Below are 72,089 nucleotides of genomic sequence, written 5' to 3' on the forward strand. Positions count from 1 at the left end.
AGAAATTCATTGAGGCTTTACAGCCTCAAAGAAAAGTCAAAAATTGCAAATTATTACTTATGAAGGGAAAACATCAAAAAATGATAAAACTTGATTAAATAACTACAAAGCTTGTTGTTGGAAAATTGTGTACATCTGTTTTAAAGAATGTAGTAATGGAACATTTAGTAGTAAATGATATAATCAAGAAGCGTCAGATGGCTTTTTGCACGTGAACTCACGGCTGGAAGATTTATTAGAATTATTTGAGGAAGTGACAGGCAGGATAGATAAATGGGAAGTAGTGAATACAATATGTTTATTTTTCAGAAGACGTTTGTCACCTTGCTGCACATTCTGCTACTTCATGAGTCTACATTGTTAGATTTAGTCTATCAGCATGGACAGAGGCTGAGAGAGTGGTGCTGGAACATCACAGCAGGTCAGGCAGCATCCGAGGAACAGGAAAATCAATGTTCCATTCAAAAGCCTTTCATCAGGAATAAAACATATTGATTGATTTTAATTAAAGATTGGAATTGATTGGAATCTCTTTTTTTCAAATAGTTCGTTTGGAGCTGTTTTGTCACGTGTGTCGAGGAAGGGTTCCTGACACAATATATAAATAGGCTGACTCGAGTATAGGCCGTATTGCACTTGTTGCTTGGAAACGAACCATGCCAGATTTCAGATCTCTCGGTAAGGGAGCATTTCAGTGATAGTGATCACAATTCAATCACTTATGGAGAGGGATAGGAGCAGATAGTATGGGAAAGTATTGGATTATGAGAGGGAGAATTAGCGTGGTATTCGACAAAAGCTGGATTTCTAGGTTAAGAACATGGTTTGTCTGTGAAATGCATGTCGGAAATGTGGGGGTCCTTTAGGAAGCAGTTGCTGGTAGTGACGGATAGGTTTGTCCCACTGAGGCAAGGACGTAATGTTGAGTTGAAAGAACTTTGGGTGATAAGACATGTGAAACATATCGTCAAGAAGAAGAAAGAAGCTAACTTCAAGCTGTGGAGACAAAGATAAGGCCTGATTTCAGAGGGTTACCACGGAGCGAATAAGGAACTGAGGAAGAGTCTTCAGGATTCTGAAGGATTGAAGGAAAACCCTCAGGAGTTATACACCTATGTGATGAACAAGGGGATGGTCAGAGTGAGTGTAGGGCCGGTCATGGATAGTGGCGGCAGCTTGTACCTGGGACCCGAGGAGATAAGGGAGATCCAATACGAATACTTTGCTGCAGTACTCCCTCCTCCGAGGGACCTTGATGTTTCTGAGAACAGAGTGAGACAGACTGATATGCTAGAAAGAGTTAATGTAAGGAATGAGGGTGTACTGAAAATATTGTTAAACCTAAAGGTAGATATAACCCCTGGGCCAGATTGGAGATACCCTGGTTTATTATCTAAAGTGAGGGAAGAGAGTGCTGCACCTTTTTCCATGATCTTTGCATTCACACTGTCCACTGGGTGAATGACAGATGATTGGAGGGTAGCAGATATTATTGCTTTTTCCAAGAAAAGGATTACCGATAATCCTGGGAAATACAGTCCCGTCAGTTTTAGGTCAGCCGTTGGCAAAATATTGTAAAGAATTCTTAGTGACATAATTTATGATAATATAGAAAACCATAGTTTGATTAGATATAGTCAGCACGGCTTTGTGACGAGCAGGTCATGCACAGCAAACTTTATTGAATTCTTTGAAGATGTGACGAAATACGGTCGATGAAGGTGGCCCAGTGTATGTGGTGTGTGTAAATCTTAGCCAGGCGATATGATAAGGGACCCCATGTTAGGCTCATTCAGAATGTAAGGGGTAAGGGGTGTCAGGTAATTTGGCTGTCTGGATACTGTATTGGCTGGCCCATGGAAGATATAGAGTGATGGTAGATGGGAAGTATTCAGCCTGGAGCTCAGTGACCGCTGGTGTTCTGCAGGGATCTGTTCTGGGAGCTCTGCACTTTTTAATTTTTATAAATGATTTGGATGAGGAAGTGGGAAGGTGGCTTTGTACGTTTGCCAAAGACACAAATAGATGGTAGATAGTATGAAGGGATGTTGTAGAATGCAACAGGACATGGAGAGCATACCCCAATCCGTAGGGGTGGCACGGTGGCTAAGGAGTTAACATTGCTGCCTCAGTGCATGAAGGACTCGTGTTCAATTCCATCGTCTAGCACCTGACTATGTGGAGTTTGCACATTTTCCCGTGTCTGCGTGGGTTTCCTCCAGGTGATCCAGTTTACTCCCACAATCCAAAGATATGAAGGTTAGGTGATTTGGCCATGCTAAATTGTTTGGTGTTGTACAAGAATGTGTATGTTAGGGTAGATTGGTCATGGTCAATTGTCCCGTGGTGTCCAGGGATGTGCGGGTTCTCTGATGGCCGTTCTACATTGTCCATAGTGTTCAGGAATGTGTACGTGAGTGCAGTTAGGGGTTAAATGAAAGAGAATGGGTCTTTGTGGATTATTCTTTGGGGATCGGATGTGGTTTTGCTGAGCCATCGGACTCGTTTACACACCGCAGGGATTCTATGATGTGAGGATACAGATTTGGGATGTGAAGTGGCAGATGGAATTCAAGCTGGAAAAGTCTGAACATTTCTCTACAGACCGTCGAATTTGAAAGCGGATTGCAGGGTTAAAGGCAGGATTATTGGCATTGTGGAGGAACAGAGGGGTCTTGGGGTTCATGACCAGAGATCCCTTGAAGTTGTCACCCAAGCTGATCGAGCTGTTCAGAAGGCTTTTGATGTGCTGGCATCCTTAACAGGGCGACTGAGTTTAACAACCGTGAGGTAATACTGCAGCTCTACAGAATCGTCGTTAGACCACACTTGGAATATTGTTTTCAGTTCTGGTCGCCTCATTATGGAAAGAACGTAAATGCTTTAGAGAATATTCAGAGGAGATTTACTAGGATGCTATCTGCACGGGAGGGCATTTTGACAAGAAAACTTAAAGGAGCGCGGCCTTTTATCATTGGAGACAGAGGAATGAGTGGTGACATGATACAAGTGCAGCAAATGTTAAGTGGCATGGATAGACTGGATAGCCAGAGACGGTTTTTTTGCCTAAGGCGATAATGTCTTTCATGTGGGACATAATTTGATTGTAATTGGAGAAGGATTAAGCAGAGAAGTCAGAAATAGGTTCTTTTCACAGAGAGAGGTGGCTGTGTTGATTGCACCGCTCGCTCTAGTAGTAAGGGCTGGTACATTACGTCAATTTAAGTGATTGGCACATGGAAGGTCGTACAATGAAGGGTATGTTCGTTAGTCTGATGTCAGAATAGGATGAAAGGTCGGAACAACATCGGGCGCTGAAGAACCTGAACTGTTCTAAGAGTGTGCTGATTGTCATCTTATGCATGGCGTACTCACTGTGTAATGTCATCGTTATTCCCGGTTTGCAACATATTCATAAATATTCATAAGAATCCTGAATGCCATTGAGAAGAAAAATTCTCTAGTTTACATTTTGTCTTTAATTTGACTTGAGTTAATCTCTGAAAGATTCAATCCACTTAATTTTGAATATGTGTTCAGCAAGTTCAGATGGCTTCCACTGTCATTAACATTTTGAGCAGGGATATAATGTTCGTATATGAACTTTATAGATGCATTAGCTGTGCATTCATTCAACAAACAAAATTCATTGATTTACGAAAGCAGATGAATTCCTCAACTCACGAACTTAATGGCTTCAACAATGGCCTGTACTCTATAGTCGAGGGCAAACCCAACTAGGTTAGCAGCCAAGGTAATGACAGAACTATTGAAGCTTCAGTCTGACAACAGCCAGAGTTCTGATGGGCTTCTCTCTGAGGCCCTCTCGAAGTGGCGAGTATTTAATTCATTAGTTTAAGTTTTAAAATCCACATACATTCATGGGATTTCGCTTCAGATGGCCATATTGCAAATGGAACAGAGAACACAAGGAAAGCCAAAAAGAAAGCAAATGCTAGTTAAAACTCCTTTGTTTAGAGGAAACATGTTTAAGATGTTATCTTCGGATACTCCAGTTCAAAGTAATCAGTCGCAGTCGACATGATTTGCAAAAGTGAAATCATGTGTATTCCAATTACTGATTAGTAACACGTGTTGTTTCTAAAGGGGAATCATTAGTGACATTGTACTTAGTTTTCCAAAATATGTTTGATGATGCATCGTTTCAATCGTCACAGGTGAGTTAAAAAGAGACTCGAGTGTAACATGAAACATATTGACATTGGTGTAGATTAGCGAGAAAACGAAAAAAAACGGTACCTGCAAAATTGGATCTTTTACAACTTGGAGAATGTGTGCCAAAGCGGTCAGTGTTAGTAGCTCAAATTAGATGAATTGATGAATGATGTGGTTGCGAATTTACTTCGACAAAATTACATGCCCAACAGCATAAGCAGTACGTGATAGACAAAGCAAAGCGATCCCATAACCAACGGATCACATCAGAGTTGCAAACCCCTGATACATCCAGTTGTGAGTGGTGGCAGACAATTCAATAACTCACTGGAGGAGATGGCTTCAAAAATATCTCAGTCCTCAATGACCAAAAACCCCACGACATTGATGTAAAACATAGGTCTGAAGCATTTGCAATAATTTCACTCCGAGTTATATCGTCAAATGGTTGGAGGAAGTGGACAAATCAGAAGTGATGCGCTTTTGAAACATTCCAGCAATAGTACAGAACAGTGATCCAGAAGCTGCTGCTTCCCTAGATAAGCTGTTTCAGCACATTTTCTGTGCTGGCATTGACACAAAATGTGGAAAATTGGACAGTTATGTCCTGTGTAGAAAAAGAATCAGGGTAAATCCTTTCCCGTCAACTTACACTCATTAAGCCCACTCTCGATCATCAGCAGTGTTACCAAACAGAATCTGCTCAGAAGTAATCTGCTCAATGATGTCCAATAAGGGTTCCGCCAGGACCATTGAGCTCCTGATCTACTTTCAGCCTTAGTTCAAACATGCACAGAGCAGCCGAATTCCAGAGGTAACGTGAGAGTGACAAAATGCAACTCCAAGACACCATTGGATGGAGTGCGGCATCAATCACCGATAGGAAAAGAAACTGGAATCAATGCGTACCGGGGTGCAAAATTCTCTGCCACTTAAAATACATTGGCACATTGGAAAATAACTGTGGTTGTTGGATGTCAATACATTTAGCGTCAGGACAACTCTTCCGGAGTTCATCAGGATAATGAATCTTCACTTCATCTTCCGTCCATCATAAAGTCAGAAGTGGGAATGTTCAGCGATGATTGCACAATGTTCAGCACTATTCTCAAATCCCGAGATACTGAAGCAGGCTATTTTCATATGTACCAAGATCTGATTAATACAAGGCTTAGCCTGATAACTAGCCAGTAACATTCGTGCCACGCAAATGCCAGGCAACGAGCATCTCCAAAATTCGATGTGTTTTTCATACCGAGTCTGCCATTGTATTGTCAGGTTGAAAGCGCTTCCCATATTATTTATGGTCTGGTCAAATTGAATACAAGAAGACATAAGCAGATTTCTGTAAGGAAAATGTATTTACTGAATCTGCTTTATTTCATGCAAAATAATGTCTGAATCTATCTTCTGTACAAATGCAGATATAGCCAATAAGCGGGTTACTGTGCTTCTAACCCACTGGGGACTCCTGACAGCTGCCTGGCACAGAGAAGTCTATTTTACTTACCCCAGCACCTGTCCTCGAATCCCGTCTGATATTAAGCTTCAATCGTGCTCGTCTCACGAATCTGATTCAATGATTAATCATCCCATGAACGGAGCAAACTCTTTGATATTGATCTTATTCTGTTGTTACGTTCTGAATTCCCATTTCAGTATTTTTCAGGTCTGGGTGTTTCAATGCTCACTACTTAAAAATGTTTCTGACAAACAATCATGTCTTATTCAGTTACCTGACAGCCAAATTATAATTTATTTTAGACCAGACCGATTTTCATGTATTTTTACACTTTGTATCAATGGTTCATTGCCATGACCTATACAATTAACCCAGTGTGGTTTGCTTTGAAGATATTATTCATGAATTGAATGCTACCTCTCCTCCAACTCATTTATATTTAATACTTTCACCTTGAATAATAAGCAGTCTAGGTGACATGCCTTCTATCTCGAACATAAATAATTTACATAACCCAGGAAATGGATCCAACAGACGATGGTTCAGTCCTAAATATGATGATCACTTTCGCAACAACTCAACACGGTGGAGTGTTAGCAAGTGATATGAATGTGTGAATTGCTTTCCACACCTTCAAAATGAGAATGATTCTTCCGCAGACTGACTTATCTGATGTTCAATGAGTTGATCTGATCACCGATTTTCAGGTCTGGAGTGAGAAAATTCTGAATGATATTTTGTCAGTGTCAGCACCAATTTGTTGAGCACCAATTCCGCAGAATGGTTATGGAACAGCAAGCAGTGGAGCAATAATTCATTCTTCAATGTGCATTCCCTGTTTATCGACAGCTTGGAACAATGGTTGAATGCCTTGTCTGTACAGAAAAGGTTTCGTGACCTCTCCTGACGTGAACTCGCTGCTATGTCAGTCGTGTGGATGATTAGAATAAACACTTTAAACAAAAAAAACATTTTTTGTTGTTCCTTGAAATAATCTGGAAGGAAAATACATCTGTATCATCACTCAATGTCAGACAGGCAAGCTGATAGTTTAATGACAGTTTGAGAGTGTTGGTGGTGACGCAGAGCTGGAGGGTGTCAGGAAACTTCTGAAATTTAATGGCCTAGAGTCTGAGGATATTACACATGTAGCCTGCTTGTAAAGTCAAGTATGAATTCTCAGGCTTGTCCAGAGAAAACAGTGCTGGCGCAGACAGAAAAGTGACTGCAGGAGATTGGCCAGCTGTGGTTAGGTCAATCAGAAACGGTCCAGAAGTATGCAGCCACAGAGAAGAGAATGACTTGGGAGAAAGTTTGGAAGAGGATTTATGCGGTCAACTTCGCAGTAATAACGATACCTAATCATTACAGCTAATTATGTTCTCGCTAATGACAATGGCTCAGGAATCGACAGGACTGGCAGCTTAATGTTCCAGGATACAATGGTGACAAGATTGATAGAAAGGGAGGCAAAGTGGGGTGGGGTGGGGGGTGTGGTGGCATTTATGATAAGGCAAGGCACAACAGCTGTACTGAGGGAGGCTATTCCGGGAAATACATCTGAGAAGTTATTTGTTAAGTATGTGCAAAAAACTTTCTGATTCCGTGTGTGGATGTACCTACTAGAGAAGATGCAAAACGTGACCTCCTCTTGGGAAATAAGACAGGGCAGGTGACTGAGGTGTCAGTGGGGGAGCACTTCGGGGCCAAGGTACATAATTCTATTAGTTTTTAAACAGTGGATGGAAAAGGATAGACCAGATCCAAAAGCTGAAGTTCTAAATTTGAGTGCGAGCAGCAGCTAAGGTAAGACTGTTTGTTTTAAAAGTACTTACCGGTAGCGGGCAGCGGTGTTTTTTTTTTACTCTCTCTCTTCACAGAAAGAGCGGGAGCAGCAGGGGGAAGTGACGACGACCAGAGAGGCAGCCGAGACCCGGAAGCAGGTGGAGCGAAAGCTTACCTGGGTAGGTTTGTTAGCCCTTTAAAAGCGCGCAGCTCCTCCAAGACCGTGTTAGGGAACTGGAGCTGGAGTTGGATGAACTTCGGATGAACTTCGGATCATTCGGGAGGCAGAGGGGGTCATAGATCGGAGCTATAGGGAAGTAGTAACTTCAAAGATGGCAGATAGATGGGGACAGTGAGGGGGACTGGGAGGAAGCAGCCAGTGCAAGGACCTCCTGCGGCCGTTCCCCTCAAGAACAAGTATACCGTTTTGGATACTTGTGGGGGGGACGACTTACCAGGGGTAAGTGACGGGGCTCAGGCCTATGGCACGGAGCCTGTCCCCGTTGCTCAGAAGGGAAGGGTGGAGAAGAGCAGAGCAATAGTAATTTGAAACTCGATAGTTCGGGGCACAGATAAACGGTTTTGTGGGAACGAGAGAGACTCACGTTTGGAATGTTGCCTCCCAGGTGCAAGGGTACGTAATGTCTCTGATCGTGTTTTCCTGGTCCTTAAGGGGGAGGGGGAGCAGCCTGAAGTCGTGGTCCATATTGGCACCAATGACATAGGTAGGAGGAGGGCTGAGGATGTTAGACAGGCTTTTAGGGAGCTAGGTTGGAAGCTCAGAGTTAGAACGAACAGAGTTGTTGTCTCTGGTTTGTTACCCGTGCCACGTGATAGAGAGTCGAGGAATAGGGAGAGAGAAGAGTTAAATGCGTGGCTTCAGGGATGGTGCAGGAGAGAGGGATTTCGGTACTTGGATAACTGGGGTTCTTTCTGGGGAAGGTGGGACCTCTATAAACAGGATGGTCTGCACCTGAACCTGAAGGGCACCAGTATCCTTGGGGGGAGGTTTGCTAGTGCTCTTAGGGGGGGGGGGGTTAAACTAACTCTGCAGGGGCATGGGAACCCAGACTGTAGCTTTAGGGTGCAGGACCTGGAGTGTAGGGAGGTTAGGAATATGGCATCAATCTTAAAGGAGGGTGCCTGTAAACAGAAGAGTGGCTTGAAGTGTGTATACTTTCATGCCAGAAGTATACGAAATAAGGTATGTGAACTTGCAGCGTGGGTTGGTACCTGGGACTTCGATGTTGTGGCTATTACGGAGACATGGCTAGATCAGGGACAGGATTGGCTGTTGCAGGTTCCAGGGTTTAAATGTTTTAGTAGGGTCAGAGGTGGGGGTAAAAGAGGGGGGGTGTGTGGCTTTGCTTGTCAAAGATAGTATTACAGCGGTGGAAAGGAAGATGGACGAAGATTTGCCATCTGAGGTAGTTTGGGTTGAGGTTAGGAATAGGAGAGGTGAGGTCACCCTGTTAGGAGTCTTTTACAGGCCTCCTAATAGTCCTCGAATCGTTGAAGAAAGGATTGCGAAGATGATTCAGGAGAAGAGTGACAGTAATAGGGTGATTGTTTTGGGGGACTTTAACTTTCCTGATATTGATTGGGAAAGCTATTGCTCAAGTTCGTTAGATGGGTCAGTGTTTGTGCAATGTGTGCAGGAGAGTTTCCTGACACAATATGTAGATAAGCCAACAAGAGGTGAGGCCATACTGGATTTGGTTTTGGGTAACGAACCAGGCCAGGTATTAGAACTAGAGGTAGGTGAGCACTTTGGGGACAGTGACCACAATTCGGTGATTTTTACTCTAGTGATGGAGAGGGATAAGTGTGTACTACAGGGCAAGAGTTATAGCTGGGGGCAGGGAAATTATGATGCGTTGAGGCATGACTTAGGATGTGTGGATTGGAAAAGTAGATTCCAAGGCAAGAGCGTAATTGATATGTGGAACTTGTTCAAGGAGCAACTATTGAGTGTCCTTGATAAGTACGTACCTATCAGGCAGGGAGGAAAGGGTCGTGTGAGGGAGCCGTGGTTTAATAAGGAATTGGAATCCCTTGTTAAATGGAAGAGGGCGGCCTTTGTAAAGATGAGGCGTGAAGGTTCAATAGGGGCGATTGAGAGATATAAGGTAGCCCGGAAGGACCTGAAGAGAGAGCTAAGAGCAGCAAGGAGGGGACATGAAAGGTCCTTAGTTGGTAGGATTAGGGAAAACCCTAAGGCTTTCTATAGGTATGTTAGGAATAAAAGAATGACTAGGGTAGGAATAGGTCCAATCAAGGATAGTAATGGGAAGTTGCGTGTGGAGGCTGAAGAGATTGGGGAGGCACTGAATGAATACTTTTCGTCGGTATTCACTCAGGAACAGGGCATTGTTGTCGATATGAATACTGAGGCACGAATAAGTAGAATGGATGGCTTTGAGATATGTAGAGAAGAGGTGTTGGAAATTCTGGCAAGGGTGAAAATAGATAAGTCCCCTGGGCCTGATGGCATTTATCCTAGGATTCTCTGGGAAGCAAGGGAGGAGATTGCAGAGCCATTGGCCTTGATTTTTGTGTCCTCTTTGTCTACAGGAGTAGTGCCAGAGGACTGGAGGCTAGCAAACGTGGTTCCCTTGTTCAAGAAGGGGAGTAGGGATAATCCTAGTAACTATAGGCCAGTGAGTCTCACTTCTGTTGTGGGCAAAGTCTTAGAGTGAATTGTAAGGGATAGGATTTATGCACATCTGGATAAGAAAAATGTGATCAAGGTTAGTCAGCATGGTTTTGTGAAGGGCAGGTCGTGCCTCACAAACCTTATTGAATTCTTTGAGAAGGTGACTAAGGAGGTAGATGAGGGGAAAGCGGTAGATGTGGTGTATATGGGTTTTAGTAAGGCGTTTGATAAGGTCCCCCATGGTAGGCTACTGCAGAAAATACAGAGATATGGCATTGAGGGTGAGTTGGAGGTTTGGATTAGGAATTGGCTGGCTGGAAGAAGACAGAGGGTAGTAGTTGATGGCAAAGGTTCATCTTGGAGTGCCGTCACTAGCGGTGTTCCGCAAGGATCTGTTTTGGGACCATTGCTGTTTGTCATTTTTATAAATGACCTGGAGGAAGGGTTAGAAGGTTGGGTGAGCAAGTTTGCGGATGATACGAAAGTCAGTGGAGTTGTTGACGGTGAGGAAGGATGTGGCAGGTTACAGCGGGATATAGAGAAGCTGCAGAGCTGGGCAGAAAGGTGGCAAATGGAGTTCAATGTAGCTAAGTGTGAGGTGATTCACTTTGGTAAGAGTAACAAAAAGATGGGGTACTGGGCTAATGGTCGGATACTTGGTAGTGTGGAAGAGCAGAGGGATCTTGGTGTCCATGTACACAGATCTCTGAAAGTTGCCACCCAGGTAAATAGTGCAGTGAAGAAGGTATATGGCGTACTGGCTTTTATTGGTAGAGGAATTGAGTTCCGGAGTCCTGAGGTCATGCTGCAGTTGTATAAGACTCTGGTGCGGCCGCATCTGGAATATTGTGTGCAGTTTTGGTCGCCATACTATAGGAAGGATGTGGAGGCACTGGAACGGGTGCAGAGGAAGTTTACCAGGATGTTGCCTGGTATGGTAGGAAGATCGTATGAGGAAAGGCTGAGGCACTTGGGGTTGTTTTCATTGGAGAAAAGAAGGTTTAGGGGTGACTTGATAGAGGTGTACAAGATGATTAGGGGGTTAGATAGGGTTGACAGTGAGAACCTTTTTCCACGTATGGAGTCAGCTATTACAAGGGGGCATAGCTTTAAATTAAGGGGGGGGGGTAGATATAGGACTGATGTTAGGGGTAGGTTCTTCACTCAGCGAGTCGTAAGTTCATGGAATGCCCTGCTAGTAGCAGTAGTGGACTCTCCCTCTTTATGGGTATTCAAGCGGGCATTGGATAGGTATATGGAGGATAGTGGGTTAGTGTAGGTTAGGTGGGCTTTGATCGGCGCAACATCGAGGGCCGAAGGGCCTGTACTGCGCTGTATTCTTCTATGTTCTATGTTCTAAATTGGAGAAAGGCCAATTTTGACGGAATAAGGTAAGAACATTCAAAATCTGATTGGGGGCAAATATTCACAGGTAAAGGGAAGGCTGGAAAATGGGAAGCCTTCAGAAATGAGGTCACGAGAATCCAGAGAAAGTATATTCTTGTTAGCTTGAAAGGAAAGGCTGGTAGGTATAGTGAATACTGGATGACAAAAAAAAATGAGGGGTTGGTTAAGAAAAAGAAGGAAGCATATGTCAAGTATAGACTGGATATATCGAGTGAATCCTTAGAAGAGTACAAAGGCAGTAGGTGTATACTTAAGAGGGGAATCAGGAGGGAGAAAAGGGGATGTAAGATAGTTTTGGCAAATACAGTTAAGGGAAATTCAAAGGGTTTTTACAAATACATTAACGACAAAAGGGTGAATTGGCAGAGAACATAGCTCCTCAAAATCAACAAGGCGGCCTTTGTGTCAAACCGCAGGAGATGGATGAGATACTAAACGAGTACTTTCCATCAGTATTTACTGAGGAAAAGGACATGGAATAGATAGAATTTCGGGAAATGGATGGTGGCATCTTGAAAAATGTCTTTCTTACCGAGGAGGAAGTGTTGGATGTCCTGAAACGCATAAAAGTAGATATATCCCCAGAACCTGATCAGGTGCTTCTGAGAACTTTGTGGGAAACGAAGGAAGTGATTGCTGGGTCTCTTACAGAAGTATCCGTATCAGCAATAGTCATAGGTGAGGTGCTGGAAGACTGGATGTTGATTAACGTGGTGCCACTGTTTAAGAAAAGTGACAAGGACAAGCCAGGGAACAGTAGACCAGTGACCCTGACGTCGATGGTAGCCAGGATTTGGAGGGAATACTGAGGCATTTGTAAAGACAAGGTGCCGATTAGGGATAGCCAACATAGCTTTGTGCGTTGGAAACTATGCCTCCCAAAACTGTTTGAGTTTTTAAAAGAAGTAACAAAGGGGATTGATGAGGGCAGAACGGTAGATGTGATCTATATGGAATCCAGTATGGCATTCAACAAGGTTTCCCATGGGAGACTGGGTAGAAAGCTTAGATCTCACTGAATACAGGGAGAACTCGCCATTTGGATACAGAACTGGTTCAAACGTAGAAGACAGAGGGTGTTGGGGGAGAGTTGTTTTTCATAATGGAGGCCTGATTCCAATGGAGTGCTACAGGGATCGGTGTTGAGTCCTCTACTTTTCACTGTTTATATCAATGATTTGGATGTGAACATAAGAGGTCTAGTTAATGAGTTTGTAGATGATACTGAAATGGAAGGAATAGTGGACAGTGAGGAAGGTTACCTCCGATTCAACGGAATCTTGATCAGACGGTCCAATCGGCTGAGAAGTGGCAGATGGTGTTTAATTTAGGTAAATGAAAGGTGCTCAATTTTGGGAAAGCAAATCTTAGCAGGACTTATACACTTTATGGTAAGGTCCTAGGGAGTGTGGCTGAACCAAGAGACCTTGGAGTGCAGGTTCATAGCTCCTTGACCCTGGAGTAGCAGGGAGATAGGATATTGAAGAAGGCGCTTGTTCTGCTTTCCTTTATTGGTCAGAGTATTCGGACAAGAATTGGGAGGTCATGTTGCAGCTGGACATGGCATTTGTTAGGCCACTGTTGGAATATTGCTGAAATTTTGATCTCCTTCCTATCGGAAGTATTTTGTGAAATGTGAAACGGTACAGAAAAGATTTACAAGGATGTTGCCAGTATTGGAGGATTTGAGTAAGGTAGGGCTGCTTTCTCTTGAGTGTCGGAGGCTGAGGGTGACCTCATAGTTGTTGATAATATCACCAGGGGCATGGATAGGTTAAATAGGCAAAATCTTTTCTCTGGGGTTTGGGAAACCAGAACTAGAGAGCATAGGTTTAGGGTGAGAGGAAAAAGGTATAAAGGAGACCTAAGGGGCAACGTCTTCACACAGAGGGTGGTACATGTATTGAGTGAGCTGTCAGAGGAAGTGGGGGAAGCTGGTACAATTGCAACATTTAAAATGCATCTGGATGGGTCTATTAATGAGAGGGTTTTGGAGGGATATGGGCTGATGGCAGCTGGCAATGATTGGGTTTTAATATCTGGTCGGCATGGACAAGCTGGACCAAAAGGTCTGTTTCCGTGCTGTTCATCTATTTGACTCTATGATTCTATGTCTCAGCAGATTAGATGACTGAAGTAAATGCTTTCCAACACTCGAAACAAGGGAGTAATCTGTCAAAAACATTACTTATCGGCGCAAAGTGAGGTTAGATAATTGATGGGTCCCAGTTCCGAAGTGAGAGCTCCTGAAATGTTATTCATCACTGTGAATGAGTCACGGGAAATCTGTTTCCCAGAACCCTTATATCAGTTCCCACGGTCTGAACAATTACTATGTTCTCGCTGGTACTTCATGAGCTGTGAATGCTGGATGAATCCCTTCCCACCTTACAGCAGATGATACAGAAATGATTCTCTTCCAACATTCTCAGGCTTTCTCATTTCTGAAACTGCATTTACGACTGAACAGGCCAGATGTTCATCTGAATCCTCGTCAAATGACAGAACATTGGTCTGATTTGACCCTACCGTGAGGTGTCACTTTTCATTCCATGTTAAAAATCCAATGATTGATGTTTTGATGCTGACGAATCAAATGTACATCACGTCTTCGGCTGGGCAATGCTTTTTGCTTCCTGACTGGGAATGTTCACTTTCAAAAAACATGTGAAATATGCTTGAAGAAGGAAATGGTCACCATGGAAGTTCTTATCTTATATGTTATGGAACAGACTAGCCGTCGGTAAAATATGATAAAAAGGTAACTGAGTGCCCAGTCTTTTCTTATTTGAAAGACAAATGTAACATGTCTATAGCAATGCAATGTGACTGATCAAGTGCTGTGCTACATTATACAAAACAAAATTCACTTGAGTGAAATAGCTAAAATATGATCGAAAGGAATAGGCATTTGAAATAAATTAACCCTGTTGGAAACATAAGAATAATAGTCTTGATTTGGAGGTGCTGGTGTTGGATTGGGGTGGATACAGTTTTTAAAAATCACAGAACACCAAGTGACAGTCCAAGTGGTTTGGAAGTCCTCACAAATGAATCTGAAGGACTATAACCTGCTGCTGTGTGAATTTTAACTGAGATTAATTGATATGGTAAATATTACTAATTAACTGATCCAATATTGGAACATTCCATACATACACTCCTTGACAATAAAAAAGGAAATTGACCCATGAATTCTCACATTCCTGGAAAAAGAAGAGATAATGACAAAATCCGGAGAGATCAGAAGCCGGGAGACATTCACTGATGTTTGAACACTTCTAAGACTCCATTAGCTTCTGATGCTGTTTTAAACAAACTTTAATACATGAAATTTGGCCGCATTCATTCAGGCTGCATTAAAAAAAAAATCCAAGATCACCAAAATATTAATTCCATTGGTCTTCCGTAGCCAGATGTCAAACTCTGCCTTACCACATCTCTTTTAAAAAAACTGAAAATAGATCCAGAACAAAGAGACTCTTAACGTGACAGCATCGTCACACTTACCCCTAAAAAGAACTGATGGCTTCATTTTGAAAATCCTTAGTCTTACTCTATTGGCACTGTACAATATACATGCAGTACGTAGACTTCACGTTCGCAAACATTCACTCCTATAATCTCCTTCCATCCATTTACTCCCGCGAGTTTAGGGACACACTGACCGGGCTGTTTAGGGACACACAGGCCTCCATCTGTCTTGATCAATGTTGCAACATTGCATCAGTAATTATGTTTTCTCATCCTGCCAAGTGTATGGTTTTTAATGGTGGTTGGCTGCAATCATAAGCTTCTTCTGAACAGTCTGGAACTTTTGTCCCTAGCCTTCTCCGAAACGTTAAAGGGTTATGATCCTTGTGTGCCATTGTCTCAGATGCATTACTGGCAATATAAATGTTGAAATGTTGTAATGCCCACAACAAACTCAAGATTTCCTTCCCAACCGCAGATTATTTCTGATGTGGAGTGCTCAATTTTCTGTAAAGAAAAAATATATTTCCGTCTCGTTGACTTCTTGCAAGTATACAGAACTGACATCCACATCACTCGCATCAATACCCACCTTCATTACATGTGCCTGACACTTGGGGCAATGTTTAACAAAACATGCAGACTTCAAAATGCTTTCTGACAGTCAATTGCCAAATGAAGCTTTCTGCACTTTTTCAAAACATTATTCATTGGAACAACCACATGATAAAGTGTGGTAGGAATATCCAATAAAAATCCCACAATCCCAGGAATCATAGCACTGCCCTTTTCATAAATGATGTGGGAAAAACCCAAATAATCTTTCTTTTCACATCGCGTGAGGCCATCTGATTGTGAAGAATAAATTGTCCCAGGAATGTGACTTGTGCTGTTGTGAACTGACTGTTAGGCAGGTTGATCACCAGGCCTGTTTCCTGAAGTCGATTGACCAATCTCAATGGATGCTGCAAATGTTCCTTCCATGTGTGACTAAACATGACCAGGTTCGCGGTGTGAACCTCACTTTTAGGAAATCAAGAAATAAATATATTTTGTTTCGTCTTTGAAATGTAGGTGGCACATTTTCATACCAAGTTGCATGACTTTATTTGGCACAGTCCAATCGGTATTACAAAAGCCGAAATTATCTTTTTTTATTTCAAATAATGATACCTATTGGTATCCTCTGAGTAAGTCCCAATTAGGAACACAAGTTGCTTGTTTCACCTTATTAACACAGTTTCCGGACTTAGAATCCGAAATGACTCAGATGTCGGAACTGCATTGACTTTGCGATAGTCCACACATAATCATTGGGTTCCACCTGGTTTTGGCATGGTTAACATGGGAGAGCTCCACTTGCTGAAATTTTGTCCGATTATGTTGTCTTTAAGCTTGTATGCAATCTGTTTTTGAAGATTTTCCAGCTGTTGAAGGTTAAGTGTATAAGGATATTGCTTAACTGGAACAACATTTCCTCTATCATGCATAACTAGGTTAACATTCCCAGTTTATTCCAACATATCTATCCACGTTAATGTAATAACCCTTCCAGATCATTGCGATTTTCCTTTGGAAGATGACTCATAATTTATCACTTTTTGAGAACGTGCTCATTATCAGTGTGAATTTGGTGACTGACCAATTCAGAATCCACTGACCCTGCTACTTCACTCTGTATTGTGTCCAGTAATACATCATCCTTCCCTTTCAAAATATTGTTTGAGCTTATTCCCATGATGCACACTGCGATATTTCGTTCTATCTTGCATTCTTATCAATTAGCTCACCCCACCTAATCTCCTTTCTAATTGGTAAGGCCCATTATACCTTGCTGTTAAAGGGTCACTTGTCATTGGAAGTTTCACTGCACTTTATCTCCACTAGCAAAGTTACTAATTTTTGATTTCTTGTCAGCTTCCTGTTTCATCACATGATGTGCTACTGTTATAATGTCAACTCACCCACTCTGTTTAATCTTTCCATAAAATTCAGCACATTGTCCAAATATATGGTCTCTGAACACTGACTCGCCAATTTCTTCTTTATTAATTTCAGTGGTCCTTTCACCTCATGCCCAAACAAGACTTTAACTGGACTTAATTTGGCAGATTCATTTGATACATCTCTAATTGCATATAAGTACAAACGGAATTGTTTTATCCAAATCCTCTGGGTAGTGATGACCACAACCATTAAGGTGGTCTTTAACGTTTGATGCTGCCGTTCTCACGCTTCCAGCGATTCTGGAAGGATTTGAATTGCTTTATTCCGAAATTATCCACAAGTTCCTTGAAAATTTGAGAGGTAAATTTTGACCCTTGATCTGATTGCATCTCATTTAACATTTGCATAATCCTTCTACAACCCTTTTAGCTGTGACATTGCGTTATGGAATGACATCTGTAAATCTCGTGGACACATCCATTAAGGTCAATAAATACCGATTCCGATTTCTTGTTTTAGGCAGAGGGTCTATGCAATCAATTAAAATCCCTGTTAAAGGTTCCTCAAACTCGTGAAGTCTTGTTATAGCTGCTGATGTTATCGTTGCCTGAGGTTTTCCAATAAGCTAAACTGTATGAGGTGTCTGGCAAACTTCAGTTGCATCCTTGTGAAGAAATGCCACTCAATATGTTTTTATATTGTGGAATAGTGGTGCTGGAAGAGCACAGCAGTTCAGGCAGCATCCAACGAGCAGCGAATTCGACGTTTCGGGCAAAAGCCCTTCATCAGGAATAAAGGCAGTGAGACTGAAGCGTGGAGAGATAATCTAGAGGAGGGTGGGGGTGAGGAGAAAGTATCATAGAGTACAATGGATGAGTGGGGGAGGGGATAAAGGTGATAGGTCAAGGAGGAGAGGGTGGAGTGGACAGGTGGAAAAGGAGATAGGCAGGTAGGACAAGTCCGGACAAGTTATGGTAACAGTAACTAAGCTGGAATTTTAGAACTAGGATGAGTTGGGGAAGGGGAAATGAGGAAACTGTTGAAGTCCACATTGATGCCCTGGGGTTGAAGTGTTCCAAAGCTGAAGATGAATTGTTCTTCCTCCAGGAGACTGGTGGTGAGGGAGCGACGCTGAAGGAGGCCCAGGACCTCCATGTCCTCGGCAGAGTGGGAGGGGGAGTTGAAATGTTGGGCCACGGGGCGGTTTGGTTGATTGGTGCGGGTGTCTCGGAGATGTTCCCTAAAGCGCTCTGCTAGGAGGCGCCCAGTCTCCCCAATGTAGAGGAGACCGCATCGGGAGCAACGGATACAATAAATGATATTAGTGGATGTGCAAGTAAAACTTTGATGGATGTGGAAGGCTCCTGTAGGGCCTTGGATAGAGGTGAGGGAGGAGGTGTGGGCGCAGGTTTTACAGTTCCTGCGGTGGCAGGGGAAAGTGTCAGGATTGGAGGGTGGGTTGCTTGGGGGCGTGGACCTAACCAGGTAGTCACGGAGGGAACGTCTTTGCGGAAGGTGGAAAGGGGTGGGGAGGGAAATATATCCCTGGTGGTGGGGTCTGTTTGGAGGTGGCGGCAATGTCGGCGGATGATTTGGTTTATTCGAAGGTTGGTAAGGTGGAAGGTGAGCACCGGGGCGTTCTGTCCTTGTTACGGTTGGAGGGGTGGGGTCTGAGGGCGGAGGTGCGGGATATAGACGAGATGCGTTGGAGGGCATCTTTAACCACGTGGGAAGGGAAATTGCGGTCTCTACAGAAGGAGGCCATCTGGTGTGTTCTGTGGTGGAATTGGTCCTCCTGGGAGCAGATCTGGCGGAGGTGGAGGAATTGGGAATACGGGATGTCATTTTTGCAAGAGATAGGGTGGGAAGAGGTGTAATCCAGGTAGCTGTGGGAGTTGGTGGGTTTGTAAAAAATGTCAGTGTCAAGTCGGTCGTCATTAATGGAAATGGAGAAGTACAGGAAGGTGGAGGGAGGTGTCAGAGATGGTCCAGATAAATTTAAGGTCAGTGTGCAATGTGTTGGTGAAGTTGATGAATTGCTCAACCTCCTCGCGGGAGCAGGAGGTGGTGCCAATGAAGTCTTCAATGTAGCGGAGGAAGATGTGGGGAGTGGTGCCGGTGTAATTACGGAAGATCAACTGCTCTACATAGCCAACAAAGAGACAGGCATAGCTGGGGCCCATACGTGTGCCCATGGCTACGCCTTTGGTCTGGAGGAAGTGGGAGGATTCAAAGGAGAAATTGTTAAGGGTGAGGACAAGTTCGGCCAAACGAATGAGAGTGTCGGAGGAAGAGTACTGTTGGGGATGTCTGGAGTGGAAAAAACGGAGGGCTTGGAGGCCCTGGTCATGGCGGATGGAGATGTAGAGGGATTGGATATCCATGGTGAAGATGAGGCTTTGGGGGCCAGGAAAACGGAAGTCTTGGAGGAGGTGGAGGGCGTGGGTGGTGTCTCGAACATATGTGGGGAGTTCCTGGACTAGGGGAGATAGGACAGTGTCGAGGTCGGTAGAGATGAGTTCAGTGGGGCAGGAGCATGCTGAGATAATGGGTCGGCCAGGGTGGTCAGGCTTGTGGATCTTGGGAAGGAGGTAGAACCGGGCAGTGCGGGGTTCCCGGACTATGAGGCTGGAAGCTGTGGGTGGGAGATCTCCTGAGGTGATGAGGTCCTGTATGGTCTGGGAGATGATGGTTTGGTGATGGGGGGTGGGGTCATGGTCGAGGTGGCAGTAGGAAGAGGTGTCCTCGAGTTGACGTTTGGCTTCAGCGATGTAGAGGTCAGTGCGCCAGACTACCACTGCGCCCCCTTTATCCGCTGGCTTGATGGTGATGTTGGGATTGGTGCAGAGGGATTGGAGAGTTCTGGTGGTGAGAGTGCGGCGGTGAAGGAGGCCCAGGACCTCCATGTCCTCGGCAGAGTGGGAGGGGGAGTTGAAATGTTGGGCCACGGGGCGGTGTGGTTGATTATTCTGGTGGTGAGGGAGTGGTGGTGAAGGTCTTCTGGTGGTGAGTCTCTTTGTTGCCTACGTAGAGCAGTTGACCTTCCGTAATTACACCGGCACCACTCCCCACCTCTTCCTCCGCTACATTGATGACTGCATTGGCGCCACCTCGTGCTCCCGCGAGGAGGTTGAGCAATTCATCAACTTCACCAACACATTCCACCCTGACCTTAAATTCACCTGGACCATCTCTGACACCTCCCTCCCCTTCCTGGACCTCTCTATCTCTATTAATGACGACCGACTTGACACTGACATTTTTTACAAACCCACCAACTCCCACAGCTACCTGGATTACAGCTCTTCCCAACCTACCTCTTGCAAAAATGCCATCCCGTATTCCCAATTCCTCCACCTCCGCCAGATCTGCTCCCAGGAGGATCAGTTCCACTACAGAACACACCAGATGGCCTCATTCTTTAGAGACCGCAGTTTCACTTCACACGTGGTTAAAGATGCCCTCCAACGCATCTCGTCAACATCCCACACCTCCGCCCTCAGATCCCACCCCTCCAACTGTAACAAGGACTGAACGACCCTGGTGCTCACCTTCCACCCTACTAACCTTCGCATAAACCAAATCATCCGCCGACATTTCCGCCACCTCCAAACAGACCCCACCACCAGGGGTATATTTCTCTCCCCACCCCTTTCCGCCTTCCGCAAAGACCGTTCCCTCCGTGACTACCTGGTCAGGTCCACGCCCCCCTACAACCCACCCTCCAATCCTGACACTTTCCCTTGCCACCGCAGGAACTGTGAAACCTGCGCCCACATCTCCTCCCTCACCTCTATCCAAGGCCCTAAAGGTGCCTTTCACATCCATCAAACTTTTACTTGCACATCCACTAATATCATTTCTTGCATCCGTTGCCCCCAATGCGATATCCTCTACATTGGGGAGACTGGGCGCCTGCTAGCAGAGCGCTTTAGGGAACATCTCCGAGACACCCTCACCAATCAACCAAACCGCCCCGTGGCCCAACATTTCAACTCCCCCTTCCACTCTGCCGAGGACATGGAGGTCGTGGGCTTGTTTAGGTGCTGCTCCCTCACCACCAGACGCCTGGAGGAAGAACGCCTCATCTTCTGCTTTGGAAAACTTTAACCCCAGGGCATCAATGTGGACTTCAACAGTTTCCTCATTTCCCCTTCCCCCACCTCACCCCAGTTCTAAACTTCCAGCTTAGTAACTGTCCCCATAACTTGTCCGGACTTGTCCTACCTGCCTATCTTCTTTTCCACCTATCCACTCCACCGTCTCCTTCTTGACCTATCACCTTCAACCCCTCCCCAACTCACCCATTGTACCCTATGCTACTTTCTCGCCACCCCCACCCTCCTCTAGGTTATCACTCCACGCTTCAGGTTCACTGCATTTATTCCGGATGAAGGGCAAAACATCGATTTCGAAGCAACTTGGATGCTACCTGAACTGATGTGCTCTTCCAGCACCACTAATCCAGAACCTGGCTTCCAGCATCAGCAGTCATTGTTTTTTCCTCCAATATGTTTTTATACACTGGCCTGGGTTTCCTTGTTTCCAATTCTCCCAGACTGTTAATTCATGTTAATTCATGAGTAATCTCCTTTCTATAATCCACGGATAGTACAACTTGATGGATTTTGCCTATTTGTTATCTGTCTGAATATGTGACAGTCTCCGTTTCCTCATCAAGATGCAGTTTTCAACGTCATAGCAGTCGAGGGGACATTGAGGTGCTCCTGTGGATGCCTATTTGTACAATTGCTTCAGTTTTATCATGTTTCTGTTGTCAGTCAAATAATTTCCCCAATTTATAAACATCCACTTTGCCCTCGAGCTGGTCTTGTTTATTTTTCTATCATTTGATGAAGGAAGGGTCTTTGATAATTTTACTGAGAACTTCCTGATCTTTTTTATTTGATTTCTCCTCTTGCTCCAACCTTTGACTTTGTGATCGTGTTATCACACAGTCGGGAGATATTGCAGCATATATATCCTGTTATACCTCGACTGCTTGCTTTTCCAAAAACTGTTTAACTACCTTTGGTATCACTCCACCCTCTGATCCAACTACGTCACTAGCAAAGACAAACTGTAGTTCTGGAACTGACTCTTTCTCCGCTACTCTTACCCCCACTTCTTCATTTTTTTCACTGGAAAGTCCAACTACATTTTAAATAATGGAGCAATTCTCATCGCTTCATGAATTTCACATGTTACAACCTAAAATGGCAATCGTCTGTCTGAATGACATACCTCCTGAATTGCCTGACGCCATTCCCATATCTCTTAAAATTGTATTTTCTTTATCTACTCGTCTTGTGATGTTCAAGTAAACATTACCCTCGCAGGGAAATCGTTAAATGAAATCTAGCACTACTTTTCAACTGACCTGTGGCCAGCTCGACACATTCTTGCACAGCATTTTGACTTCCACTGTCCTTCCCTTTCCACTTCAAGCAGAATTCACTGTCTTAACCTACTTGAACACATCCGTCTTCCCAGTACTTTTGTTGAACCACCAACCGTGTGACTTTATTGTAATGAAAGCCTCAGAGTCTTTTCCCTTCTCTCCCACCTCATGGCTTTCCTTTTCTTTGCCCCAGGCAACCTATTTTTATTATCTTCAATGAGATCTCTTCTTTCCCTTCCAAACTGAGGATTTCTATTTGGTCCAATTTTTATCTCGCACAGACTGAATTTTTTGCTGGAAATCAAACATTTATGTGCCACAGAATCATTCAGTGGAAACAGGCCCTTCTGCCCAACAATTCGACACCGACCCTTTAACGAGTAACCTACCCAGAACCATTCCCCTGCAAACCACTGAGCCACCGTGCTTTATGAAGCAACAACAGCCCATCAGCCATTTCAATTGGTCATCCTCCCGTTTCACCTCTCTGTTCTTCCACACGAGTTCTCACTACTCCTGGAAGTAAATTATTGAACTCGTCCAAAACAATCGTATCTCCTAGGGGTTTTAACGTTAGATATTATCCACCGATCCAAATTACTTTGTATCGCCATTTCAAACTCAATGCTCGATTAGTCATTGATTCCTGAAACGTTGTTTATTGGCTTCTGGCACTAGGACATTTGCATTTAAGATAGCCTTTTCACCTCATTATACTCCATAGAATTTTCCTGTCATAGTTTTAGAAATACCTCACTACGTCTACTTCCCAACTTTGTTTCGATTAACAATACCAGCGTGGTATCTGATCACTTCTTTTCTTTCGACATTCTCTCAAATGAAATGTAAAGAGACTTCTACTTCCTTCTAATCGAATATCTGCAGCGCTTCGATGTATTTAAACAGATATCCACCTGGCCTTTGGCTACAATGGATTTACTCATCATCACTATTCTCACGAAGACTATCTTCTGTCTTCACCTCTGTCTTTTTAAAGTGGACTTTCTTCTCTAATTGCCAAAGGTTAAAGTAAAAAAATCTCTCTTCCTGGTGCTGTTTTCTCACTTCCTTTCTTTCTTTCTGAATTCTGGCAGGACCACTTTCTCTGTTTGAAATCGGAACTTAAACTGTTTAATTTCCTTTCCTCTTTATTTTGGCTAAACTTGAAGCTGTTCCATTCCAATTAAATTTTTACATTTCCAAAAATTCCGAAGATACTGTCGGCAATCATGAATGATGCGCAATTGCCACAACCATCTCTCTCCTCCTTCCAGTGTGTTATAGAACATAGAACATTACAGCTCAGTACAGGCCCTTCGGCCCTCGATGTTGCACCGCCCTGTCACACCAATCTGAAACCCATCTAACCTGTCCTATTCCAATGTGTTTGCCAATTCCAAAAGATTTGCCTTTCTTACGTTTTGTAAAACCCCCAAACTGATTTGTTCCACCCCTAGAAAACTCTTAACGAACGAATAAACCATTCCGACTCAAGGTACACACTGTTTGAGCCAACCGAATTCAACACTCGACTTTAAAGACTCCAATAAACACCATTCGCAACCTTGAAGTCCAATAAACAAGAACCTAAATTGCAGTTAGGGATTGAGATCCCGACTAGAGCCCTCTGTTTGACCAGACCAGACACCTCACAATAGATTAAGTCGGTACCCTAGACTCTAACATTTTCTTATTTCAAAGGCAGATGTGAAATGTCTGTTACTGACGAATGTGACTGGCCAAACTACTCGACATCAGGCAAGAAACAATTTATTTGAACATTGTAGTTAAAATACAATCAAAGAAAAAATAAGTTAGAACAACGTAACTCTGTTAGCAACTTAACAAAACAATAGATCCAACAACGACTACCAATTAAATGTTCCAATGTAGCAACACTTGGAATACGCGCCCCTTGTCAAACCAGAGAAAGTCAGACACAGCTTCTCACAGGCAGTTCTCCCCTTCAGGAGGAAAAAGATATGAAGAGAAAATCCAGCGAGAGTGGCAGTGAAATTCACTGAAGCGTCTAACTCGATCCAGACTCCAATATATTCTGATGCGACTCGGAAATCTTAATCTGTGAGAGCTTGCCATACTCATTTAGGGTGCATTTAAAAGACCCTGATGAAGGGTTTATACCAGGAAAGTCGACTCTCCTGCTCCTCGGATACTGCCTGAACTGCTGCTCTCTTCCAGTGCCAGACTTGTTGACTCTGCATTTAAAAAGAAAGTCTCCATGTTGTTTCATCAAGTGTCAACCTGCAGCTAGGTCGAGACCTTTATCTTCTCATCTCACTTCACATAAAGGACCTAATGATCTCTTAAAGCGACACCATCCTCAGATATAAACACAATTATTGTACCGCTTCCATTTGGAGATGGGAATGTACCACTCTGTCTAGTTTTACACAAGACTCTGGACTAAATTGAGGTGGAGAGTTTGGAATGGAGAAGGGAGAATGAAGACTGTTTATGGACACCCTCAACTGAGTAAGATAAGATACAAAACTTCTAAAACGTCCATATCCCGATACCCAGAAAGACAATGGCAGTTGTGATATAGATAAATCATTTAGTCACTTAGTTGAGAAGTAACGTAGCAGAAAACACTGTCATATTTATATTTTAACTGATATTTGTTGAAGAGCAAGAACAAAGATGACATCATCTCTTGCATATTTCTGTTTCGTTTTTCTTCAGCAACTTATGAATGTTAAACATACCACCTGCGAGAGAACACTGCTGTATCCGTGGCTAGTATAATTTCTATTTTAAACAATCATATTCCCCAGTCGACTTCATGTCTCTGTTTTCTTAAAATGGTGTTAATTCTGTACCTTTCTCCAGAGAAATCTCTGATATTCTGACCTGATTATATATGGTCTAACTGTCGATGGCCAACATACAGAAAATATTGTCTTTTATAATTTCCATATCTTTGTACACTAAACGTGAACGGAAAATGATCTTCAACAATCTGCTCAATGACAGAATGAAAATAATGGTGAAATCGGGAAAGTTCGCGTCCCATGAACAGGCAATTGTGTTTGTTTGATAGTGGGTGTCTGTGTGAGTGTGTGTGTGTGTGTGTGTGTGTGTGTGTGTGTGTGTGTGTGTGCGTTGTGTGTGTGTGTCTGTGTGCGTGTGTGTACATATGGATGCAGAATTGAATATTTTCATTTGTACACACTCTTATAAAATTGTACAGTATGTCAGGGCTTAAAACTTGCATTTTTCAAGTGGGTCTTTGATATTCACAAGAAAGGTATGTCCTGGAACGTAATACCCAAGTTCTGTTACATTTTGCAACGTTTAGATTTTAAATGCTTTAACCAATATTTCCAGTGGATATTGTAAAACAGTCTTTAAATCCTGCCTAAATTTTCTTTGGGTCCCAGCATAAATCAATGGGTTAATGCAGGAACTCAACAGCAGAAGCATAAATCCGGTCTGTTGGAGAATAAACGTGGAATCACTGACATTCGAACCTGTGGAATAAGTATCATGCGCAATTTGGACATTCAGGATCGTCACAAAATAAAGCAAATTTAACAGAATGAAATTGCCTGAGATAGCGAAAAGCAAAACAATGGACTTCCGCCGCTTCTCCATCTCTGGGTCAATCTGATATTGCCCGTTGTTCTGGATGCAGAGTCTTCGACGTGCCCTATTGGCTATCAGAATGTGTCTCACTGTCAATATATTGAGCAGTAAAATGAGAATAAATGGGAGACAAGGAGTTAAAATGGATCGTATCCAGTCATATGCAGTCCAGGCTAGTGACGTATAATATATTTCTTTTATGACACAGAACCAAGGTACCCCATTAATTACGTACTGGGCTTCAAATTGGAAGTATTTGAAGACGTTTTTAAGGATGGCCAATGCAGAAACGATTCCTATCACCCGCGCTGTCACGGTCGTTGTACAGTATTTCGTTTTCAACTTTTGACTAGAAATTGCCACAAAACGATCGAAGGTGAAAGCGACAGTTAACCAGACAGAGCTATCAATGGCGACAAAAATTAATACAATACGCACTGCGCAAACTGGCGTTACAGACAGGTAACTGGATGGGAAATAGACAGAAGCAATTCTGTTTAGTATTACAGCATTGACCATGACAAGGAGATCTGCCACCGCCATGGACAGCAGATAATAGGTAACACATTCGGAAAGACCACACCTTCTTCGGTACAGAACCATTACCACTGCTACGTTCGCTGGAATAGAGGGGGGAGGAGAGAATGGATGGAAGGAAAGGTTAAAGGAGTTAGTGTTTGGACTCTCCATTTATCTGTTTTCTATAATACTGTTTGAACTGAATGCGTATAACTGCCAAAAAAAATGTTGTTTGCTTTTTGTTTTGTCCCGTGGACAAGTATTGACCAATTTTAACACAGTGATCCACGTTAAGTATATATTATATTAATAAGTGTATGGTGCACAGTAGTCAATTGACCTCTAAAAGAGGCCAAAGGAAAATAAAAATCGAATAGGCATCCACTCCAACAAAGGAATATCAAGTCCACCAGAAAATTAACACAAAAACAGTAAAAGAAAATCTCTAGAAACAATTGTTGTTGATAAATACTAAAACATCGAAGATGTGCGGAGAAACACAACGTGTGAAAAAAAACCGAATGCACTGAGGATGCAAGTATGTCATTTCCAGGATTAATTCAAACTGTTCACTCCTTGAAATGTGACTGCAGACATTCTTATAGCTACACTCATACTTTGCAAATGAACAAACATGATGCTAAATTCTTTTGCTCTTCAGTCACCAGATCAAGTACTGAGTTAAGCAAAACTAATTAAATGGAACATCAAGTAATGCATGTTAATGTACAGATGATCTTCGTGGATCCAAGGAGATGCATGAGAAAACGCACAATGTCAACCAGATGTGATTGAAATAAACTGAAATGAGACTACTTAATTTTATTTGGCAGCAGTGTTTGACGGCGGCAGTGCTACTGCAATTATAAGTATTCATAACCTTTCCTCTGTGTAAAAGTTGCAAGGTCTGGAAACATTCCTTTGCCTGTGCAGGACTCGAGCCTCTTCAGCTATTATTACAGTCGGATATTCAGTGTCCATCTGCAATAATGCAACACTAGGTGCTGAGATCATGCTTGCAGAATAATCTCGCAATCTCTCCGCGTTACCACCTCCCCCCCCCCCCCCCCCCCCGCTATTACCATTAAACAAAGCATAAAAATTTCTGTTTCCTTATCAGGTTATCAGTGTTAGATGTGAACGACTATATTTAATGGATATTTGTAATTAAGCATTATGAATTACATCTCAGAGATTCCACCAATTCTGGTACTTCATCTAATATGAGAAAAACGGTGGTGATGTGAAAAGGCTTGCCCTTTGGTAGTGACAGAGGAAACCCCATCATCAACGGTCGAATACTTGGACATATCATCAACAGTTAACACTGAAGAAGAGCAATGCCCGGTGAATTGGGAGAAACATCCCAGTGTTCAGTCAAGGTCAACTGAAACGTCACCTCCCCCCCCCCCCACCCGGCGACTCTCTATCTCTCTCCCACTTTCTCTCTCTCTTACTATTTGTCAAAAGTGCCGTGCTTAATACTGTCACTTAAGGAAATTCGTTCGTTTATTCTGTGGGAATTATTCATTGGTGAAAGCCAATCGATTTTGAATCAATTGCTGGCATTGTTGTGCTGTGAAGATCAGTGGCACTTGTTATGAAGGTGTGCTGTAACTTTAAGAGAATAAAAAGCAGCAGATCGACTGGACAGCATTAATATCTATAACACAACAATGTACGTAACACTGGGTTGAACAACCCGAGTAGTTCGTTGCCTGGAGACAAAAACAAATTCAAATCCAGCCAATCAGTTTTAATTATACCCCGATAAAAAATACCAATTTCCAATCAAATTTGAATTGAGTTTTTTGACAATCTTAAAAGCCAATATCACAATCTGATGCTCTGGAGGATAAGACCAGGTGAAAAGTGAACAGTTGAGAGGAGAACTGCTACGACCCAGCATGTGAACAGACTACTTGAAATTAGTTCTCTCTTAAAAGTCCTTTTTCAATCAGTAACCCGCAAAGCAGAAATTCCTATCAAGGAGAAAAGAAGACACAGGAAGATCAGAAGAGAAGAACGTACAGCTGCCTGGTTTTGAGATAATAAATGTTCTTTTGTAACTTGAATTTGGGAGTTTTATCGGATTAGTTTTAGAGAAGGGGACTAAAGATTGGTTAGAGAAAGAAATTGTAAATACTGGTTAGTCAGTTATTCTCTCTTAAACTTTCAGAAATAAAGTTGTTTATTTTTTACTTGAAATATTTTTTGGCCTCTCGATTTTTACAGATCACTGCATGGGATAAATCGTTCCCATATCGCTGATTTTAAATTAAAGTAGATACTGCGGACCAACAAGTCCACACTGACCCAGACCCCATTCTCCTACATTTACCCCTTCACCTAATACGACTGGCAATTGAGCTCAGCCAATTTACCTAACCTGCTCATTTTTGGACTGTGAAATGCAACTGGTGCACACCCACACAGATACGGGGAGAACATGCAAACGGCACACAAAGAGTCGCCTGAGGTGGGAATTGAACGTGGTATTCTGTAACTTTGAGATAGAAGTGCTAACCACTGTGCCACCGTGTAGGAGGGCTCCGTCAGTGTCGGAACGCACTGTAGTCTGAGAAAACACTGCGATCACAATTTGAAAATTCTCCAGGAGAAAGTGACATTAACACAACAGTGCTACAGCTAAATTGTTCAGTGGTATAAATATCCACACACATGATGTTTCTTCACCAAAATAGGTATTTGCTTGACCATAACGTACTGTTGTTGACAACTTACCACCAGCAGCATGGTGATTATATTCAACTGCAATTACCCAAACAGGACGAATGGCAAAAAACAGTTGAACGTATATTGCAGCATGCCAACAGTAAATGGAAGAATTGATATTATGACATATTTTTATATGACACAGAAGCAGATTTCTTTTATGTTAGAAATACCAAATTATTTTACTTGATGTGACAAACGAAACTAATTAGGGGAGAATGATGTTAGGTGTGAGATATTATAACACTTGTGTGATGTCGATGGTGCAATAATGCAACAAAAATGTGACAGGAGACTGTCAAAATAGAGCATTATTATAATTCAAGTTCAGACGTTGCAACGATGATTGGAAAAGAAAGCATCAGACATGATAAAGGAAATATCCACCATGGAGAAGCGTTACATTTGAATTGAAAAGAAAAAAGTAAATCTGATTGAACTAAGTACTGAATGAAAGAACTGCTAACGCTCTACAGTGCCTCACCTGGAACCCCAATGGCAGCAATGACTGGATAATAGATGGCAAAAACGAGACCTGTCAATAGTGCATGCATTTCGAACAGAAATTCTGAGTGGTTCCTGCAATTTATTGAAAATTATACTTTCTGTGTCACATGTTGCACCCCAGGGAGGTACTTATAGTGTGATGCAATCAAAGGAAATCCTAAGAATAAATGAATGAGTGAAGTTGTTGCTCCGACAGCATTAATACTTTTCACGAGATGCTTTTCTTTCATGTGATCAACAAATGTCTGAAGTAAAATGTACAGGAATCAAAAATAAAAGTCTCGGTCATATTTCTTAGGTTTAAGAAGAAGTGAATTGAGCTATTTTGGGGCAGCACGGTGGCACAGTGGTTAGCACTGCTGCCTCTCAGCGCCAGAGACCCGGGTTCAATTCCTGACTCAGGTGACTGACTGCGTGGAGTTTGCATATTCTCCTCGTGTCTGTGTGGGTTTTCTCCGGGTGCTCCGGTTTCCCCCCACAGTTCAAAGATGTGCAGGTCAGGTGAATTGGCAATGCTAAATTGCCCATAGTATTGGGTAAATTTTGGGGAAGGGGTTGGTTGTGGGTCGGTATGGGCTTGTTGGACCGAAGGGCCTGTTTCGACACTGTAAGTAATCTAATCTGATGCTTCCACTAAAACAGAGCGTTGAACGACTGACTGTTTTGAGAAGGAAGAGGTCCAATATTTTGGAAGACAGACATGCTCATAGTCTAGAACAAATATACCTGAACTGGGAGAACTGGCTACTCCGGGACCTTTTTTTAAAAAAAATACTTGTTTCTTCCTGGAGGACCCGGCACTTATACCTTAATGAACTCTCTTTAAAGCAAAAATCAAGAAAAACTTTGCTTTGTTAAAGTGACAGCATCGTCACACATCTTGGTGGTCAGCTTTGCTTTTTCTGCAAAGGACATTTTCAACGAGGTTGGCAGGGGGAGCGGTGGGATCCTCAGCAGGAGAGAGGCAAGTGTGAAGCTTGAAGGAGAAATAGTAGTCAGAGATAGGAAGTTGAATGTACATATCAGGCTGGAACTCGACGGGGAGCAAGGAATGTTGGCCTTTATTACATCCAATTCAATGCAAGAGGGCTCACAGGCACGACTGATGAACTCATGGCGTAGATAGGTACGTGTGACGGAGTTTGCCGAGCCATTACACAACATGGGTAAGGGAGCGAACACGACTCGCAGCTTAATGTGCAAAGGTACAGTTGCCTCAGACGGGATAGCGGTGGTGATAGTGGGGGAGGGGGAGTTTCATTTATGATTAAGGAGAGTATCACAACAGCAATCAGAGATGAAACAACTGAAGGATGATCCAGTGAGGTTTTGTGGACGGAGATAAGTATTAAGAATGGTTTGCTAACGTTATTGGGATTTTACAGTCAGGCCCAAAATAGTCAATGGGCATTGGGGGAACAAATATGCAGTGAGATTCGGGAACTTGCAGGAGCAATAGAGTTGTCACATTGGGGGATTTGAATTTTCTGAACACGGAATGAGATTAGCAGAGTGTTAAGGGCTCTAACAGAATGGTTGTTAGGTGCATTCAGGACTACCAGAGCAGTCTAAAGCAGGGGTCGGGAACCTGTGGCCTTAAGGCCACATGCGGCCTTCTCGGACATTGGGTGTGGCCTTTTGAATGAATCCATATTTTGCAGAACAAATCTTTTTTTTTATTAATATGCTTTTTTCGTCCTTTATTATTTTTATTTTAATCTTAAAATTAATGTATTTAAAATACCAGAGAGTAAAAGAAAATTCAACGAAATAATCCTCACAGACTGACAGTCACAATTTTAAAAATTGGTAAGTCATAAGGGTTATTTTGACACCTGCTATGCTCATGAATTAGTTATAATACGACTCCAGAATGTACGTGATCTTCCCCGCCTGACTGTCGCCACTACCGCCCGAGGCTAGTTGGTGAGAGCCTGTGGGTATCCAGTACACCAGTGTCTATCAACCTATGACAACAGTGCTCGTGGTTATCCATTTGAAATGAAATTGGAGAATAGTTACACAGTCTAAACGTATCAACATTTATATAATTGAACTTTCTTGGATGCGGCCTTATTAGATTACAACTAACATAATGTGGCCCTCCAACATGAAAAGGTTCCCCAGGGGTTAGAAGGGGTGGAATGTTTAAGTGCATTCAGGAAAGCTTCCTCAAGCAGTATATTGAGGGTCAAACTCGGTAATGGCCAAACCTCAAACTACTCTTGGGGAATAGTGCAGGACAGGCGATGGAAGTGACAGCCGTGGTGCACTTTGGGAGCAGTCACCATTGTTCTTTTATTTTGAAATAGATATGGAGAGGGACAAGCCTGTTTCACAGTTTCAATTTCTAAATTTGGGCAAGTCGAATTTAGTTGAAATTAGACAGGAGATTTCAGGGGTTGATCGGAGTAGTTTATTTGCAGACAAAGGAACCTCTTGCAAGTGGGAAGCCTTTGAAAGTGAGATGGCTCGTGCTCAACATCTATGTGTTGCTGTGAGGGTGAAGGGTAAGGTTGGCAGGAATAGGGAAGCCAGGATGACAAGAGATATTTAGGCTTTTACCAGAAATAAAGAAGGAGCCACAGTTCTGGTAACGACAGCAGAGATAAAGGAAATCCCCAGAGGTGTTTAAGAAACATAGAGTTTAAAGAAGAATGAAATTAGGGGAACGAAATGGGAGCGTGTGATAGCATTGGCTGAGAAGATGAGGGTGAATGGAAAGAGGTACTTGAAATATATTAAAGAGAAAAAAAAACTTGAGACAGAAAGCTTCTGAGATGTAGAAGAAAGGATAGCAAATATGATATTTGATCAGAGTAAGATTAACAGGGTCCTTGTAATAGAGGCATTACTTTTCCAAATAAGACTGGGAATACTATAGTTCGAGGAGCTTATTTGGGTCAGTTTTTGTCTAATGTGTGCAGGAAGGTTTCCTGACAAAGTATGTAAACAGGCCAGAAGGGGCAAGGCCACATTGGATTTGGTACTGGGGAATGAACCCGGCTCGTTGTTAGCTTTGGAGGTAGGTAAGCACTTTGACAAGAAAAGCAATTGGTTTATGTTTACTTTAGTGATGGAAAGGGACAGCTATATACCACAGGGTAAGAGCTATAGCTGGGGTGAAGGAAATTATGGTGCAGTTAGGAAAGAGTTAGGATGCACAGCATTGGAAGGAAACTGCAGGTGTTGGGCACAATTGATCTTTGGAGCTTAGTCAAGGAACAACTTCACCGTGCCCTTGGTAAGAATGTACCTGTCAAGCAGGGAGAAAGTAGTCGAACGAGGGAGCCATGGTTTACTAAAGAAGTTGAAGCTCTTCTCAAGAGGAAGAAGAAGGCTTATGCAAGGATGAGATGCGAAGACTCAGGGAACTTGAGACAGACACGTTAGCCAGGAAATACCAAAAGAGAGAGCTAAGAACAGCCGGGAGGGGACATAAGATGTCATTGGCAGAGAGCATCATGAAAAACCCTCAGGTATTCTTTCGTTATATCAGGAATAAAAGAATGACGAGAGTGAGATAAGAACCAAAAAAACGATAGCAGTGAGAAGTTCCGGGTGGAGTCCAGTCCGAGGAGATAGGGAAGTGCTAAGTCAACTTTTTTCGTCAGTAACAAGACAATGTTATCGAGGAGAAATACAATGTTGTTGAGCAGACGGCTGGTATACAGCCCACTGGAATTGATGGGATTCAGGTTCACAAGGAGGAGGAGGTGTTAGCTATTATGCAAATTGTCAAAATAAATATGTACCCTGGGCGAGATGGCATGTATTCTAGAATTCTCTGGGAAGCCAGGGAGAAGACTGCGGAACCTTTGCCTTAAAGTTTAATGTCGTCACTGTCCACTGGGAAAGTGCCATAAGATTGGAGGAAAACAAACGTTGTCCCCTTGTTCAAGAAGAAGAGTAGAGACAACCGTGGTAATTATAGACTAGGGAGCCTTATTTGGGTTTTGGGTAAAGTGTTGGAAAAGGTTCCCAGAGACAGGATTTATAATTAACTAAAAATGAATAAGTTGATTAAGAATAGACAACACAGTTTTTTGAAGGCTATGTCGTGACTCACCAACCTTGCTGTATTCTTTGAGAAGGTGACTAAACAGGTGGATGAGGGCAAAGCGGTTCATATGGTGTATATAGATTTCTGTAAGGCATTGGATAAGCTTCCCCAGGTAGGCTATTGCACAAAATATGGAGTCATGGAATTGAGGCTGATTCAGCTGTTTGGTTAAGAGGTTGGCTCGCTGAAAAAAGACAGAGACTGGTGGCTGATGGGAAATGTTCATCCTGCAGTTCTGTTAGTAGTGGTGTAATGCAAGTATCTGTTTTGGATCCACTGTGATTGACAGTTTTATAAATGAACTAGATGAGGACTTAGAAGGAGTGGTAAATAAAATTGTAGATGATACTCTGGTTGGTGTAGTTGTGGACAGTGTCGAAGGATATTGCAGGTTACAGAGGGACTTAGATAAGCCACAGAGCTGTGCTAAGAGGTGGCAAATGGATTTTAATGCGGAAAAGTGTGAGCTGATTCACTTTGGAAGGAGCAACAGGAATACAGAGTACTGTGCAAATGGTAAGATGTTTAGTAGTGCAGATGGAAAGAGAAATCTCGAATTGCAAAGGACACCTTCGGTACGACATCCTCAGGAGAATTCATACTCTTGACAAATAGTATTTCAACTCCATCTCAAACATCAATAACTGTAAGTACAACAAACTTTTATCTACCCACCTCCATAACCAGCGCTCCAGAAACATTCCAGTAGATTCCACTGGCCTCTGGAACTGCTCAGACGCCATTAGCCATGCAATTGGTGCAGCCACCATCCCCACGCTGATTGATGACGTCACTTTCGCCCCCACCATGGCCGCTTCCACAGCCACTTCCACCCCTCACAATTCCTCATGCACCACACGGGACATGACTTCCAATCCTCACATCATCGCTGATATCACATGCTCAGTGACTTCCGCCCCCTACTGCCATGTTTGCCACCACTTCTGCCCTGACCAAAACCACTCACATGCATTTTGCTGACATGCCCCCACAGATCCCACTGTCACCATCCCCACCCCCAGAACCCTGAGGGGAACACCACCCCAGCTCATGACTCCACCCCATTTCCCTCATCACCACACCCACTCCAGATACCAGCTCCACCCCCACTCCCAGCTCCACACCCACACCAGATCCCAGCTACCAGCCCTGACGAGTGTTCACCATCCCTCCAGACCTCCCCATCACTGAGGATGAACTATCAGTCCTCAGCAAAGGACTCACCTTTATCCCGCTCCGCCCACGCATCAATGAATTTAATACACGCCATGATGTCGAACACTTCTTCTGCCGCCTCCGCCTCCGAGCTTACTTTCACAATCAGGACTCCCGCCCACCTTCCGAGGACCACTTCATCCTTGCTGCATCCACCTGGACACCCCGTGCTGGCCTATTACCTGCCCTCGACCTCTTCATTTCCAACTGTCACTGGGACATTAACCGCCTCAACCTGCCGACCCCCTCCCCCACTCCAAACTTAAACCCTCACAACGCACAGCCCTCCACTCCCTCTGCTCCAATCCCGACCTCGCCATCAAGCCAGCAGATAAAGGGGGCGCAGTGGTAGTCTGGCGCACTGACCTCTACACCGCTGAAGCCAAACGTCAACTCGAGGACACCTCTTCCTACTGCCCCCTCGACCATGACCCGACCCCCATCAGCAAACAATCATCTGCCAGACCATACAGAACCTCATCACCTCAGGAGATCTCCCACCCACAGCTTCCAACCTCGTAGTCCAGGAACCCCGCACTGCCCGGTTCTACCTCCTTCCCTAGATCCACAAGCCTGACCACCCTGGCCAACCCATTGTCTCAGCATGCTCCTGCCCCACTGAACTCATCTCTACCTACCTCAGGACTGTCCTATCCCCCCTAGTCCAGGTACCCCCCACATACGTTCGAGACACAACCCACGCCCTCCACCTCCTACAAGACATCTGTTTCCCCGACCCCAACACCTCATCTTCACCATGGATATCCAATCCCTCTACACCTCCATCCGCCATGACCAGGGCCTCCAAGCCCTCTGTGTTTCCCTCTCTAGACGTCCCCAACAGTACCCTTCCACCAACACTCTCATTCGTTTGGCCGAACTGGTCCTCACCCTTAACAATTTCTCCTTCGAATCCTCCCACTTCCTTCAGTCCAAAGGGGTAGCCATGGACACACGTATGGGCCCCAGCTCTGCCTGTCTCTTTGTTGGCTACGTAGAACAGTCCATCTTCAGTAATTACACCGGCACCACTCCCCACCTCTTCCTCCGCTACATTGATGACTGCATTGGCACCACCTCGTGCTCCCGCAAGGAGGTTGAACAATTCATCAACTTCACCAACACATTCCACCCTGACCTTAAATTTACCTGGACCATCTCTGACACCGCCCTCCCCTTCCTGGACCTCTCCATCTCCATTAATGACGACCGACTTGACACTGACATTTTTTACAAACCCACTAACTCCCATAGCTACCTGGATTACACCTCTTCCCACCCTATCTCTTGCAAAAATGCCATCCCGTATTCCCAATTCCTCCGCCTCTGCCGTATCTGCTCCCAGGAGGACCGGTTCCACCATAGAACACACCAGATGGCCTCCTTCTTTAGAGACCGCAATTTCCCTTCCCACGTGGTTAAAGATGCCCTCCAACGCATCTCGTCCACATCCCGCACCTCCGCCCTCAGACCCCACCCCTCCAACCGTAACAAGGACAGAACACCCCTGGTGATCACCTTCCACCCTACCAAACTTCACATAAGCCAAATCATCCGCCGACATTTCCTTCACCTCCAAACAGACCCCACTACCAGGGATATAATTCCCTCCCCTCACCTTTCCACCTTCCGCAAAGACCATTCCCTCCGTGACTACCTGGTCAGATCCACGCCCCCCCACAACCCACCCTCCCATCCTGGCACTTTCCCCTGCCACCGCAGGAACTGTAAAACCTGCACCCACGCCTCCTCCCTCACCTCTGTCCAAGGCCCTAAAGGAGCCTTCCACATTCATCAAAGTTTTACTTGCACATCCACTAATGTCATTTATTGTATCCGTTGCTCCCGATGTGGTCTCCTCTACATTGGGGAGACTGGACGCCTCCTAGCAGAGCGCTTTAGGGAACATCTCCGGGACACCTGCACCAATCAACCACACCGCCCCGTGGCCCAACATTTCAACTCCCGCTCCCACTCTGCCGAGGACATGGAGGTCCTGGGCCTCATTCACCGCCGCTCCCTCACCACCAGACGCTTGGAGGAAGAACACCTCATCTTCCGCCTCAGAACACTTCAACCCCAAGGCATCAATGTGGACTTCAACAGTTTCCTCATTTCCCTTCCCCCACCTCACCCCAGTTCCAAACGTCCAGCTCAGCACTGTCCCCATGACCTGGCCTACCTGCCTATCTTATTTTCCACCTATCCACTCCACCCTCCTCCCTGACCTATCACCTTCATCCCCTCCCCCACTCACCCATTGTACTCTACGCTACCTACTCCCCACCCCACCCCTCCCTCCTCTCTTTTATCTCTCCACCCTGCCTGTATTCCTGATGAAGGGCTTTTGCCCGAAATGTTGATTTTACTGCTCCTCGCATGCTGCCTGAACTTCTGTGCTTTTCCAGCACCACTAATCCAGAAAAATCTCGTTGTCTATGCATATAGAACACTGAAAGTTACCACCCAGATTGATAGGCTTGTTCAGAAGGCATACGATACGTTAGCTTTTATTGTTGGAGGGATTGGGTTTTGGAGCCATGAGGTCACGCTGCAGCTGTACTCAATTCTAGTGCAGCTGCACTTGGAGTATCACATTCAGTTCTGGTCACCGCATTGCAGGAAGCATGTGGAAGCTTTGGGAAAGGGTTCAGAGGAGATTTGCTGGGATATTACCTGATATGGAGGTAACCACTTACGAAGACCGTCTGAGTGACTTGAGGCTGTTTTCGTAAGATTGAAGAAGGTTGAGAGGTGGCTTAATTGCGACATACACGATAATCAGAGAGTTAGATAGGGTGGACAGTGAGAACCACTTTCTTCGGAATATGTTGGCTACCACGAGTGGACAGAGCTTTAAATTGAGGAGTGATAGATTTAGGACAGATTTCAGAGATACTTTCTTTATTCAGAGGGTAGTGGGGGTTTGGAACAGCCTGCTTATGACAGTAGTCGACTCTCCAGCTTTAAGGGCATTAAAATATTCATTGGATAGACATATGGATGATAATGGAATAGTGTAGGTTACATGGGCTTCAGATTGGTTTCTCTGGTCGGCGCACTATGGAGGGCCGTTGGGCCTGTACTAGGTTCGAGTCACAGAGTAATAGAGATGTACAGCACGGAAACACACCCTTCACTCCAACTTGTCCATGCCGACCAGATATCCCAATTCAATCTGTTCCTATCTGCCAGCACCTGGCTCATACCAAACCCTTCCTAATCATTTGCCAATCCAGATGCCATTCAGTTTTCCAACTGTACCAGCCTCCACCATTTCCTCTGGCAGCTCATTCCATTCACGTACCACAATCTGCATGAAAACGTTGTCCCTTAGCTCTCTTTTGTTGATCTTTCTCCCTCACCCTAAACATATGCCCTCTATTTCTGGACACCTCCAGCCCAGAGAACAGAGTTTGTTTATTTATTCTACCCATGCTCCTCATGATTTTATAAACCATTATATGGTCACCTCTCAGCCTCCGGCGCTCCAGGGAAAACAGCCCTGACCTATTCATTTTCTCCCTTTTGCTCAAATCCACCAATCCTGGCAACATCCTTGTATCCTTTTATGAATCCTTTCAAGTTTCACAACAGCTTTCCGATAGGAAGGAGACCAGAATTGCACCCAATATTCCTGCAGTAGCTTAAACAATGTCCTGTACAGCCTCAACATGACCTCCCAAACCCTGTAATCAATACTCCCATCAATAAAGGAAAGCATACAAAACGCCTTCTTCACTATCCTATCTACCTGCGATTCCACTTTCAACGAGTTATGAACCTACACTCCAAGATCTCTTTGTTCAGCAACACTCCAAATAGTGAACCTCGTGAATTTAAAAACCATCAAGTTGTAAGTCAAACTGAGGTGAAGGAGGAATGGGCTATTGCTCCTTGGTAGGTGAGTCTAGATTTAAGTTCTTCCTGTTTATTTTCCAGAGCCTGTACGTCGGCCACAAGTATGTGGGGACGGGGACTTCAGTCTCAACTGTAGGCCAGCATTTCTCCCACTTTTCCTGGGTAATTCGCTATGTGTTTTCAAACTTGGCAGTCTCAGTGGATGGGATGATGTTCCAGAAGGGAAATGGGTGGACCTGATGTGATCCGCGCCATTGGTTGTGGCTTTGGCCTTTCTGGAGTTCTTGTTGGCAGTGTGCTCAGAGCTCAGTGTTAGGGCTCCACATCATTGGTAGGTCCATTGTATGGAGCCAGGTTGCCGATCGACTCCAGGGCGGGCCTTCAAGAAAGTGAGAAGTGATTGTCCACGTCATTGTCACAGTTGTCGCTGAAACGGTGTCCATTCACACAGTCAGACGTTCCGGAGGTCCTAGTCTCTGTCTGGTCAGGTCTTAAATGCCGCCAGTTGTGGCTCTGCATTTAAGTAGTATTTTGGGTATTATGTTCATGGAATGTAGACCATAGAACAGTACAGCACAGGGACAGACCTTTGAGCCACCATGTCTGTGTAGACAATGATGCCATTTTGATCTAAACGCATCTGCTTGCACATGTTCCATATACCCCCATACCCTGCCTGCTCATGTGTCTGTCTAAATGGGTCTTGGATGCTGCTATTTTATCTCATTCTACCCGGCGGCAAGTTCAAAACATTTACCACCTTCCGTGTAAAAGAAATTGACTTGCACTTCTCTGTAAAATGTCCTTTTTCCTGTTAAAACCATTGTCCCCAGTATTTGAGATTTCTTTTCTGGGAGACAAAAACACAAGTTCTGATTATCCAAATTGCACATGCATCTCAGATTCGTCAGTTTGTTCCTCAGATTTGTCAGTTTGTCAGGTATAAATCTGTCAGTTTGTTCCTCAGTCTCCTGTGGCCTCGTGAAAACAATCCACGTTATCGTTGCTGCCCACCAATCCAGGGAACAAACTTGTTTACCTCTCTTGTGCCCTCGACAAAGCTTCTGCATTGTTTCCATTGTTTGGCGACCATAATTGCTTACAATGCTTGATTATGGTCCAAATAAAGATATTGTCACAGCAGAAATACGTTTTGTGGCATTTTATACTCAAAGCACAGACTAATGAGTGCAAGCATGCCATATATTTATTTACGCACTTGTTCACTTGTTTTACACATCCAGGACCTTCTGCCACAAACTCCATCTGTATGTCCATCATGATCAGGGTCTTTCCATTTTCTACATATGTTTCTCTGCAACTTGACTTCCAAATTTGAATCACTTCACATTTGCCCGGGTTAAAATCTATCTGCCATTTCTCCTCTCAATTTTTTCAACTGATGTGTGTCATCCTGTGTCATTTTATAACCTTAGTCACGATAAAAACTCCACCCATTCTCATGTCATCAGCAAACTTTGTTTTGAGACAATCTAAACTTTCACCCAAATGATTTTGACGAAAGCGTATACATATTATTTAGCTGCAGATATAGCTACGGACATGTCAATATATTTAGATATGTTTGTGTTTATGTATATCTGCATGTGTACATGTGTAGACGCTTGCCTGCTAAGTGGAAGCTTCATTCTCAACGTTTGATCACCATACTAGGCAACATCATCAGTCAGCCTCTGGTGAAGCACTGGTGTTCGTGACCTGCTTTCTCTCCGCACCTACTGACTCTAGCCACCTACCATGCATCAAAGACTTTTCACCTCCTATTCATCTTAGTAGCTCACAACCCATCCACTGAACTGAAACAGCTACTGATAAATTTAAAGGACCCCATACCCTCAGCCAGCAAAGGAACGTTATACACAAAGTATCCTGCAAACTGGCAGGGCACGAGCCATCAGGCTACATGACCAACAACTAGCCACCAAAAGGCATGACCAAATGCCACAAGTATCCACATACACAGATGAAGAGGGGCACCAGTTTGACTGGGAAAGTACATCCATCCTGGGTCAGGTTACACGGAAACTGACGTGGGAATTCCTAAAGGCCAGGCAGTCAAACCGAAGATCCTTTAACAAACATTTAGTTCTGGCCCAACCTCTCAACTTCTCAGAAACAGAATGGGAAAAGTTATCACCTACCACAACAAACCAAGATACATAAATAAAAAATGGGACAGAACACCAACGCTTCATCGGAGGCTCATTGATGATATTTGCGAGAATTTTGACAACCATTCTGAGAACAAATCCACCAGCTCAGCGAGCTAACTTACAATCTGATAAAAGATATCTTTTACACATCCGTGGCATGGAGCTGGATATCAGCTCGTTTCTCGACATTTCATGGCATTATCTCGGCTCCTCATGCAATGAATCCTTCCAATGTACGTACCATCAGATACCGGGAGTGATCGGAGAGGCTGCAATGTCAACAGCACCGACTATTTGTGTGGTGCTGGCATCGAGAAAAAACAGAAGAGCGAGATAACTGGAGGAAGACTTTTGAACTGTGAACCTTTTCCTTTGTAACCTAGTTTACTCTATGAGAAACATTAGTTAACGCTTCTACCAATTAATTTAATTTTCTAATATTCTATGAAGGGATACTTAACTTTTGAACTTTTGTTTCTCTTATTAACTTGTAACTAAACCCTCTTGAGCCATGTACCTTGGCATCGAAGATGGCATCACGTGTGGCAATATCCTACAACTTTCACTTTACACTGTACTTCTATACCTGACTTCACTTGACAAATCAAATCTCAAAAATCGCTTTTTCAGCCGTAATTAGAAGATGGGACAGCTTGCAGCAGTAAATGTGATATGACCATGCAAAATTGAGACAGTGGTTTAAGTTATGACAGTGATACGGTGGTTAAATTGAGTGTCGCACAAATAGAGCAAAGTTCTACCGCTTTTAAAGCTGCTTTATTGTTAGAAAAGAGGGTTGAGACCTTCAGTCAGAGACCTTCGGTCCCTCCGTCAGGATAGAGGAGAGTGGAGCTGTCACCACAGGCAGATCATCCATGACCTGATTTAGTTTTGGGGCTAGTGTATCAGCTGGACAAATAGCATCGGTTTTAGCTTCACATAGTTGTACTTTAGTCTGAGAACGCAGTTTTACAATATCAAATATAATTTTGTCGAATGTGCCCGAGTTAATTATTGGATAAACAAGGCAAACTTTATTGCACTTTGCCACCTGTGTAGACACAAATGAGTCAAAGGTTTTGTTTTGGGCGGAATGGAGCTGTAGGTTGGAGGTTACAATTATATCAACAATGATTGTACTGAACGAAAGTTAAAGTTATTTCACGTTCAACTTCCTGAACTCCAGTGATTTGTGATGCACTTTATGTTAATTTTTCCAAAAACGTGGTCTACCTCTTTTCAAGTTATGAATGAATTCAATCCCATGTCTTTTCAAGTGAACTCTGAACCATTTCTGAACAAGCTTCTTGTTCCCTCGTATCCCGCCTTTCATTTGCATTTTGTTCGACACAACACTCACTGTGGCCCGCCCGCACTGAGTCAGTCTTCTTTTAAAAACAATCCCCACATTACAGCAAGACAGCTCTGTGTCCAGGGAGCCAGCTTCAAGTGGAGCCCGCATGGGGTAATGCCTACGTGAATGACTAAGTGGAGTGTACGGATCAAATCAAAATTGAAAGGGGTCATAAGGAATCGACCTCCTGTGGTGCGCCCCTCTTTTGAAATGTATTGATGGATCCTCCATCCTCGCTCTTCAAGGACTCCGATTACCTGGCTCCCATGAATAATTCTTGAAATATTGACTTCTGGAATTCCAATGCAATTATTCACTATCTGCTCAGTTGAAAGCTCGGCTGATTTTTAACATCTGGGTATGGGCATCTGGGAGATGCTTTTTTCATGTTACCAACATCTTAGACTCTAAAACAACAATAACAACAAATATTTCTATGCATGCCAAACACAAATACGAGAAAGAGCAAACTACTTTGGACATTATGCAAAAAGAAAAGTCTCCTACAGCATATCAGCACAAATTCAAATTCGTGCCCATTTAAATTTTCAGGGCTGGTACTGATCGGCGTTTGGAACAAAAAGTGTCTCCAATTTGCCTCAAAAAAAAATTCTCTGAATGCAGATACAACATTTGATTACATACAAAGTAAAGCTACCTCTACACTGTTCGATCAAACAATCCCAGTTCTTGTTTATAAATAAAAGAAAGCACAATGATGTACTGTATAGAATGATATCACAGAGAAGGAGGTAATATAAACTCTTATGTCTATCCTGGCTTCTGAATTAACTAATCAAATAATCCCAGTAACCAGTTGTACTTCCGCATCCCTCGAGCGCCAATATGCTGTTTATAAATGAAGATCAGGTTAGAAACAAAATATAATGACTCGTTGTAGCGATATAGTACTCAGAATTTAAATCGGAAAAATGAAGCTCAAGTTATAGAGAAAATCCAATGGCTCATTGTTGAGAGGTAGGACTCAGAAGTCAAATCCGAAAAAGTGAGATGTAAGAATGAGATTTAGCAAACATCAAAGAAACATTCGCTCTGTTACGAAGATATTTTTGTTGGTAATGGCAATGATTATCTCTAAGTACAAACGTGAACTTTTGTTCTTTTCATTCAACAGCACAAAGTGTGAAAAAATATGTCTGAGAGAAATCAGTTGATATAAGTGCACTAGTGGCTCAACGAATGCGTGCTGTATACACAGAAATGCTCATTTTCGTTATCTAAATCAATTGTCTAATCTAGGAATTTGAATTCAGGATTTATATTCACAAACCCCCATTGGTTGCAAATAAAATGTCGAAGCAAAAACATCAAAATAATAAATTAAGTTCAAATCAAAACAAGGGAAGTTGCAGGATATTGGCCTATACTACAAATAAGATGGTACTTCCGTGGCATCACTGGCGGGAGGCTTTCCCATCGTTTTAAATTCAAAACTTTCCTTTCAATGTTCTTTCCACACAATCAATGAAGCATCTCAAACGAGACCAGTATTCCACTAAATTACGATTTGATTGAAGTTTTAATGCACTAAAGATGGACAAGTCTTCGAATTTTGATTGCAGCACAACACGCATCTCACAAGGTGATATTTTCCGAGCTCTTGTATTTCTATAATGCTTCTAAGATCTTGCAAAGTTGCAAAATAAGTAAGACCACAAGACTATACGGTTTCGGAGTGGATGTAAAGTCATTCGATACATTGAATCCACTCCGCCATTCAATCATGGCTGATAGGCATTTCAACACCACTTACCCGCACTCTCCTTGTCCCCCTTAGTTCCTTGAGAGATTAAGAATATATCAATGCCTGCATTTAAGACATTTAATGTCCCGGCCTCCACTGCGCTCCATGGCAGTGAATTCACCACTCTCTGGCTGAAAAAAAAAGTCTTCTCATTTCCGTTTTAAATTGACCCCCTCTAATTGTAAGGCTGTGCCCAAGAGTCCTTGCATCCCCGCCTGATGGAAGCAATTTCCCAACCTCCACCATTTCTAAGCTATGCATTATCTTATAATTTTCCATTAGATCTCCCCTCAACCTTCTGAACTCTAACGAATACAATCCCAGGATCCTGAGCCGTTCCTCATATGATAGACCTACCATTCCAGGGATCATCCTTGTGAATCTCTGCTGGAAATGGTCCAATGCCAGTATGTCCTTCCTGAGGCGATGGGCCAAAGACTGGACACAGTCTTCTAAATAGGGCCTAACCAGAACTTTATAAAGTCTCAGTAGCACATCATTGCTTTTACATTCCAACCCTCTTGAAATAAATGGTAACATTACATTTGCTTTCTTAACCACGGACTCAACCTGCAAGTCACCCTTTAGAGAACCTTGTACTAGCACTCACAGATCCCTTTGTACTTTGGCTTTAGGAATTTTCTCACCGTTCGTAAAATGTCCATGCCTGTGGTTTTTGCTCCAAAGTCCAAATGTGAGCATTACCAATGTGCCTTCATTACAGTGTATACACACACGCTAAGATTGGAGATGCAGGAAGGAAGCAAGCTTCCATAACCAGATATGACCAATTAATATATAAATTATCATTTTAAGTTAACTAATGAATACAGTCTTGAAGTCCAAGAGTAAACTTTTCTTTGTCATTGAACTAATTGGGAGAATTCATGTCCAGTCACTGATCAGAAAAGAAATGCATCTGATCCTCTCTTGAATAATACTGATCGATGTGCTAAATTTGACTGGCATTTTTTTTTCTGTGCTATTAGTCACTATTTCCCCCATTTTCAGCGGTATCCAAGTACCCGACACATATTTTCTTCTCTATTGTCGGCCTTCCGCAAGCACCATTCCCTCTGGGACACCCTGGACCTTTCCTCATCCACTGCCAACATCGCCCACCCCACCCCCAGAGCGTCATGCCACCTTTCCCTGAAACCACACAAGCTGTAACACCTGCCCTGTCTTGGATGCCCCGTGTGAAGAAAGCCAGCTTGTTGCATGCCTTTATGGTCACGGTATCTGCACGATTTAACGCTGTCAGGAGTCTGGAGACCTTTACTCCAAATCCCTCCCCATGTCAATAAGGCTAAGGGCTCCGCTGTTTATTCTATACTTAATACTATAATTTGATCTTACGAAATGCATCAAATTACATTTTCTGGATCAATCTTCATCTGCCATTTCTCTCCCTAAACCTGCAATCTGTCTCTATGCCGGTATATCCTTTGACAATTCTAACCAATATCTGCAAATGCAACAACTGTTGTGTCATCTACAAACTTACGAATCGGATCACCAACCCGCAGTTTCCTTCAGATCAGGAACTGAAACAAAAAAAATGTTCCCAGCATTGATTTCAGCGAAATACCTCTAGTTACCTTTCTCTGTTCCCCAAACAAACACACTTCCACCACAACTCTATGACCAAGCCCCTTCATCTAATCAGCAAACATCGGAACCCACTAGAATCTCCATTTTGTTCCAGCCTCTCGTGGGTACTTTATCAAGTGCCTTCTTCAAGTCCCTCATTAATCAGTCTTATCCCCTTCTTCAGAATCTGGTTGGTGCCAGATGAAGGTTTAAGCAGAAACCAATGCTGCCGATCATTAAGAAATCAATTCACTTCCAAATGTGTATGAATCTGGTCACTCAGTCTGTTCTCTAACAGCTTCCCCAGCCCTGAAATCAGTCTCACCAACTACAGAATAATTATCCAGATTATCTCTGTTTCCCTTCGGAAACAAAGGAAGAAAACATCGGCCATTCCCCAGCCCTTTGGATCCTCGCAGGATAGCGAAGAAGGTGCACAGTATGCTTTCCTTTTTGACTATAGCATTGACTATAGAAGTTGGGAGGTCATTTTGGGGCTGTATGTGACATTGGTTAGGCCACATTGAAATATAACATGCAACTCTGGTCTCCTTCGTGTTGGAAACATGTTGTGAAACTTGAAAGCGTTCAGAACAGACGAGCCCACGTTTCTGGGCCGGCACAGTGATTCAGTGGTTAGCACTGCTGCCTGACAGCACAAGGGACCCGGGTTCGGATTACAGCCTCGGCCGACTGTCTGTGTGGAGTTTGCATGCTCTCCCTGTGTCTGCATGGGTTTCCTCTGGTTTCCTTCCACAGTCCAACGATGTGCGGTTCAGATGAATTGGTCATGCTAAATTACACCACAGTGTGAGGTGCATTAGTCAGAGTGATATAGGTCTGGTTGTGTTACTCTTCAACGGGTCGGTGTGGACTTCCTGGGCCAAAGGCTTTCGTTCCACACTGCAGTGAATCTCAGCTAAAAAGATGCTGCCAAGGTTGCAGGGTTTGAGCAGTATGGAGAGCCTGAATAGGCTGGGGCTGTTTTCTTTCAGTCTTCGGAGGGTGAATGGTTTTCTGATGGAGGTTTAAAAAATCCTGAAGGGCATGGATAGGGTAAATAGAAGAGGTCGCTTTTATGGATTGGAGGAGTCCCAAACTGGACAGCACAGCATTAGGGAGAGAGGTGATAGATTTAAATTGGAATTAGGAAGCAACTTTTTCACGTAAAGTTTGCTGCGTGAAAGAGCTGCCAGAAGAACTGATGGAGGCTGGTACAATAACAATAGTTAAAAAGCACCCGGTTGTGTACATGAATAGGAACAGTTTTTTGGGGGGGATATGTGCCAAGTGCTGGCTATTGGGATTAGATTTATTTAGGGTATCTGGTTGGCATGGACGAGTTGGACCAAAGGGTGTGTCTCCATGCTGGGGGTCTTCATTACTGTATGAATCATAAATGATCCGTATAACTTAAGCTCGCCACCTCCAACATAAATACTGGCTCATTAACCACGTGTTCAATATATTATGTCTCTGTTCCTCGCCTGAGGAGCACGTTGTACGGAAGTAATCGGGAGATTGCTACCCGAGAGTTCCTGATTTTTAAACATACCTCTGTGAATTGTCGTTGCAAAACTTCCTGCAATGCCAGCCTTGCCAATGTGGACAATGATTTCTGTTTTTCTGCCTGCCCGTTTTAGGACGCCCCAAAGTCTCGTTTGCATTTCTTTCAAAACCACCACAGAAACCAAGTTCAAAGTTACACGTACTAGTTATCAAACTAGGTTTCCTTCTGGAATTTGATTTGTGATAGCATTAGCTATGTGTAGAAGAGTTGCAAAGGTTTCCATCCTTTGACATCAAACAATTTCCTTTCTTTTCGTGTTTAATCACTAAAACTAATCTATCTGACGTACTGAGGATTTTGTTTTCATTTTAGGCAGGGTCTGTTGCATTAGTTGCCATTAGCAGGAACATTACTGCATTCACTTGTGTTTTTTTTAATATAAGGTCTGCACCAAGTGCAAACGATGATCCGAAATAGTTGTGTCTCTCGTGGTGTACATTAGATATAAAGAGGCGCATCACAATCAAGGGTGGAATCAAGGGTTATGGAGATAAGGCAGGAACAGGATACTGATTAGGAATGATCAGCCATGATCATATTGAATGGCGGTGCAGGCTCGAAGGGCTGAATGGCCTACTCCTGCACCTATTGTCTATTGTCTATAATCCTTTCTTCAGAAGCCAGATGGTACCAATTCATTACTCTTATTAAAAATGCATGCTCCTGCTAAAACGCCGGTATTTGTACTTTATTACTCTGTATTTGCAGTTTTTGGAGCTCCAGGTAAATTATGAGAAAACAGTATACGTGGCATATTGATGTTTAACATGTGTTCATAAAATAGCTGTGAATTTATTATATTCTGCGGCGTCTGATAAACTTCTAATTTAATCAGTTGAGCTTCGAAAGAACACCGTAAGTTTTTGTTTTATAAACCAACATTAAAGTGACTCACCGAGACAAAGAACGGAAACAATCAATGGCTTTCCTTCGAGATTCGATGTGTATTTACTTTACGGTCACAACCTGGTTCCCTTAGATATTTATTGCTTACATGTCACCACTCAAATTTACTTTATGTTGTTTATTTGATTCCTTTACTGACGATGTTTCCCATATTTTTCTGTAATATGTGTGCCATTGGCAGTTTCACATATTATCGAATCCTAAATCCTCTTCAAAAAGATTTGTTTAAGTTGTTGTTTTAGAACCACTTCAGTACATTTGATTCACTTACACCAAATGTGGGTGTCACGGTGGCACAATGGACGGCACAGTGGCACATGGGCGGCACGGTGGCACAGTGGTTAGCACTGCTGCCTCACAGCCCCAGACACCCGGGTTCAATTCTTACCTCAGGCGACTGACTGTTTGGAGTTTGCACATTCTCCCCGTGTCTGCGTGGATTTCCTTCGGGGGCTCCGGTTTCCTTCCACAGTCCAAAGATGTGCAGGTCAGGTGAATTGGCCATGCTAAATTGCCCGTAGTGTTAGGTAAGGGGTAAACGTAGGGGAATGGGTCTGCGTGGGTTTGGTGGGTCAGTGAGGACGTGTTGAGCCGAAGGGCCTGTTCCACACTGTAAATAATCTAGTCTAAATGTAGTTATGGAAGCATTTATAGGATAGTGACATGGGCTTTGGCGAATTCAATCTTAGCCAATTTTATCATCAAGCCTGCTTCCAGAACTTGAATGAACAATTCTAATAAATGCTGCAAAAGTTGCTTCCGTATATGACAAGAAAATCGCCAGTCCATCGATGCATATCACACAACTGGATAATTCAGGAATGAGTTTATCGCTGAGTGTTTGAAATGTGACTGACATGTATTTAATTCTAATTAGCATGAATTTAAATTGTTATAGTCTATTGAGTAATAAAATTTACTGTTTCAGTTAAAGATACCTTTCAGTATCCTCTTAGTACGTCCAACTTAGAGATATACGTTGCTCACATCACCTCCTCAATGCAGTCTTCCAAACAGGGAATCGAATATCATTCAGACTCTGTAATTAAACCGAATTTGTGAGAGTCTACACATTACCTCTTGGTCCTGTCTGGTTTTGGCAATATCACAACAGGTGAGTTCCAGGCACGGCAATGCACATGGATTATGTCATTCTGAAGTATACATTCAATCTCTTTTTTAACTCTTTCATGTTTAGAGGTTGAAGGATGTAAGGATGCTGTTTGATTGGAACATCATTTCCTATATCTGCATCATGCACAATTACATCAGTACTTCCCAGCGTATTTACATGGATCTCCCCATGCGAAAGCGATAGCTCTTTCAGATCATTTCAATTTTCCAGTTGATCGTAACTCAATGTTTAATCCGTTTTTGTTAAAGGACTCCTCATTTTCAAATTTAATTTGAGGAATGTTCAATTCAGAATGCTTTAAACTTGATTATTCACAATGTGTTGTAACCAGTAATACAATCTCCTTTAGCTTTCCTTCCCCGAGCCAATCACATTTTGATCATATTCACGTGATATAGTCTGTGGGAATTCTTCCTGTCTCGAAGACTTATGAAATAGTTCATTTCACTCAACTTCCTTTCGATCTGATAAGATACACTAAACCTGGCTTTCCAAGGTGCACAGATCACCGGGAGTAACTATAAAACTTTATCAGGAAAATCAAAGTGTTGAGTTTTGATTTCTTAACTGCTTCCTCTTTCATTGTGTGCTGTGATTATTCAATGCTGGCTCGGCAACTATCTATCCTTCCTTTAAATTTGACCACATATTCAGCAGACTTGGTCTCTGAATTCTGACTCATCAATTTCTCCTTAATCAACTTTAGTTGTATTCTGCCATCATGCACTAAAAACTAATTCAACTGAAGCGAATTTGATCGATTTACTTCGTGTATCTCCAATGGAAAAAAAAACTGAAATCGAATTCCCTTTTCCGAATCATTTGGATAGTCTTGAGTATAAGCTCTCAACATGGTATTTAATGTCTGATGCCACTTTTCTCCCATTCCCTGCGATTCTGGATGGTATGCAATGGTTTGAATTGTTTTATTCCTAAGCTTTCATAACTTCCTTGAATAATTTTGCTGTACATTTTAAGCCTTGATTTGATTGCAGCTCAATCGGTCGTGTATATGTAGAAAACTTTGACCAACTCCTTTGCAATGCTTCCAGCTTTGTAATGCGTAATAGAATAGCCCCCTGGAAATCTAGTGGACATATCCATTATTGCTAACAAATACTGATTCCCACATTATATTTTCGGCAGGCGTCCTAGGCAATCAATTAAGAAACTTGGAAAAGAATTATCAAATTAAAGAATGGGTATTAAATATGCTGGTTTTATAGCTGCTTGGCATTTTCCATTTACCGGACAGGTATGACATGTCTGGCAAAATTTACCTCCATCATTATGCAGTCCACGCCAGTAAAAAAATGTTCTTGTATTTTAGGTTGAGATTTTATAAACCATAAATGACCTCCTACTGTTAATTCATGTGCTACCCGCAATATCTCTTTTCTGCAACCCTCCAGCAATACATCATGTTGAAATCCTGTCCAATTCTTATCTGCCTGATTATGGTGTTGTCTCCATTTCCTCATCAATATCTCATTTTAAGGTTGTAACGCTAAGTGATGAACACAGAATCTTCTTCCATGTGTGATTTTTGACGCAATTGCTTCAGTTTTATTTTAATCATTCGGCTGTAAATCAATTTGCCTGAGCTGAAAATATTGACTTTCTCCTCCACCTGTTTTGTCTCAGGCACTGGAGAAAAATGATTTCTGATCATTCTATTCAATTCCTTACCTGTATTCGTTGATTTCTCCTTCCAATTTAACTGGTAACTTTCTGGTCTTGTTACCATATATTTGTGGAAGAAACTCTGGATACGCTTTCAATAATGTCTAAGTTTTCTGATATTCCACTAGTTTTTCAGCCAAGGTTGGATGCATTCCTACCAGTGACCCAGCAATATTGTTAGCAAGGACACATTGTATTTCTGAAGCTGCAAATTCCTTCACGAACGTTTTTCCTACTTCTGTTTTCCCAGAGCTTATTTTTCACACCTATCAATAATGTGACTTTATGTGGCCTAATCTATTGTAGTGATAGAAGCATAGCTTTTTCATATCTCTCTACCCTTCTTGGCTTTCGTTTTCGCCCTTTGTAAGCTAACTTTATCATTTCCATTGAAATCGACTTTACCCTTACGACGTGAGGACTTGTGGTAAATCAATTTTCTATCCCTCATTGATTGAAATTGATGTTGGAAGCCAAAGTTTGATGTATGAACCAACTCATATTCATGAGCCATTTCAGCTGCTAATCTTGCTGATTTAACTCCCGCTCTTCCGCTTAATTCTCACTATCGCAGGAAGAACTTTTGAAAGAAAATAATCGTCTATCTTAGAGCGTCGTATGATTGACCTATTTTTAACTTATTCGCTTATCAATATTACTTTGTTTAATCCTATCAAATTTAGAGCTGGTTTGGCCAGAATCCCTGCTTAGAATCTTGAAACGTTGTCTGTTGGCCCCTGGCACATGCTCATATGCACGTAAGATGGGTTTCTTTACGTCCTCAAACTCCCTAGATTCCTCCTCTGACAGAAATGCAGACACCTCACGAGGTCTACCGAACAGCTTTGTTTGGATTGATAAAGCCCCTGTGGTCTCTGGCCACTTCATTTGTTCAGCCACCTTGTGAAATGAGATGAGAAAACATTCTACGCCCCTCGCCTTAAAGTTATGCCATGTTTGGATATATTTAATCAGATCCTACCAGGTATTCGACTACGAGGATTTGGTCATCTTTACTAAACAATTCTAACTCCAACTTGTCTGCCATTTCCAGCAGGTTTGTCTTGCTCTCCCTTTTAAAACCCACAAAGTCCCTTCTTCCCACACCAGAAAACCCCAAAAGACTGAAAGACGCATTATTACATCAACTGATGTTTAAATCAAAAGAATTCAAGCACGGATCTAAAGGCATTAAAACATGCCAGTCGCTGTCTTTAAGTTCAACAACCCTACAGCGTCAGGGTGTACAAAAAAAAGGTTTGCATTACACAACATTCGATCTCAGTTAAGCTCAGTGGCAGTTGCACTTAATGGACTCCAATAGGCTGTAGCAGGCCACTTGTCCAATTTTGGTAGCAGAGGTATGAGGTTGGAGAAGGGGTCTAGGAGCTCGAAGTAGCGAAATGAACTCGAACTAGTTGCTGGAGGTCCAATAATTCAGTCCCTCGTTACCAAAACAGGAAATCTTCAGGATAGTGTGATGAGATCAAGCACATTAAGGTCCGTCCATCAAAGTGGGGTCGTCGGTACTAACTTCACAATGTCACAGAAGCATGCCACTGACTTTACATTGGTCTCTTGGGACCGTTTTCATCTTCACTTATGTTTCAATCATCGGTCATGATAACAAGCCCACCTTGCCCCTGCAGGCAGAGCTGCTTCATTGTCATTTGTTTCACACCATTGGCCGTCATGACCATCTCATTTCCTTCTTCCCTGAGCACTTTATTCCAACCACTCTTAACCTTACCATGAGAAAACAAGACAAGAGACTACCAGGCCTCAAAAGATGACTCAACGTTCCATATCGGTTCTTTTTGTTTTTGAGGAAAATAGTGGAGGAGTATTTGGGGGTATGCATTACATGAGTTTTTTATTCGATTAGGTTACTTACAGTGTGGAAACAGGCCCTTCGGCCCAACAAGTCCATACCGACCCTCCGAACAGCAACCCACCCAGACCAATTCCCCTCCATTTACCCCTTCACCAAACACTGCGGGCAATTTAGCATGGCCAATTCACCCAACCTGCACATTTTTCGACTGTGGGAGGAAAATGGAGCATCCGGAGGAAAACCACACAGACACGGGGAGAATGTGCAAACTCTATATAGTTCAAAACTATTCAAATATTAAATAGGGATAGTAACGAAACAACCATTGTCTTTCTCACAGAAAACTATAACAACGTGAACGACAATGAAGATATACATCATGAGGATCGTCATCCTCATCAGTAACAACACCCACGAACACCAGACAGACCAGGATAAAGGTCTGGAGGCCTCATTCATTTTTCCATCACACATTGGTAATTGAAACGTTGCAAATAGTTGAATTATTGTAACCATGGTGTATAAAATGTTGTGTAATTTTTGTTTAATTTTTCATTACGCTTTTTCTTGAGATTTTGTAACGTTTGTTTGATTCTTGCATTTTCGTTTCTCCACTGTATAAAATATTCTGCAGTTTCATGATATTTGTTGGATTTTCAAGTTTTCATTGCGAGAGATTTCCTTACGTTTCCAGACGTTTTTTCTTGCCATTTTAAAACGTCTGTTTTGGTATGAACTATTTTATATTTCTTGTTTTTTGTCTCATTTGTAGTAAGGTGTTAATTTCTCATATGCCAGCTTCATCAGTTTAGTTGCTTGAACCTGGATAGTCCTGTAGTCACCACCTTTCCTGTTGTGATCCATCACGCTTCGTGTTCAGGATCTATAGGAGGAACTGTGGCTGGACTGGCTGCTTAAAACAATGAAGTTTATGATGGCTTTGATGAGAATTGTCCAAATACTATAGCATACTGGGAACCTAAGGCAAGACTTGACCAAAGCAGCAATGCTATTATACAAGCTGCATCATCCAGACAGGCTGCAGCTACCAACAGACAATGTGCAAACAACCCAGTAGTTGCAGATCTACAATACACACCCGAATCTGAGTTCGAATGAAGTCAGTGGAATGTCATGGTCAGGGCGAACTGAAACGTCAAGGTGTGTAACAGACACAGGAGTGCATCACACTCCTATTTGAAGAAGGTACGTGCAACCAGAACCTGCACTAATGGACAACGAAGGACCAGCCTGCCATCAACATGGCAATGCCTTTTTCGAGCAGATGGACTTGATTGATCGAGCCTGAATGATCAATTGGTGAACAGCGAAGATCCTCCCAAAAGGGTGTGAAGACGTTCGAATATAAGAATAGTGACCAAGCCACGCTCAGGGCGGGAAATTAAGAATAACCATCGAGAAGAAATGACTCCTGATTTCTTCAGGAGAAAACCAAACCAAAACACGACGTGAAGCAAAACCAAGTTCTTACATGGTGGTATATGATCATAGAATCTTTACAGCGTGGGAACAGGCCATTCGGCCCAAGAATCCATACTGGCATTTCGAAGAGTATCCAACACAGACCAATTTTCCTACACTATTATTCGACATTTTTCATGACTAATGCATCTAACCAGCACACACTTTGGACAAATTAGCATGGCCAATTCACTTGGCTTGCACATTTTTGGAATGTAATAGGAAACCGCAGAATCCAGAGAAGACCCACACAGACACGGGGAGAATGTACAAATATCATGCAGGCAGGTGGCCGAGGTTGGAATCAAATGTGGGTCCATGGCGCTGTGAGGCATCAATGCTAACCACAGGGTCACAGTACCTCATCTAGAATTACGTTAAAATCTAGATAGATTTGTCAAGTAAATCATGAGTCTATAGCGCATTTTGTTGTTAAAGTATTAATTATGTAAAATAAATAAATATTAATGTTTCTAATAATTAAGATTCATCTCACTGTTCTTTTGCGAGTGCATGACTTAATAGAAAAACACTGTCTGGCATGCACAGCACAAATTTGGTAAAGCTCAATGTTTGGTTGGAAGAAAACCTCCCTTTAACCTGTCTAAAAATAAAACTCTCCAGACGCAGGGACAGCACGTGAGTACATTCAAAGTAATGTAATCTGTACATTGTTCAACCAAACAATCCCAGCGCTTGTTCAGAAATAGAAAAAAAAAACTCACAATGATAAACTGCATAGCATTATATAGTTCAGACGGAGGTAATACGAACGCTCATGTCGAATCTGGCTGCCGGATTATCTGTCCAGGAGGTAAAAACAATGACTGCAGATGCTGGAAACCAGATTCTGGATTAGTGGTGCTGGAAGAGCACAGCAGTTCAGGCAGCTTCCAAGTAGCTTCGAAATCGACGTTTCGGGCAAAAGCCCTTCATCAGGAATAAAGGCAGTGAACCTCAAGCGTGGAGAGATAAGCTAGAGGAGGGTGGGGGTGGGGAGAGAGTAGCATAGAGTACAATGGGAGAGTGGGGAGGGGATGAAGGTGATAGGTCAGGGAAGGGAGGGTGGAGTGGATAGGTGGAAAAGAAGATAGGCAGGTTGGACAAGTCCGGACAAGTCAAGGAGACAGTGCTGAGCTGGAAGTTTAGAACTAGGGTGAGGTGGGGGAAGGGGAAATGAGGAAACTGTTGAAGTCCACATTGATGCCCTGGGGTTGAAGTGCTGTGCTCTTCCAGCACCACTAATCCAGATCACCATTTACTGCTTCACACAGTGTCAGTGGTTTATATCTACCAAAACTATCTTTGTTTCACACTTTTGAAAATTACTTCTTTCATCTGTTCTGAGCACTCACCTGGCACGTCAGTGTGGGCCATTCTTGTCAAGATACAAATTATAGCGAGTGTTGTGGAAGAGAAGAATCCTAGAGTTTAGCTGCAAGGATCTCTAAAAGTATGGTCACACGTCAGAAGGGCAGCAAAGAAGTCGATTGGCCCACTGGCCTGATTTAGCCACGTTATTTAGGATAGAATTTGGGAATTTATGTTTCAGTTGTACAGGATGGGCGGCACAGTGGTACAGTGGTTAGCACTGCTGCCTCACAGCGCCGGAGACCCAGGTTCAATTCCCACCTCGGGCAACTGTCTGTGTGGAGTTTGCACATTTACCCGTGACTTTTGTGTGGGTTTGCTCCGGTTTCCTCCCACAGTCCAAAGATGTGCAGGTTAGGTGAATTGGCCATGCTAAATTGCCCGTAGTGTTAGGTAAAAAGGGTACACTTCGGGGTATGGGTGGGTTGCGCTTCGGCGGGTCGGTGTGGACTTGTTGGGCCGAAGGGCCTATTTCCACACTGTAAGTAATCTAATCTAATGTTGGTGATAGCCCCACTTGGTGTATTATGTTCAGTCTTGGACACCTTGTTGTAGGAACGATGTTACTCAACTGGTAAGAGTACAGAAATGACTTACAATAATGCTGCCAGCACACAAGTGCCTGAGTTATAGGGAGAGCTTGGACAACCACAGATATTTTAATGTAAAGGTTAGGAGATTCAGGAGGGATCTTATAGAAGTGTATAAGTTCATGAGAGGCATGGATAGGATAAATGCACTAGTCTCTTTCTCAGCGTTGGGTAATCAAGGACTAGCAGTTAGGTTAATGTTAGACATGAAATAATAACATGAAGACTGAAATGCAACCTTTTTGCACAGAAGGAGCTACGCATATGGAATGAGCTGTCAGTGGAAGTGATGGAGGCTGGTACAGTAACAGCATTTAAAAGGCATTTGGAGAAATACATAGATAGGAAATGTTGAGAGAGATATGGGTTAAGTGCAGGGAAATGGCGTTGGGGTTGATGGACATTTTGTTCTGCATGGACGAGTTTGGGCTGAAGGCCCTGTTTTAGGATTCTATGACTCGATGATTTACAGTACTGTGAACTAATACTAATCCTTAAACATGTTTTATTCGAAGGTAAGTATAGTACTTATGCTACATTCAGAGTATCAGTTACAGTCCTGGCAAAATTAGCAACAGCGGACCAGGAATAAACTGCTTGATATTTCTCATCACATTCGTCTTTCACCGATATCAGAACAGACCTCTCAGCTCCACAATGCTGTCTGCAGCTGATCATTATTGAGGCCTTTACTGAACAGAACCGGATCAGCTCAACATTGAATATCCTGAAAGACTCGGAGAATCCACCATCCACTGGCAAAACAATTCCCAAACTCGAACAATTCTTTGGGGCAAATGAATTCTCCTGAACGTACTCTTAATAAACTGACGACGTGGAGATAGCCAGCAGAACTAAATTAGTCTGCCAATACCCATTTTCGCAGTACAGTCAAAATGAAAAATTCTATGACCCCTCGAAACTGAACCGAGTGGTTCATAACCAGGCTTCACATTAACCATTAAGCCATGTCCTTATCCATAGTTCATGGGAAGGTCGGGGTGTTCCTTCAGATGTCCCTATAGACACAGAGGGATGCTCTCACATCCAGTAAAGGATCTTGCACTCATTCCTGTTCCAACAGTGTTTGTCTGTCTCACCAGGTCTCTATGGGTCTCTACAGAGGAAGATGAAAGTATTACTTTTGCTGCTGATTGATCTTGTGCTTGTCGCGTCCATCACGACTCTTGGAGATTGGAGACCAAGATTTTTATTTCCTGGTTTGTGCATCTCTGTAAAAACTAGCTGCAAGTGCAGGATATACTTCTTTGCAATTGAATTTTGATCGATTTTATTCATCTTGATTCAATTAGATTTGTGCTGAATGAAGTCAACACCATTCGAAATTAAACGCTGTCACCTCATTTTTTAGCCAAAGAACTGCTCAATGCAATTCTCTAAGGTATCCAATGTTCAAGGAGCTGCCCTTAGTTGTTTCATTCAACCGTTGAACAGGGAAAGGTTTTCAAAACTCACTTTGACTCGCCTCTTCAGATCTCTGTAATCTCCTCCAGTCCCCTCAAAACTAAAAACACTTCCAGGTACCCATACCCCTGTACTTCAGATGAATTACAAGAGATTAACAGTGTGCCCATTATTGGGAGTTTTTCCAGTTGCCTGGTTTAAAAGCTGGGGAATACCAGCTGGGGAAAATAGTCAACTCTCTCGTTCTTTTTGACAGACCTTAAAATAAAGCTTTGTGGGATTGTCTTTTAACCACTCTTCGAGCTTCTTCTGTTTCTCCACATTAAATCTGCCCCTGGGGTTCCTGTGTTGCTTGATAGAATATAGACGTTCAAAATCAGATTTCATTTGGGTCAATGTGATGTTCACAATTTCTTGTTGCTAACAAAGCGTAGATCAAACCCCATTGTAGGTGTGTGATTGTGTGGTCAGGAGGGGCACCACTCTCCAATCCAAACGCTGGGCTTATCGGGGACAGGACTTGGTGGATGACACTCCCATCCTCCCTCCAGCTAAAGGGGAGAGAGTTTAAAGAGGCCGTGAGAGAAAAGCAAATGCTACTTATGCTTAAGTATGCAGCTGGGGCCCAATGGCACACACAGCTATAAAAGTTTCCCTTTGTATTTTTCGTTCCCCATAATGGTGACGAGTCAAAGATGTGGGAACCCAACAACAGCCATCACTCAGTTATTCAGCAGCGCCGAGACTCTGAGAGCAGGGACTCCAATCTGTGCTGTTCATCTGGATGAGCAACGTGGTTTCCATTCATATCCATTTGTCCAAGATGACTGCGCCCATCTTTTGCACGTTCTGGCGATTCTCCCTGAATTTCTGCCTTTAAAAAAATGAACACAAACTCTCACTGTGGTTTGTGCTTTTTCTGCAGGAAGGATGTACAAAGAGAATGTCCGAAATGATGCCGCTCGCAGACTCTGGCTCTCAGAGGTTGACAAAGCCTCTCAGAGCAGACCAAACGAGGGAGCAGTCACGATGGGACACTCAAGTTGCTTCAAGTGGAGTACTTTGCCAATTCCCTGTGTGTCTTTTAGACATTTGCACACCCACCGACACCAGTGGAACAGATTACTCCACCATGACCATATTGTTGATCATGGGATTTTGCATGAATCCACGTGTTCTACCTTCCCCACAGTATCACAGCTCACCAGTCATTCCTTGTTATTCCATGTCACAGGAGGAAAGTTTCCCTTTCAACCTTCACTTCTCTGCTCTCAAGTTTTCTGCTTTCTCCTGATTACCGCTATCTGTCCCTTCATCATCTGTTTTTTTTTCTGTCTCTTTCTCTCCCTGCCGATCTGCATCTCTATCTCCATTTATGATCACATCACTTTCTCTATATCTCTCTTCCTGTCTTCGTCTCTCACCTTCCTCACTTTTCCTCTCTAAATTTTGATTATATCTTTGGTTCGGTATTTTGCTGTCTTCCGCAGTTTCACAAGTCGACTTATCCGTACATTTGTCCCTTTCTCTCACACTGCCCCTCGATTCTTCTCTGTCTGTCTGATGGATCCAGGTGCCTCTCAGATGTTTAAAGGTTCATTTGTTTTGATTTCCTCGTCGGTCCAGCATTTATAGTCGATTCATAATTGCCCTTTGAGAAGGGGGTAATGAGCTGTCTTCTTGAATCGATGAATCACTGTGTCGTCAGTTGACCTACAGAGCCGGTACTGAGGGAATTCCAGGATTTTGAACCAGTGACACTAAAGGGATGGTAAAACATTTTCCAAGTCAGGGCGGTAAGTAGCTTGGAAGGGAACTTGCAGAGGGAGCGTTCCCATATAGCTGCTGTCATTGCCCTTGTAGACAGTCGTGGGAAGATGCTTTTGCAGAAACTCCCGAGAATTTCTGCACACATCTTTTAGGAAAGTACACAGAAAGCAGTGGATACTTGTGGATGTGGACCTAAGCTTTCCGTCTCTTTTATCCACACAGCTGGTGCCAAAGGTGAAGAGGATTTTTCTTTTCATATCTATTTCTCTTTTAGTTTATCTTGGACCAAGAGGACCGGTTCCAAGGAGATTTTTGTAGTTGTAGTGTCCATCAGGCGGGCTACTTTATCCCGAAAGATATCGAGGATCTCAAGCTTTATTGGAGCCTACACAAATCCAGGCAAGTGAGCAGTATTCTGTCACACTTCTGACTTGTGCAGATTCGATGATGATTCCTGAAGAGCTGATGCTCAGAACATCGATTCTCCTCCTTCTTGGCTGCTTTGTGACTGGCTGTGCTTTTCCAGCACCACACTCTTGACTTTGATCTACAGAATCTTCAGTGCTGACTATCTCCCTGACTACCTTTGGGTGATGTCGGGTAAGTTGCACACTGCAGGATTCCCAGCCTCTGACGTGACCAGCATTGTATGAATTTGGTGAATCCTGTTCAGTTTCTGGAGAATGGAAATACCTTCCACATTAGTTAACAGGGCATTCAGTGATATCAATGTGATTGACCAACGTGTGCGTGTGTGAGTGAGAGAGAGTGTGTGAGGGTGTGTGAGTGTTTGAGAGTGTGTGTCTGAGAGTTTGTGTGAGAGTGTGTGTGTGTATGTGTGTTTGTGTGAGTGTGTGTGTATGTGTGTATATGTGTGTGTGTATGTGTGTGTATATGTGTGTGTGAGTGAGTGTGTGCGTGTGTGTGTGAGTGTGTGTGTGAGTGTGTGTATGTGTGTGAGTGTGTGTGTGTGTGCGTGTGTGTATGTGTATGTGTGTGTGAGTGTGTGTGTGAGTGTGTGTGTGCGTGTGTGTGAGTGTGTGTGTGAGAGTATGAGTGAGTGTGTGAGTGTGTGTTTGTGAGTGTGTATGTGTGAGTGTGTGTGTATGTGTGTGTGTGACAGTGTGTGTGTGTATGTGTGTGAGCATGAGTGAGTGTGTGAGTGTGTGTGTATGTGTGTGTGTGACAGTGTGTGTGTGTGAGTGTGTGTGTGCATGTGTGTGAGTATGAGTGAGTGTCTGAGTGTGTGTGTGAGTGTGTGTGAGTGTGTGAGTGTGTGAGTGCATGTGTGTGTGTTTGTGTGTGAGTGTGTGTGTGAGTGTGTGTCTGTGTGAGTGTGTGTGAATGTGTGAGTGAGTGTGTGTGTGAGTGTTTGTGTGTGAGTGTGTGTGTATGTGTGTGCGTGACAGTGTGTGTGTGTATGTGTGTGAGTATGAGTGAGTGTGGGAGTGTGTGTGAGTGTGTGTGTGTGAGTGTGTGTGTGAGTGTGTGTGTATGTGTGTGTGCGCGACAGTGTGTGTGTGTGAGTGTGTGTGTGTAAGTGTGAGTATGAGTGAGTGTGTGAGTGAGTGTGTGAGTGTGAGTGTGTGTGTGTGAATGTGTGCGTGAGAGTGTGTGTGAGAGAGAGTGTGTGTGTGAGTGAGTTTGCGAGTGTGTGTGAGTTTGTGAGTGTGTGAGTCTCCGTGTGTGAGTGTGAGAGTGTGTGTCTGACTGTGTGAGTGTGTGTGTAAGTGTGAGTGTGTGTGAGTGTGAGTGTGACTGTGAGTGTGTGTGTGAGAGTGTGTGTGAGTGTGTGCATATGTGTGTGAGTGTGTGTGTGATATTCAATACGGTTTCTGAAGGTTAGGGCGTGACTCAAAAACCTTATTGAGGTCTTCGAGAAGGTGACCAAAGAGATGGATGAGGCTAAAGCTGTTGATGTGGTGTATATGGACGAGTGAGACCTTTGATGAGGTTCTCCACAGTATGCTATTGCAAAAAAAATGCAGAAACATGGGATTGAGGCTGATTTAGCGGTTTGCATCAGACACTAGCGAGCTGAAAGCAGATAGAATGTGATTGTTGATGGGAAATTGTCACCCTGGAGTTCAGTTCCACGTGGTGTACCCGCAAATTTCTGTTTTTGGGCCACTGCTGTGTGCCAATTTTTAAATTACCTTGTTGAAGGATGGATTAGTAAATTATCGGATAACACTAAGGTCGGAAGAGTTGTGGATAGTGCTGAAGGATCTTGCAGTTGACAGAGGGACACGGATAAACTACAGCATTGAGTTGAGAGGTATCAAAAGTTGAGAGGTCATTCAATTTGGAAGGAGCAACAGGGATAAGGAGTATGGGCTAATGGTAAGATTTCTGTTAGTGTAGATGAACAGTGAGCTCTCATTGTCCATGTACGTATCACCCTGAAAGTTATCATCCAGTTTGATCGGGTTGGTAAGAAGGCATACGATGTGTTGCTTTTATGAATGGAGAGATCGAATCTCGGAGCCATTAGGTCATGCTACAGCTGTACAAAACACTGGTGTGGCCACATTTGTAATATTGCATACAATTGTAGTCTCCGCATTATATGAAGGATATGAAATCTTTGCAAATGATTCAGAGGAGATTTACCTGGATGTTGCCTGGTATGGCGGGAATCTCTTACGAGGAAATGCTAAAGGACCTCAGGCTGTTTCTGTATGAGAAAAGAAGGTTGAAAGCTTTATTATTTGAGGCATATAATTAACTCGGAAGGTCCGGTAGGGTTGACAATGAGGCTTTTCTTCCTCAGATAATGGGGGTGAGCACGAGGGGACATGGTATTTAAGTGAGGAGAGGTAGATATCAGACAGATTCCAGAGGTAGTTTCTTTACTCAGAGGGAAGTAGGGGCATGGAACAGCCTGCCAGCAAGATTAGTAGACACTCAAGATTGTGGGCGGCACGGTGGCACAGTGGTTCAATTCCCGCCTCAGACGACTGACTGTGTGGAGTTTGCACGTTCTCCCCGTGTCTGCGTGGGTTTCCACCGGGTGCTCCGGTTTCCTCCCACACTCCAAAGATGTGCAGGTCAGGTGAATTGGCCATGCTAAATTGCCCGTAGTGTTAGGTAAGGGGTAGATATGGATGTAGGGGTAAGGGTGGGTTATGCTTCGGCGGGGCGGTGTGGACTTGTTGGGCCGAAGGGCCTGTTTCCACACTGTAAGTAATCTAATCTAATCTCATATGGTCAATGGATAAATATATGGAATAGTGCAGGTCAGATGGGTTTCAGATTGGTTTTTCAGTTCGGCGCAACATCGAAGTCTGAAGGACCTGTAAGGCAACATAATATTGTGTATTGTATGTTCTTCGTTAAAGGAAAGACTCAAGGACCAATGTAGACGTGTGTGTAGAATTTCGGGATATCAGCGATGTTCTCAATAAATACGTCCTCTGGTGGGACAGAATACCTGTTTTTGGTATATTTTATGTTGGGCTGGTTAAAGTTACTGGCTGTCATCAACAACAGTTTATTACCCCTCGAGGCTGTTTGTCGCAGTATATACTTCAGCCAGTGATCTCTTCAGATTTGTATGCACTGGACTGTAATCTGCAGCTAAGTCTGAGAGTTAGCCACGGAATTTAGCATGTAGTACAGGTCGCACTTCATTGTAAACTCTTAGTGACTGAAAGAGCCATGACTGCACCAAGCACTGTTTAAACCTACCATATCCATCAGCTGCAATAAACGGCACTAACAAACACCACTCGCCATCTTTGTGTCCAACAACCCTGATCCTAAGCTGTGAATAAAGAATCAATTCCAAAAGAGCCCCCAGTCTATTATGGACCATCCCAGAATCCATCAAAATGTGTGAAGAAGGTGCCTTGAAACCTCACATTTTTCTTGTTTTCTCGGCAGGTGTGAAGGGGATATTCCATGCATGATACGATTCGTCAGACCAATTGGCTTTAAGCAAACCAGAATTTAATGGAACACTGCAGCTGAAACACGAACAGAAGAAAATGTAGTTTAGAGTAACTTTCCTGTTGAAAACGTAACTGACCCGATACAACAAATTAACGAAGGAACTGTTCCAAAGCCGTAGCATCCCATTAATACACTGATTGGCGAAAGGTAAATTGAAATACAGATTCTTCCAGGTAGCAGAAGACAACATTCCAACAGATTAGTTCGAGGAACTCAGTCAGGAATCATTTATTGAAGCCTGCAGTCATTCCAGGATTCTATCATCGTCTGAATGCCACAGCTAAACCAAACTAGGAAAAAACCTGAAATTGGAGAACCGGCTACTCCCCGACAATTTTTAAACTACTCTCTTCCTGGAGCTCATGGCACCTGTGCCGTAATATTTCTCTTTTATAAAATAATCCAAGGACAAAATGACCTTGTTAATGTGACAGCATCATCACACATGAGCAAAGGAACAGAATCGCTGGACCATTCTCCCAGCTCCATTGTACTATTAATTGTTCCGAATTCCCCACCTATCACATCAAATTGCCACCATAGTATTATCATGCTTCTCTCAAAACAAGGTAACATAATACTCAGACATTTTGACGCATGATGAACGACAGATATACAATACTCCAGACAGTGTGAATTGTTTTTACGTTCAATAATAAAGATTAGCTGCATAACGTTTCTCAAATTTAGAACTTTACTTTCGATAATGTTTTGATCCTTTGATTGAAACAGAGTAATTTTCAAATGAAAAGTATTCTAAGCAATGCAATTTAGCGTACAGTGCCCCAAATCCAATATCAGGGTTTGTGGACACAAGACTGATATTAGGAGGAAGTATTTCCCTGAAAGGTCTTTGAATCAGTGGCATTGTCTTGGCCGATGTGATGCTGGATACGTTTTCGCACACAGTTTTTTGATTCATTCTGGCAATGTTCGCTTCACAGGCCAGGCCAGCAGTAATTACACACTCCCACATTCACAAGCACGTTGTTGTGTGCCTGGAGTTATGTGCAAAAAGCGTCGGGTTCTGGTGATAGTTTCATGAGCCGATGAAGAGGATTTCTTTTCTCGGACGATCGATTCATGCTCTTCATTAGGCTTTTAATTTTTTTAATGAAAGTCATGACAGGACTCAAACCCGCGTTATCAGCCAATTACAAATCTTTCAGGGTTAACACCTACGAAAATGCCATTCAGCATTCACATCACTTATATTTTGTATTTATGACAAGTTGAGGTGTTGTCGGCAGAAAATGGAAAACTGGAGTGGATTCACAAATGAGTTCAGCATAACTACATTGAATGCTAGAGCAGATGAGAGAGGCTAAGTTGCACACTACGGCTCTTTGATCGTTCTTTCTGACTTTCAAGGCAGTTAAATGAACAGTGCACATTGGTAGGGATTATCCTGCATTCCCTGCGAACAGCAAAGTAATATTTGTATTTATCCACTTGTGTGGAAACTTCACTGTGGCTCAAAAAGACTACCATATTAGGTCACTGCCTGCGAGATTTGTGACCTCTGACAGGTAATGTTTGGATGTGACATTAAATAGAAATGTTCAAGCAAACACCTGTTTTTAAAAATGATACCATTTTTCATTTTGTAAAACTACCGTTTGACTGATCATTTGGTTAAAAAGAAAGCGGAGAATGCAAATGTTCATAACAATTTCAGATATCATCAAATAAGTCGTCAAAGAACAACTGTTATGAACACAATTCTGAAGATTTTCCTTCCTTTTCTCAATAATAGCAAATATTGTGTAATAAATTCAATGGAAGGCTTAGAAATGAATATGTCGGTAACATAACAAGCTTCAACCGGAGAAATCAGAAAATGAAGCAAGCGCTGCCATAATGTCAGTCAAAAGTTAAAAGTATCGGTTCTGCTCGAGTTTTGCATGTTTACTTTCTGCACAACGTGTTATCATGGTAGGACTTCTGGAGTCTGATGTGTACGTTTGGAGCCATGGCACAGATCAAATACATTAGATCTGTTGTTGAATCTTCTGACTGATCCATTATACTGGTGTGTGGAATATCGAAATAACAAGAAAAGAATGGCAAGGAAATTTCGAAGGGCTTTGAACATTTCAAAAGTATGACTCACCTCAACTGTTGAGAAATATCTTCTCCTTACCGAAAACGACAGATTTATGCAGGATCAATCCAAGGGTAGCGATTAAACAGAATAAAAGCTTTTGGTCTTAAGAGCCAACGAAGAGGAACATAACTTGCTGTCACAGGAGGATCCTTCAAGACGTTTCGAGTTTTTGAACGAACCGTTTCACGTATAAGGAAAACGATGCTAGGAGTCGTATCAAGTGTTAATATTTTCAGTCACTCAGCACATGATATTTCTGAGTGATGTAGATAAATTTTGATCTGAGTCCAACATTGCTGCAAAACATTTCAGTTAACATTTGAACAGGATGTTTATTTCCCGAAATACAATGCTACAAAACGAACTGTGAAAATAAGGAATCTCTACACGGTATCAACAAAAGAATCACATTCTTGAAAGTTTCAGGCGCAACGTTAGTGGACACCAGCCACCAGATTATGCAATTCCCAATTTCTTGAAGGACGTGTTTATAGAGAAAGTTGATGAATTGCTAATTATTCAAAATTGATAACCACATCTGCAATCTGGTAACTTGCAAGTTCACTGGTTCAGAAAACAGTAGCACGGAGAATGGAGAGTCGTTCGATTCATGCCAGATGTTTGTTAAAATGCCATACACAATTGCGAAGAATGTGAGCACAGGAAACGTCAAAAATAGACCAGAATTGGACAGATACTACATTTTCTTTTATTGAGCATGGATCTGTTAAATTGATGCAAAACAGAATACGAGCACAAATCAGTTATTTTCTTTCCATCAAGTATGTTTGTTGAGTCAGTTTAAATACACAGCATTTCCTTTTCACAATCAAATCTCTTCGTGTATTTTCTTAATTTACTATAATCAGTATTGACGGCCATGTCGATATGCCACACCCTGATTCAGGGTTATACATCGAGCCTCAAAAACTTTCCCTGATCACATTCATATACAACATGGAACGCTACCGCACTAGTGTAATTGGATCCGAAATTTTCGTCTGTACCAAGGTTGATTATTACTTTTCATTTCATGATGCATGATCTAAAATAGACAAAAAAGAATATGAAATTGATAAAACCGTTTCAGCTGCCATTTAATTAGATCGCAAGAAAAATTCTCAAAATTCTTTCTGCTTTTCTCCACAACGGTGAATAATTTCGAGTAAAGTGAATGCAGGACTTATAATGCTGATAATATTAGAAACTTCAATGAAGGAAACCAGCACATGGAGCTCCTCGTGTTGTCACATCAGGCCAAAACCACTAGAAAAACGATGATTTCTGCTCAGTTTTTCTTTTCACTACACATGTTCTCACTGATGACATCTTCTTGAGTCTGCTGAGTACTATTTGAGCCATGTTGGTGTTGGGATGAATTAGGTTGTTAGAGGACAATTCGACTGATGTATCATGCGGATGCAAGACAGCTTGAAACAATAAGAAAAACTACAGGATATTCTGGAAGGCCCTTCCACAATTTCGGAATAGGACAATCTTGTCGCATGTTTGATGTAAAACTTCAAACTACTTCTCCAAAAACACCTCGTACACATTCCAAGAACGAGTCTTCAACAATATTAGTGCAGGTTTGTTAGCCCCAGTCAACATGCAACTTCAAGTATCCTTTTTTTTAATGCATTAGCCAAGTTACATGTATCACCATTAACCACTTTAAACTGAAGTCACCTGTATGTCCTATTATGGACCAGGGCATAACCCCTCAAAGCATTTCAATAAAGCAGCCTGGTTCCGAACTTTGCTAGTTGTTTAAGCAGGTTTATATTGGAAATTACAGAAGAGATGCAGCTGGTCAAACCATTTTATTTTCAACAAAGTAACCTTTATTTACATGATCGCTGAATGAAACACCAACAAAAGAGAAGAGAACATAGAAGGTATTAACCTACGCTAAAATCAAATTTCCAAATAATCCTCATAAGCATACTTTGGTGGAAAAAAGAAAGGTAAGAATAAACACAGGATCTTACAGGAGCTGGAGAGATGGCAGAGAGTCCCGGTAAAGAATGCTTTCTTCCATGAAGCAGATACCTGCACCAGCAGACACAAAACTGGCTGACAGCTTTCAATGAACAGCCAGACTGCTAAAAAACAAACTAAAGAAAGGACACGCTGTGCGATCTGGCCACACCCCTTTCAATGTAAAATGTTTTTTTCAAACTTAAAAGCGATTTTTTCCTGAGGCAGTGCCTGTTAACGTCTAATCAAACTGGCTCTAGAACCCTTGAAACACAGACCTTGCGGTATTGCTGTATTTCCGAGCTCTGTGGAAAATGGAAAAGCCAAGGTCAGCAGAACCTTGTTAAAATAACAGCATCGTCATAGTCCATTGACATTCCTCAAAGATCCCCAAAGCTAATTTAATATCAATTCTTTACTTGGAAGTGCCGCTGTTGGACTGGGGTATCCCAAGTTTAGAAATTACACAGCATCAGATTATAGTCCAACAGATTTATTTGGAAGCACTGTATTTCAGAGCGCTGCTACTTTAGCAGATAGCTGTGAAGTTTTAGATCATTTGAAAAAGAATTTATCGCGAATATTTGCAGTGTGATGCAACTGAAATTATATATTGAATAATCCGGATCCTTTTCATTTTGTTAATCCAGTTCTTTTGACTATATAATTTCAGTTGCACCACAATGTAAGCTTTTGCTATGAATTATTTATCTTACGATCTTATACTCCACAAACACCTGAGGAAGGATCAGCGCTCTGAAAGCTCGTGCTTCAAAATAAACCTGTTGAACTATGACCTGTTATTGCTTGATTTTTAACTGTAAACATCTTTGGAGCCTTTAGCTTTATTTTTAATTTGCAACAATAAAAACACACTGAATGGGGAGGTAAAGTTTCCACAGAATCCTGAATTTCTTGCAAGTTATAGTCTTCATTTTTATTTGTTGGGGTCGTTAAGCTGGATCTGGAAGTTCTTATTTCTTTCCCTCTTGTACTTAAAATGACATTTGTGACAATCGAACTTGCTGAATTTGCTTTTGCAAAGGGTGCGTTTATGGGATGTTGCGTTCCTCTAACAGATGACCAGGTGTATGAAACAATGGATTAAGAACATCGAACAGTTCAGCACAGTACAGGCCATTTGGCCCTCAATGTTGTATCGACATTTTATCATATTTGCCAATTGTGGAGTCGTTTAAATTTATCTCCTACGTCTGCCTATCTTGCCGTGGCTGGCAGTCCATTCCACGCACCCACCACAACCTGCATAATGAAAAACACCTCTGACATCTCTCCTCAACATTCATCCAAATACCTTAAAATTATGCCCCCTCGTGATCGACATTTACATCTAGGAAGAAGCCTTTGACTATCTACACCATTTATGCCTCTCATTATCTTGTGCACCTCAATCATCCTTTTTTATTTCTAACCCTCCATCAAATTTTCTTCATAAGACATGCCTTCCAGTTCTTCATGCGCACAGTTACACCATGGTGACTTTGTTCTGCACTCTGTCTGAAAATTTCAAATCCTACATATTATAAGGCGACCAGAAAAGAACAAAATCATCAAAGTATTGTCTAACCACGGCTCTGAAGAGCTTCAGCATAACTTCGAAGTTCTTAAATTCACTCTCCCTGCTCATGAAAGCCGGCACAGTATGCGGCTTCTTCACAGCCCGATCAAATTGTGTGGCAACTTTGAAGCATGTATGAATGTGGACACCAAGATCCATTTGTTCCTTTACACTGACAAGACTCTCACCTTTAATCCTGTAATCTGCATTTTAATTCTACCTTCCAAAATGAATCTTTTCACACGTTTTCAGGTTGACTTCCACCTGCCAATATATAATCCCATCCCACCACACTAACCACGATTTCACCTACCTGCGTGTCATCAGCAAACCTATTAACCAACGCTTCCGCTTCTTAATGAAATTATTTGTAAATATCAAAAAGATCACAGGTCACAGAACAGATTCGTGTGGATCTCCACTGCTCACCAAGCTCCTGGCTGAACACTTTTCATCGATTACCAAAGTCTGTCTTCTGTGGGCCAACACATTCTCTATCAAGAGAGCAAAAATGCCTTCTATCCAATATCTCATTACCCGCTGAATGAGCTTACCATTCTCAAACTCTCAAATGCATTGATAAATTCCATGCTCATGACATCCACTGATCTACCTTCATCAATGTGTTTTCTCACAATCTTAAAGAATGCAATAAGGCTCATAAACCCATGACCTGCCTCTCACAAAGCCATGTTGACTATCTGTAATCAAACAATGCTTTTACAAACATTCATAAATCCGGTCTCTGAATTCCCTCCAATTTTTTGCCCACCACTGTTGTAAGACTGACTTGTCTGTAATTCCCAGGACGATCCTTATTCGCTTTCTTGAAAAAGGAAATAATATTTGCCATTCTTCAGTCAACTGGTTCTACTCCAGTGGACAGTGAGGGCGTAAAGGACACAAGCAAAGGTGCAGGAACCTCTTCACTCACTTCCTGTGGTAATCTCGGATAAATCCTGTTTGGACTAGGGGACTTATCTATCCTCATGTTTATTTTTTCGAAAATGCCAGCACATCCTCCTTCTTAATATCAACCTTTTCAAATACATCAGGCTATTTCACACTGTCGGCAAAAGCGACAATGCGCGTATCATGAATGAATACCGAAGCAAGTATTGATTATTGAATTCCCCTACCTCCTCTGACATCAGATTAACAACCCTCCATTATCCCTGATCGGCCCTACACTCACTCTGGTCAACCTCTTATCCTTCACTTAAGTGGAGAACGCCATTATATTTTCCTTTATCTGACCTGAAAAATCTGTTGCTGGAAAAGCGCAACAGGTCAGGCAGCATCCAACGAGCAGGAGAACCGATGTTTCGGGAATAAGCCCTTCTTCAGGAATCAAGTCCTTAATCTCGCCCTCCAAGGTTTTTTCATGTCCCTTTCTAGAACTTGCACGTCCATTTTTTAATTCCTTCCTGGGTAATTTTTTACCCTCTGGAACCATGGCTAATTGAATGTTCCTCAATCTTCAGTAACCTTCCTTCTTCCTCTTGACTCGATATTGCATATCTCCTGTCATTCAATGTTCAATCACCTGACTAACTCCTTTTCTGCGTCAGTAGGATAACCTTAAACAACACTCGCAGCAATTGCTCCCTGAACAATCTCCATATATGTATCATGCATTTCCCTGCGCATACAGTATCTCTTCCCAACTTATGCTCCGTAGTCGCAACCTAATAGCGTTGCAATTCCCCCTCTTCAATTAAATACTTTTAAATACAGTCTGCTCTTGTCCCTCTCAACGAGTAAGGTAAAGGCAGGGAGTTGTTCTCAGTATTGTGAATATTTCTCTTTCAGTATTTCCGCAGAATTACTGTTATGACAGTTTTATTTTGTTTTTGATTTTTTTTTCAGATATTACTTGCAGTGAATGAATAAAATGATCGTTTTACTCACCGAACTGCATCCTTAAGACTATATCTTACGCTGAGGTTTAATATACATAATAAATTAAAGTGTGGACTATCTTCTTAATATAGTTTGAGAGGGTGCATTCAAAAACAGAACACTTTCAAAAATATCTCTGCATTTCCCGATTTTTAAAAACTGTATAAACTGAACACTCGGCCTTGGAAGATTCAGAATTAAAGGCCCCTGCCTATCCAGCCGCACCCTATATCAAAAACCTCCAGACCTGGGAAAATGAATGTAAACGTTTTTTCACTATTTCCAGTGTAACAGCAGTATTCCCAGCGAGAGAGACGAGAACCGAAATCAGTACTGTAAAATTGGCCTCAGCAATGTCTTGCACATCGTATACCCAAGGCTCTGACTAAGAAAGGCAAGGTTGTCAAACTCCCTGATCATCGTCGTGTCGACCTGAGAAGCCACTTTGAAAAAATTACGAACCCGCACCCTTGGGTCTCTCTGCGACAACAGCGTTCCTCGAGGTCATGTCATTTACAATGGATGATATGCACCGGTTTAACTTATATAATGCAAGACGTTGCAGTTCTCGAGATTGCACTATATCTGTCAGTTCTCAGGGCATTGATGGCGAGCACGAAAAGGTATTAGCTTATTTTGTTTTTGGAGTATGAAAAATGGATCGTTGCTTTGTAGGAATCCACAGGCAAATTAAAAATAAATGTCTGCCTCACTTTGCTGAAGCCTAACCTGAGTTCACATTGTTGAACATTTTCTATTTTGCATATAAATTACTTTTGAAATGTTCGCCCACATGCTGCTTCATAAAATGAATTATCGTGCATATTATAGGCCAGAAGTGTTAGGACCGAAATAAGGAGTTCTTGGAAAGTAACTATATTTCAGTGCAATTCTTATCGGAACCATGTAAAAGACAATCACACTATCGCAACTGTGAACTGACCGATGCAGTTATGAAAAGCTTTCAGCTTTGGTAGCGAAGGGAACATTCTCAGTTTGGTATGTAAGTGTCACAAGATTGAACAAGATCATCTTTCGTTTTGTTTCCTGTGGGCCTTGAAATTGTTAGAATTGTGTTATGTCTAAATAGACTTCTTTAA

Source organism: Chiloscyllium punctatum, chromosome 51 (genome assembly GCF_047496795.1).
Source record: "Chiloscyllium punctatum isolate Juve2018m chromosome 51, sChiPun1.3, whole genome shotgun sequence".
Taxonomy (NCBI): Eukaryota; Metazoa; Chordata; class Chondrichthyes; order Orectolobiformes; family Hemiscylliidae; genus Chiloscyllium; species Chiloscyllium punctatum.